We start from the raw sequence: 72089 nt of genomic DNA on the forward strand, positions 1-72089 counted from the left end.
TCCATCATCGACCTCAGAATCTACTAGGAAGAAAATTATTCAATAATTAATGAAAATTAGGATAGGGGTCAGGCGTGGTGGCTCATGCCTGTAATCCCAGCACTTTGGGAGGCCGAGGTGGGCGGATCACAAGGTCAGAAGACCAAGACCATCCTGGCTAACAAGGTGAAACCCTGTCTCTACTAAAAATACCAAAATCAGCCGGGCGTGGTGGCGGGCACCTGTAGTCCCAGCTACTCAGGAGACTGAGGCAGGAGAATGGCCTGAACCTGGGAGGCGGAGATTGCAGTGAGCCGAGATCGTGCCACTGAACTCCAGCCTGGGCGACAGAGCTAGACTCCGTCTCAAAAAAAAAAAAAAAAAAGAAAAGAAAAGAAAATTAGGATAAATGCTGCAAGGCAGTTCATAACAAGGGAGTCTAATCTAGCTTAGAGAGTTAAAGAAGGCTTCCCAGTGGAAGTGATATTTATTTAAGTCCTCAATGCTGAGTAAAGTATTAATTAGTAGAGACTGGAGATTTCTCCAGACAGAAAAAAACTGATATCCCTGTATTTTTAGTCATTCTATTCATTACCATACACACCACCTCCTGCTCCAAACCTACTGCACACTTCCTTGCATGTACACCGTCCTGAATATATACACATTGGATTAATGAAGTTAGTGGGGATATTACTCTGCCAAATTGCCTTAAGTTCTGATGGTATCGGTTAGGGTTTTAACAGAGATAGCCAGTGTTAAGAAAGACAACATCTGAGCAAAGATATTTAACAGTATTCTCAGGATACTGTTAAATACTATTTGGTAAATAGTAGGTGATCATTCAAGTTTGCTGAATAGAATGAAAATGAACTAGAGAAGTACTGACCTGGGAATTTATTAATTCCACTACTTATACACTCGACAAACACTTACTTTATTGAGCACTTATTATATGCTGGAAAATTTTATTATATGCTGGAAAATTTTGCTAACTAGACATATTCTACACTCTTTTTGAGCTTACAGGCTAATGAGAGAGACAGAGCTAGTCAAATAATAATATCAAAAAAGTATAAAATTACATCTAAAAATATAAACAATTAAGTAGAGATCAGTGAGTTTAAAGAACTTTAGCAAATAAAAACAATTTTTAAGTTAGTGTTAAGAACATTCTTCTCTCACACCCAAGAGGATGAATATTATTTTTAAAAAATAATTACATGTGTTGATGAGGAGGTGGAGGAATGAGAACCTTTGTGCATTGCTGGTGGGAGTGTAAAATAGTATAGTCATTTTGAAAACTAGATGGTTGTTCCTCAAAAAATTAAACATAGAATTACCACATGATTCAGCAAATCCACTTCCGGAAATATGCCCAAAGGCAGGATACATAGAAAGCATGGACTCCAAAAGATACTGCACATCATGTTCATAGCAGCATTATCTGCATAGACAATAGATAAAAGCAACCCAAGCATCCACTGATGAGTCAATAGATAAACAAAATGTAACATACATGTACAAAGGAATATTTATTTAAAAGAAAGGAAATTCTGACACATGCTGCAACATTCATGAACCCTGAAGTCTTTATGCAACACGAAAGGACAAATACTGTATGATTCCGTTGATGTGAGACAGAAAGTAGAGTGGTGTTTGCCAAGAGTGAGGAGGAGGGGGAATAGGGAGTAGGGAGTTCTTGTTTAATGTACAGAATGTCAATTTGGAAAGATGAAAAACTTGTGGGATGAACGGTGGTGATCATTGCACAAAAATGGGAACCAACTTAATGCCACAGAACTGTAAACTTAATGGTTAACATGGTACATTTTATGTTGTATATTTAACCATAATTTTTAAATATTTTTTTAAAATTTTTAAATAGCATTCTCATAATTAGGTTTATGAATTCCCTTGTGATGTATGAATTCTTGAAACCTGGCAGATTTTTCCATTCTTTCCACTGATGAAACAATTTTATCCATCTCTAAAATTCCTTTTGTAAGCAATTATTCTTTATGAAAAGTTCAACCATTTCTAATGGCTTAAACAGCAGATTTTGAAACACATACATCCTCAAATTGTAGTTTACAAATTTGACACCCACAAACCATTCCAACAGGAGAAGGTGTGAACCGGAGGCGGACTTCATGACCGAGATTCCACTGCACTCATCCACCTGGCGACAGACAAACCTCTCAAAGGAATTACACTAGGTACTGTTGGTGATCTATTAGTGGAATAACCTGACCTATGAGAGCTTAATGAAGCTGGATTCCCATTTATAGTGGAATCTGCTTTAATAGAAAAGTAGCTATACAAAGCAATTTGTAGCACTTACATTTATTTTGTTCTATGAAATTCTTTTATTTTTAATGAGGAAATAATGACTTAATGTCATTTACAGAATGTTTAGGAAACATCATTATGCTTTTCCTACACTTAACATTTTCAGGCAGAAACAGTCAAGTTCTATAGGCATGCTAAAACGTCCTTAGCATTAAGTACATTTTTAATAGTGTAAACAACTTGCATTTACAGCCCCTGAAAATTCTGCTTGGATATTTATCTAGCAGAAAACAATCACAAATCCAATAATTTGCTTCCTGAAAACCCATCAATTTTCGCTTCAATGCAAAAGCAGTCTCTCTGTACTTTATTTTGCTTTTTAAAATCAATCTTTGCCCAAGAACATAGGCACCATGTGGTTTGGTTAGCAAGAACCAACAAAATAATTATGATACTCTTTTCTTGTTGTCTGTCAGTAAGTTCTTCAGTTATTATAGATCTCTGTGCAAAGCTCTTCCACCTATGATCAGGTTATGCTGAGCAAATCCAGCAGGAACACGGGTCTGTGAAAAGAGCACCAGCTTTGATACCAAGAAACCAGAATTCAAATCCCAGCCCCACTGAGAGTGGAATCTTGAGAAATTAATTGACTCTTCTTGACCTCATTCCTGTCATCTGAAAAATGGGCCAATATCTTCTACATGGCAGGATGATTTTAAGAGTTTAATATCTCATATGAAGGTAACTACCACCTAGCAGTTGCTTCGTAAATGTTGGTTGAATCTTTCTGTAGAGCTGTTTAAGTCATCATTAGATCATGCACATTGCATTTACAATAAGCCCTACTGTGTGCCTTGCTTTGCACTGGGGATTAAACTTCTGATATGGGATGCTAGCAATCTGTGTAAGGGGCAAGTAGGAATAACATCCAAGGGTGTTCAGAAAGCAAGAGAAGCTGTAAGATAATCAATTGGAAGTTGAGTGGGACAGGCTCCAAATGTCAAACAGTTCCATATGAGCTTGACCCTCATGGGACATGTAAAAAATAAAGGTTCCTCTTCAAAGACTTTCCTTCCCATTTGATTAGAAATAAATAGTAACTTATCTTACAAGCAACATTTATTGAAAGACCTGTGCTAACATTCTTTTTTTTTACTTTATTAAAATACCAAGTTTTATTTCACACGTATATTTTTGTCTCCCCACCATTTCCATGTCTGACCACTGCTACTACTATGTCCTATCATAACGTTCCATACATACTTAAAACCAAGCAAAGGGTAGAGTTCCATCTTTAAAAACTAAACAGGCATTTTGGACAGCACATTCTTGGCAATAGAACCTGGACAACATCTATCAAACATGGTAGGGAAAGTTCTCACTCTGCATTATAAAAAGGACAGCCAGATATCAACTGTTACAGAAATGAAATGAGATGGAAAATTTTTAACAAATTGTTTAAACTATTTTCTTAAAGAGACTTCCTCCACTGCCAGAGATCTTGAATAGCTTTTTGGTCAGTCATCCGGAAGCAATTCTTCACATAATTGATGAACTTGGCTTCCACTTTGGGAAGAGAACCACCTTTTTCTATACTTGCTTGCATTTTTGCTTTAATGTCTTCTACAGAACTAGGTCCTTTTGGTGTTTTAGAAGTTTTTTCCTGTTTTTTGAAGGATTCTTGTCCTTTTGATCTTGGTGTTGATGATGGTTTTGAGTCTTTTCTATTCTGATTTGACTTTTGTGCATTTTTGGCTGGTGTATCTTGTATAGATTTCTTCACTGGTGCTTTTTCTTCAGCTTCCTCATCATCAAAATCATCATCATCATCATCTTCATCATTATCATCTTCATCATCAGCAGCAGCAGCAAGTTTTACTTTTTTCTGTGGAACCTTGCTGCCACCTCCAGGGGCAGACCGCTTTCCAGATATACTTAAGAGTTTCACATCCTCCTCCTCTTCATCTTCTGACTCTGCATCTTCCTCCACAGCTACTAAGTGCTGTCCACTAATATGCACTGGCCCTGAACCACACTTCAACCTTAAGACCACTGGTGGTGTTATTTCAAAGCCCCCAAGGGAAACTGTTGGCTGTACAGACGTTTTCAAAGTTGCCAGTGTTACTTTAATTGGACTGCCTTCGTAATTCATTGCCTCTGCTTCAACAATGTGCAATTCATCCTTTGCACCAGCCCCTAAACTGACCGTTCTTAAAGATAACTGGTGCTCATTTTCATCATTATCCACCTTAAAGTGATAATCTTTGTCGGCCTTTAGTTCACAACTGAAAAGATAGTTCTGGGGCCTCAGGGGGCTCATGTCCAAGTCCATCGAATCTTCCACTGGGTGGTGGCATGCACTTAGGTAGGAGGGAAGGTGGACGGAGATAAACGAACGCTGCTTCAGAGAACAGCCGTGCAGGACGGAATCACACCAGCGGACATTCTTAAATATCTGCTAGCCGTGATAAAGAAATCAATGTACTTTATGTTCTTAGCTCCTACAACTTAGCCTAAATATTTGCCCTGGCATGCTTATAATGGTCCAAGCAAGCATTAGGACATAACCTGTTCCTCTTCCTTATTTAAAGGTGTTTTTATCTTTCTCAGCATTCCACAAGTTACTTCCTCCTTCCTTTGTTCTCCTCTACCTTTGCCTCTTTTAAAAAGTTCTAAGTTGCTAGCCAATCGGGACAAATACAGAATGTGAGATCGTGTTCCAGCCAATGGAAACTGGACACAGCAGTAGGGTGGATCTGTCAGGTTATAAATGACCCTGTCTCCTTTGTTTGGTGTATTCTCATGGCAAAACTGCTGGCTAGTGTACCCTTTCTGCAGAAAGTATAAAAATGGCCTTGCTGAGTAAATTAAATTTATGTTCAAGTGCTATTTCTTTACGCCAGTAGGGAACAAGCATTTCAAACAGACACTTGTTACAGGAAGAAGGACTTAGGATGCACCAACCTTCTAGAACAACCGGGATTAGAATTGTCAGGAAACAGAATAGGCTTAACATTTGAGTCTTTAATCCATCTTGAATTAATTTTTGTATAAGGTGTAAGGAAGGGATCCAGTTTCAGCTTTCTACATATAGCTAACCAGTTTCCCCAGCAACATTTGTTTAATAGGGAATCCTTTCCCATTTCTTGTTTTTGTCCAGTTTGTCAAAGATCAGATAGTTGTATATGTGTGATATTATTTCTGAGGGCTCTGTTCTGTTCCATTGGTCTAGATCTCTATTTTGGTACCAGTACCATGCTGTTTTGGTTACTGTAGCCTTGTAGTATAGTTTGAAGTCAGGTAGCGTGATCCCTCCAGCTTTGTTCTTTTGGCTTAGGATTGTCTTGGCAATGCAGTTTCTTTTTTGGTTCCATATGAACTTTAAAGTGGTTTTTTCCAGTTCTGTGAAGAAAGTCATTGGTAGCTTGATGGGGATGGCATTAAATCTGTAAATCACATTGGGAAGTATGGCCATTTTCACAATATTCATTCTTCCTATCCATGAGCATGGAATGTTCTTCCATTTGTTTGTGTCCTCTTTTATTTCCTTGAGCAGTGGTTTGTAGTTCTCCTTGAAGACATCCTTCACATCCCTTGTAAGTTGAATTCCTAGGTATTTTATCCTCTTTGAAGCAATTGTGAATGGGAGTTCACTCATGATTTGGCTCTCTGTTTGTCTGTGTTTTGTGTATATAAGAATGCTTGTGATTTTTGCACATTGATTTTTTATCCTGAGACTTTGCCGAAGTTGCCTATCAGCTTAAGGAGACTTTGGGCTGAGATGTTGGGGTTTTCTGAATATACAATCATGTCATCTGCAAACAGGGACAATTTGACTTCCTCTTTTCCTAACTGAATATTCTTTGTTTCTTTCTCCTGCCTGATTGCCCTGGCCAGAACTTCCAACACTATGTTGTACAGGAGTGGTGAGAGAGGACATCCCTGTCTTGTGCCAGTTTTCAAAGGGAATGCTTCCAGTTCTTGCCCATTCAGTATATTGACTGTGGGTTTGTCATAAACAGCTCTTATTATTTTGAGATACATCCCATCAATACCTAATTTATTGAGAGTTTTTAGCATGAAGGGCTGTTGAATTTTGTCAAAGGCCTTTTCTGCATCTATTGAGATGATCATGTGGTTTTTGTCTTTGGTTCTGTTTATATGCTGGATTACATTTATTGATTTGTGTATGTAGAACCAGCCTTGCATCCCAGGGATGAAGCCCACTTGATCATGGTGGATAAGTTTTTGATGTGCTGCTGGATTCGGTTTGCCAGTATTTTGTTGAGGATTTTTGCATCGATGTTCATCAGGGGTATTGGTCTAAAATTCTCTTTTTTTGTTATGTCTCTGCCAGGCTTTGGTATCAGGATGATGCTGGCCTCATAAAATGAGTTAGGGAGGATTCCCTCTTTTTCTATTGATTGGAATAGTTTCAGAGGGAATGGTACCAGCTCCTCCTTGTACCTCTGGTAGAATTCAGCTGTGAATCTGTCTGGTCCTAGACTTTTTTTGGTTGGTAAGCTATTAATTATTGCCTCAATTTCAGAGCCTGTTATTGGTCTATTCAGAGATTCAACTTCTTCCTGGTTTAGTCTTGGGAGGGTGTATGTGTCCAGGAATTTATGCATTTCTTCTAGATTTTCTAGTTTATTTTCATAGAGGTGTTTATAGTATTCTCTGATGGTAGTTTGTATTTCTGTGAGATCAGTGGTGATATCCCCTTTATCATTTTTTATTGTGTCTATTTGATTCTTCTCTCTTTTCTTCTTTATTAATCTTGCTAGTGGTCTATCAATTTTGTTAATCTTTTCAAAAAACCAGCTCCTGGATTCATTGATTTTTTGAAGGAATTTTTGTGTCTCCATCTCCTTCAGTTCTGCTCTGATCTTAGTTATTTCTTGCCTTCTGCCAGCTTTTGAATGTGTTTGCTCTTGCTTCTCTAGTTCTTTCAATTGTGATGCTAGGGTGTGAATTTTAGATCTTTCCTGCTTTCTCTTGTGGGCATTTAGTGCTATAAATTTCCCTCTACAAACTGCTTTAAATGTGTCCCAGAGATTCTGGTATGTTGTGTGTTTGTTCTCATTGGTTTCAAAAAACATCTTTATTTCTGCATTCATTTCGTTATATACCCAGTTGTCATTCAGGAGCAGATTGTTCAGTTTCCATGAACTACCGTGGTTTTTATTGAGTTTCTTCATCCTGAGTTCTAGTTTGATTGCACTGTGTTCTGAGAGACAGTTTGTTATAATTTCTCTTCTTTTATATTTGCTGGGGAGTGCATTACTTCCAACTATGTGGTCAATTTTGGAATAAGTGTGATGTGGTGCTGAGAAGAATGTATATTCTGTTGATTTGGGGTGGAGAGTTCTGTAGATGTCTATTAGGTCCACTTGGTGCAGAGCTGAGTTCAACTCCTGGATATCCTTGTTAACTTTCTGTCTCGTTGATCTGTCTAATGTTGACAGTGGGGTGTTAAAGTTGCCCATTATTATTGTGTGGGGGTCTAAGTCTCTTTCTAGGTCCCTAAGGACTTGCTTTATGAATCTGGGTGCTCCTGTATTGGGTGCATATATATTTAGGATAGTTAGCTCTTCTTGTTGAATTGATCCCTTTACCATTATGTAATGGCCTTCTTTGTCTCTTTTGATCTTTGTTGGTTTAAAGTCTGTTTTATCAGAGACTTGGATTGCAACCCTTGCCTTTTTTTGTTTTCCATTTGCTTGGTGTATCTTCCTCCATCCCTTTATTTTGAGCCTGTGTGTCTCTGCATGTGAGATGAGTCTCCTGAATACAGCACACTGATGGTTCTTGACTCTTTATCCAATTTGCCAGGCTGTGTCTTTTAATTGGAGCATTTAGCCCATTTACATTTAAGGTTAATATTGTTATGTGTGAATTTGATCCTGTCATTATGATGTTAGCTGATTATTTTGCTCGTTAGTTGATGCAGTTTCTTCCTAGCATCTATGGTCTTTACAATTTGGCCTATTTTTTGCAGTGGCTGGTACTGGTTGTTCCTTTCCATGTTGTAGTGCTTCCTTCAGGAGCTCTTGTAGGGCAGGCCTGGTGGTGACAAAATCTCTCAGCATTTGCTTGTCTGTAAAGGATTTTATTTCTCCTTTACTTATGAAGCTTAGTTTGGCTGGATATGAAATTCTGGGTTGAAAATTCTTTTCTTTAAGAATGTTGAATATTGGCCCCCACTCTCTTCTGGCTTGTAGAGTTTCTGCCAAGAGATCCGCTGTTAGTCTGATGGGCTTCCCTTTGTGGGTAACCCAACCTTTCTCTCTGTCTGCCCTGAACATTTTTTCCTTCATTTCAACTTTGGTGAATCTGACAACTCTGTGTCTTGGAGTTGATCTTCTGGAGGAGTATCTTTCTTTGTCTCTATTTCTCTATAGTTTTGCTACAATATATCTAAATGTATAGTTCTTTTAATTTATCCTGCTTATGATTTCTTGGTATTCTGCAAATGTAATTTATCATCATTCATCTGTTTTGAGTAGTCTTAATAATTATTTTTTAAATATTACCTATATCTCATTCCTTTTCTTCTTAAAGGGAAATTCTAAAGCATTCTAAGGAATTACAGAGCATTTCTGTTAAATACAAATTATTCTTCTGTATTGAATGCTCCATAACTTACCTTCTTTCATATTTTTCCTCTTTTTATTCCTCCATGCTATGCTACATACATGAAATTTTCTTCTGATTAGTCTTCCAGTTCATGAATATTCTCTTTAGCTATGCCTATTGTTTAACATGTTATAAAGTTTCTAATTTTAGCAATTTTAATTTTTATATTGATTTCCCTTTTAACATTACCTATATCCTGCAGATGGCTTTCAAATTCTTCTCTAATTTGTTTAAGAATAATACTAGTTTCAAGTTTTTCTCTAATTTATTTAAGCATAGTCTGTTTTTGATCATTTTAGTTAGTAAGGTCTTTTTCTGTATCTTTCTATTGTCTGTTATTAGGTTGTCCCTAATGTGTTCTGATTTTTTTGTATGCCTGGCTATCTTTGTGGTCATTATGCCTTAAAAGTTATTTGTATGAATACTCTGTGGTCTAGAATAAATGTTCTTTCTCCAAAGAGAACTTGTTTACTTCTGCCTCATGCCTGCTGAACTAATATTATCAGGAACAACTTAATTTAAATTCAAGATTTGCAGTTTTATTCAAGCCTGGATGATTTGACTTGGGCTTCAATGTCATGAGAGGTTTAGTCTACATCCAATTCACCATCATAATGAGAGTAGAGTTTTTCAATTCTCAGCTAATTTTTCAGCTACATTACCTGTCTTAATGCTGGTCTGGTTTTACTTCTGTCCCCACATCTCATAAAGCCATCAAAACAAGAGTTCAAATTTGTCAGTCTCAGCGAATTATCTCAGGACTAGCTTCCAGATGCTCATGCCATTTTTCTGAGTTACTGTTCTCTTGCAATGTTAACCTAGTACTTTCTCAGCTCTTTAATATATCTATGAAGATGTGAATATATCCTATTATATCTTATATTCTAAAGAATAAATATTAATAAATAAATATTACATATGTGTGTACATGTATATATACATATAATCAATTATATATAATCTATGTATAAGATTTTATATATAGATCTTATCTTATATATAATTATTTTATAAGTTTAAAAAATAGATTATCATATATTTAATATATTCATTTTAGCTGTTTTTACTGAGACAGCTGGTCCAAGCAACCAAGCCTGACATTACTGGAAATAGAATATATCTGGCAAAGTCTAAAGGAAGGAGAGAAGTAAGGTTCAAAATCCTGGCCTTCTGGGCAAACTGTCAAACTTGTCTGCACTTTGGTTACTAAATAAGTTTGTTGTAAAGACTGAGTGAGATGAGTAATGTACTATATACATCACAATGACTGGCACAGAATAGTTGCCTTTTTCCTTTTATTATCACATTAAATGGCTTGATTTGAAGGCTTTTTAATGGGGGAAGGTCAGCACATGTTTTGTGAGAGCAAATATTGGGTAAAAGGAAAGGTTTGAGGTGGTAAGCTGTGTGAAAATCAAAGACAATAAGGAAATGAGGTTGCTGAAAACAAATCTTTTATTACTTTGAGCTATAATAAATATGGGATATCTAGCATGCTTAAATGAATCGTAATTTTATTTCCTTTTGTCTGCCTGTATAATTAATTTCTGTCTTTATCACCCAGTTCTAATATCACCTCAAAGCCAAAATGCTCACTGAATGGATGAGAGTCTTTTCTGTGGGGAAAAAAATACTGCAATGCCTTGGAAAGTGTTTGGAAACACTCATCGCTGTATAATTTCCCTCAATTTTATACTTTAGGCTTCCATTTCATGTTGCCAGCTATAAAAGAAATAAGTTTAGCTGTGTAGTACAACATAGCAGGATCTGAGTAAACCAAGATTGGTCTTGAAATTTCCCCACTCTCAGACATACCCACATTTAGCATTCCAGAGCAGTGAGGCTATTTTTAAATATCTCAGGGAAGGTGCTACAATTTTTCTCAGTCCAACTGCCCTTTCTGTCCAAAATCTTTCCTCACATTTCATTTCAATCCTTTTGGAAACTACAGAGATAGATGAAACATGTTTGGAGTTTTATATTTTTAAAAGTCCAATTGCCAGACTCTCAAGGTTATTTTAAGGCATCTGTTGTACTTATTTTCAATTAGAGTCTCTTTTTCTCTCTCCTTCTCTCCCTCCCTTCCTCTCTCCCTCCCTTCTTTTGTCTTCTCTTTCTCTCCTTCTTCAAATAGTTATAGTGCCCATTCTTCAATGTTCTCATATATACTTTCCACCTAGCAAAACCACAAGGGTGGGGCATGGGAGGAAAGGCAGTTCGATTGGCCTTGATTCCAAAAGAGCATTTATCTGTCACTTTCTTCCCTCTCTCATCCTTTCAAGTTCACACATCCCAATGCATCCTGAGACACTTGGCCTCACCTGTCTTTCCTTCTCAACGTTTGCAGGGCTTCAGGTATGCAGAGAAGGAATAAAAATTGTACCTTCTCTTGAGGGGGGGATGCAATTGCATTGCATTTTTATTTCATTATGTGCCCCTGACCAGCTACAGAGATATGACATCAATTTATTCAGCTGAATGTTTTAATCTTGCAGAAAGTAAATGCCAGCTGCAGACAGCGCCTTTTTCCCATTTGCCCTTACTTGATTTTCTTCTTCAATTCCAAGCACATTTATGGTAATAAGTTAACCTGGCTGCATACTCTCTGTGACCCTTTTCCCCACAGGCCATGCAGTGTTGGCATGAGATGTCAGAGAGACATAAATTCTTGTTACAGAGATTTCTAGTGGGAGGTAGGAAGTGTCCTCCCCTACCCCTGTTAGCCCTGAAGAACAGCCTTGCTTACTCTGTCCGTATCTCCATGGCATATACAGAACTGGGTTATGGCTGTCATATTTCAAGTGGCAACTTGGGAGGAAACAAGATTTGGAAACATGGCGGTAATACCAACAACTAACATTTGTATAGGCTTTACACCTTGCAAAGGGCTTTTGTATTTGCCCATTAAATTATCATGGTCCTTCTGGAAGCTAGGTGTTTTTATTTTGATGGTCATTTTACAAATGAAGAAACCGAGCCCTGAAAAGATATTATTAATAGCCTAAGACTATACCACAAGTAAATGAAGGTCTGGTTGCCAAAACCAAGATTTCTGGCTCCAGAACCCACAGTCTTAGTATTTAAATACTAAAATATGTACATATGCTTTGTTCTAATGTGTAGAATTCCTAATAATTTACTATTTTAAAAAGTCAGAAATACACATAAAGTTTATTTACAGAAATTTTCAGTACAATGTGGAAATGTGATATAGTTACAAGCTAACTAACATTTAAAAATAGAGGATAATGTAAAAAATATTAGGCTGCATTCATAAGATGTGATACAGTACAGCCATTAAAACTGTATTCTTAGCTGGGAGTGGTGGTTCATGCCTATAATTCCAGGAATTTTGGAGGCCGAGGTGGGAGGATAGCTTGAAGCCAGGAGTTGAAGACTAGCCTGGGCAACATGGAAAAACCCAACTGTACAAAAAAATGCAAAAAAAAAAAAAAAATTAGCCAGACATGGTGGTGTGTGCTTATAAACCTAGCTGCTTGGGAGGTTGAGGTAGGAGGATCCCTTGAGCCCAGGGGTCAACGCTGCAGTCAGCATGATGCTGCCACGGCACTCTAGCCTGGCTAATGGAGCAAGATCTTGTCTCAAAAAAAAAAAAAAATATGCTCTGTAATGGCATTTAATCATAATTGTTATATAATATTAAATAAAAATTAAAATAGATTACAAATCTATACATCGTATGATTCCAATTTTGGAAAATACGTGTCTAGAAAAACCTAAAACCATTATATACACACATGTAAACATATATATACACACATACATTCATGAAAATATTGTAGGTAGTATTCTGTGAACTTTAAAAATTATATGTTATGAATATATATTAATTTTATCAGCAAAGAAAAAGAATAAAAGGATTTTTCAAATGTTTATCAGATAATACCATTCTTTCTGAGTACTTCCTTACTCCTCTAGGGATCTATTTATTCTGATGGTCTGCTATCACTTGCATTTGTGGATATTTTGTATACCCCAGCTGTGCAAAATCCTCCCCTCTTCTCTCTCACCCAGGTATTTTCCTGGCATCTTTTGTTTGGCAGTGGGACGGTGGGGTGCAGGGAAAGATAATGATGAAATTCAGTTTCCGTTTTGCTGGCTCTCCAGCCTACCGTTTTCTCTCTGGGCAGCTGATCCCCAGTGAAGACACTGTCTAGTGACCCCAGGGAGGGCTGAGGCTCCCGCCACTGCTTCTCTGCTACAGCCTTCCCTCAACCCCTTGCACACCAAACAAAACGAACTGAAGGTTACTTCTGTGCCATTTCAGAGGATCTACTGTGCCTCCAGCGCCTGGTAGAAGCAGTGCTGTGAGTGAGGCCCAGTCTTTATGTTGTACATATATTCCCTCAACCTCACTGCAGAGGAAGAAAGCCCTCAGACAGGATTAAACCTTTGGAAAGTTGATGTCTGCACAAATGCTCACTTTCTCCTCTCCTCGACGTCCGTCCTCTTACCCCTGACTCCTACTTCCAATGCGTTGGTTGGGTGTCCCGGCTCTCGCCTCTCCATGTGAGGAAGAGGTTTCATCCTCTCCTTGATCCTTCTTCCTGTTTTCTACAAACTAAAGTTTCTCAAGTTTGGGATGGAGGCTAATGAAAATTTTCCTTTGTTTAGTTGAAAGGGGTCAAGTAGGTTCTGGCATTATTAAGGAGTAAGGAGTGGGTTGTCAGTGCTCCTCATTCCAGTTCAACCTCCCCGCCTGGAAGCTGTAGCTGATTTTCTTGGAAGTTGCCTAGGAAGCTGGCACACTTCCCTACAGCAAACATTACTTTTTCCAAAACAACACGTTATATTCTTATAGGAGGAAAACATATCTTCCCATTAGCATGTCTTTTATTATACCCTAACGTTGCTCTGCTAAGGGTCATCTGATTTTGTCCTGAGTTTGTCATATGCATCAAGAATGACAGCTGTGAGTGGCTTTTACTTACTCATTTGGGGTGGGGGAGTATTAGATTCAATTAGGTTTTCTCTAATATTCAAATCTCTTCCCTAATAGAGTGAGAAATAGGAGTTGCAAATGCCAAGAGGAAGAAAACATCCTTAAAAAATATCTTCCTTCTGAAGGTCTGATTCTGCCTGAGGCTTCTTTCCTGGGGGCTATTACTGTGGCTTCCCTGTGGGATCTGCCAACCCTTCTCTATCAGGTAGCACTTGCTGCATAATAAACAACCCCAAAATTTAGCTGCATATAACAACACCATTTATTCACCTCAGCTCTCAGGATGCAGAAAAGCGATTAAAAAAGTTAACTGTTCTGACAAAGAGTTGGTTGAGTTAACAGATATGATAGGAAACTCAGGACAAATTTACCGTGTCATCTGATCATCATTAAAAGCCAATAGTGAAAATTCAGAGGATATACTTACAGTTACATAATCTTTAATTAATAGAAGAATCTTTCTTTTTTTAATTTTTATTTTACTTTAAGTTCTGGGATACATGTGCAGAACATGCAGGTTTGTTACACAGGTAAACGTGTGCTATGGTGGTTTGCTGCACCTATCAACGCATCATCTAAGTTTTAAGCCCCTCATGTATTAGCTATTTGTCCTAATGTTCTCCCTCCACTTGCACTCCCCCCAACCCCGCACAGGCCCTGGTGTGTGTTGTTCCTCTCCCTGTGCCCAAGTGTTCTCATTGTTCAACTCCCACTTATGAGTGAGAACACGCAGTGTTTGGTTTTCTGTTCCTGTGTTAGTTTGCCGAGGATGATGGCTTCCAGCTTCATCCATGTCCCTGCAAAGGACATGATCTCATTCCTTTTTATGGCTGCATTGTATTTCATGGTGTGTATGTACCACTTTTTTTTATCCAGTCTATCATTGCTGGGCATTAGTGTTGGTTCCATGTCATTGCTATTGTAAATAGTGCTGCAATAAACATACATGTGCATGTATCTTTATAGTAGAATAATTTATAATCCTGTGGGTATATGCTCGGTAATGGGATTGCTGGGTCAAATGATATTTCCAGTTCAAGATCCTTGAGGAATCGCCACACTGTCTTCCACAATGATTGAACTAATTTACATTCCACAGCCTCATCAGCATCTGTTGTTTCTTGACTTTTTAATAATCATCATTCTGACTGGCATGAGATGGTATCTCATTGGGGTTTTGATTTGCATTTCTCTAATTATCAGTGATGTTGAGCTTTTTTTCATATGTTTATTAACCACATAAGTGTCTTCTTTGAGAAGAGTCTGTTCGTATTCTTTGCCCACTTTTGGATGGGGTTGTTTGTTTTTTTCTCATAAATTTGTTTAAGGTCCTTATAGATTCTGGATATTAGACCTTTGTCAGATGGGTAGATTGCAAAAATTTTCTCCCATTCTGTAGGTTGCCTGTTCGCTCTGATGATAGTTTCTTTTGCTGTGCAGAAGCTCTTTAATTTAATTAGATCACGTTTGTCAATTTTAGCTTTTGTTGCAGTTATGAAACTGCGTTTTTGTCATGAAATCTTTGCCCATGCCCATGTCCTGAATGGTATTGCCTAGGTTTTCTTCTAGGGTTTTTTTGGTTTTGGGTTTTGCATTTAAGTCTTTAATCCATCTTGAGTTAATTTTTGCATAAGGTCTAAGGAAGGGGTCCAGTTTTCATTTTCTTCATATGGCTAGCCAGTTTTCCCAGCACTATTTATTAAAAAAGGGAATCAATTCCCCCAGCAATATTTATTAAATAGAGAATCCTTTCCCCATTACTTGCTTTTGTCAGGTTTGTCAAAGATCAGATGGCCGTAGATGTGTGGTGCAATTTCTGGGGTCTCTGTTCTGTCCATTGGTCTATATGCCTGTTTTGGTATCAGTACCATGCTGTTTTGGTTACTGTAGCCTTCTAGTATAGTTTGAAGACAGGTAGCATGATGCCTTCAGTTTTCTTCTTTTTGCTTAGGATTGTCTTGGCTTATATGGGTTCTTTTTTGGTTTTATATAAAATTTAAAATAGTTCTTTCTAATTCTGTGAAGAACATCAAAGATAGTCTGATGGGAATAGCACTGAATTGATAAATTACTTTGGGCAATATGGCCATTTTAATGATATTGATTCTTTCTATCCATGAGGATGGAATGTTTTTCCATTTGTTTGTGTTCTCTCTTATTTCCTTGAGCAGTGGTTTGTAGTTCTCCTTGAAGAGGTCCTTTACGTCCCTTGTGAGCTGTATTCCTAGGTATTTTATTTTCTTTGTAGCAATTGTAGATGGGAGATCACTCATGATTTGGCTATCTGCTTGTCTACTGTTGGTGTATAGGAATGCTTCTGATTTCTGTGCATTGATTTTGTATCCTGAGACTTTGCTGAAGTTGCTTATCAACTTAAGGAGTATTTGGCCTGAGACTATGGAGTTTTCCCAATATAGAATCATGTCATCTGCAAACAGAGATAATTTGACTTCCTCTCTTCCTATTTGAATATCTTTCTTTCTTTCTCTTGCCTTATTGCCCTGGCCAGAATTTCCAATACTATGTTGAATAGGAGTGGTGAGAGGGGGCATACTTGTCCCATGCTGGTTTTCAAAGGGAATGCTTCCAGCTTTTGCCCATTCAGTATGATATTGGCTGTTGGTTTGCCTAAATAGTTCTTATGATTTTGAGATATGTTCCACCAATATGTAGTTTATTGAGAGTTTTTAATATGAAGGGATGTTGAATTTTATCAAAGGTCTTTTCTGCATCTATTGAGATAATCATATGGTTTCTGTCTTTGGTTCTGTTTATGTGATGGATTACATTTATTGATTTGCATACGTTGAACCAGCCTTGCATTGAAGGGATGAAACTATCTTGATCATGGTGAATAAGCTTTTTGAAGTACTTCTGGATTAGGTTTGCCAGTATTTTATTGAGGATTTTTGCATTGATGTTCATCAAGGATATTGGCCTGAAGTTTTCTTTTTTTGTTGTCTCTTTGCCAGGTTTTGGTATCAGAATGATGCTGGCTTCATAAAATTAGTGATAGAGAAGTCCCTCCTTTTCAATTGTTTGCAATAGTCAGAAGGAATGGTACCCACTCCTCTTTGTACCTCCAGTAGAATTTGGCTGTGAATCCACCTGGTCCTGGGCTTTTTTAGTGGGTAGGCTATTAATTACTGCCTCAATTTCAGAATTTGTTACTAGTCTGTTCAGGGATTCGACGTCTTCCTAGCTTAGTCTTGGGAGGGTGTGTGTGTCCAGGATTTTATCCATTTCTTCTAAATTTTCTAATTTACTTGCATAGAGGTGTTTATAGTGTTCTCTGATGGCAGTTTGCATTTCTCTGGGGTCAGTGGTGATATCCTCTTTATCATTTTTTATTGTGTCTATTTGATTCTTCTCTCTCTTCTTCTTTATTAGTCTACCTAGCAGTCTATCTATTTTGTTAATTTTTTCGAAAAAACAGCTCCTGGTTTTACTGATTTTTTGGAGGGTTTCTTGTGTCTCTATCTCCTTCAGTTCCACTCTGATCTTAGTTATTTCTTGTGTTCTGCTAGCTTTTGGATTTGTTTGCTCTTGCCTCTCCAGATCTTTTAATTGTGATGATACGGTGTCAATTTGAGATTTTTCTAGCTTTCTGATGTGGGCATTTAGTGTTATAAATTTCCCTCTTAACCCTGCTTTATCTATGTCTCAGAGATTCTGGTGTATTGCCTCTTTGTTCTCATTGGTTTCCAAGAAATTTTTGATTTCTGACTTAATTTCATTATTCACCCAGGAGTCCTTCAGGAGCAGGTTGTTCAATTTCCATGTAGTTGTGTGGTTTTGAGCAAGTTTCTTAATCCTGAGTTCTAATTTGATTGCACTGTGGTCTGAGACACTGTTTGTTATTATTTCAGTTCTTTTGCATTTGCTGAGAAGCGTTTTACTTCCAATTATGTGGCTGATTTTAGAATAAGTTCCATGTGGCACCGAGAAGAATGTATATCCTCTTGATTTGGGGTGGAGAGTTCTGTAGATATCTATTAAGTTGGCTTTATCCAGAGCTGAATTCAAGTCCTGAATAACCTTGTTAATTTTCTGTCTTGTTGATCTGCCTAATATTGAGAGTGGGGTGTTAAATTCTCCCACTATTATGATGGGGGAATCTAAGTCTCTCTGTAAGTCTCTAAGAATTCGTTTTATGAATCTTGGTTCTCCTGTATTGAGTGCATATATATTTAGGGTAGCTCTTCTTGTTGAATTGATTCCTTTACCATTATGTAAGGTCCTTCTTTGTCTTTTTTGATCTTTGTTGGTTTAAAGTCTGTTTTTCCAGAAAATGGATTGCAACCCCTGCTTTTTGTTTTCTTTCCATTTACTTTCTAAATTTTCCTCTATCCCTTTATTTTGAGCCTATGTGTGTCTTTGCATGTGAGATGAGTTTCTAAAATACAGCACACCAATGGGTCTTGACACTTTATCCAATTTGCCAGTCTTTGTCTTTTAATTGGGGTATTTAGCCTATTTACATTTAAGATTAGTATTCTTTTGTGTGAATTTGATCCTGTCATCATGATGCTAGCTGGTTAATTTGCACATTAGTTGATGAAATTTATTCATAATGTCATTGGTTTTTATATTTTGGTGTGTTTTTGCAGTGGTTGATACTGGTTTTTCCTTTCCATATTTAGTGCTTTTTTTCAGGAACTCTTGCAAGCCAGACCTGGTGGTGATGAAATCCCTCAGCATTTGCTTGTCTGGAAAGGATTTTATTTCTCTTTGGCTTATGAAGCTTAGTTTGGCCTGATATGAAATTCTGTATTGAAAATTTTTTTCTTTCAGAGTGTTGAATACTGGCCCTCACTCTCTTCTGGCTTGTAGGGTTTCTCCTGAGAGATCTGCTGTTACTCTGATGGGCTTCCCTTTGTAGGTGCCCTGGCCTTTCTCTCTGTCTGCTCTTAACATTTTTTCCTTCATTTCAACCTTGGAGAATCTGATGATTAAGTGTGTTGGGGTTGATCTTCTCAGGGAGTATCTTAGTGTTGTTCTCTGTATTTCCTGAATTTGAATGTTGTCCTGTCTGACTAGGTTGGGGAATTTCTCCTGGATAATATCCTGAAGTGTGTTTTCCAGCTTGGTTCTATTCTTCCCATCTCTTTCAGGTACTCCAATCAATCATAGGTTTGGTTTTTTTACATAGTCCCATATTTCTTGGTGGTTTTACTCATTCATTTTTATTCTTTTTCTCTAATCTTGTCTGCCTGCTTTATTTCAGCAAGATAGTCTTCAATCTCTGATATTCTTTCTTCTGCTTAATCGATTCGGCTATTGATACTTGTGTATGCTTCAAGAAGTTCTTGTGCTGTGTTTTTCAGCTCCATCAGGTCATTTATGTTCCTCTCTAAACTGATTATTCTAGTTAGCAGCTCCTGTAACCTTTTATCAAAGTTCTTAGCTTCTTTGCAATGAGGTAGGGCATGATCCTTTACCTTGGCAGAATTTTTTTATTACCCACCTTCTGAAGCCTACTTCTGTCAATTCGTCCATCTCATCCTCCATACAGTTCTGCACACTTGCTCGAGAAGTGTAGTGATTATTTGGAAGGGAAGAGCCATTCTGGCCTTTTGGGTTTCCAGCATTTTTTCATTGATTCTTTCTCATTTTCATGAGTTTGTCTAGTTGATCTTTGAGGCTGTTGACCCTTGGATGAGGTTTTTGTAGGGACTTTTTTTTGATGCTGTTGTTGTTTCTTTCCGTTGTGTGTGTTTTTCTTTCAATAATCAGGTCCCTCTTCTGTAGGGCTGTGCAGTTTGCTAGGGGTTCCCTTGAGTCCCTATTCTTCTGGTTCACTCCTATGCCTGGAGATATCACTTGAAGAGGCTGGAGAACAGCAAAATGGGTGCCTGCTCCTTCCTCTGGGATCTCTGACCTTGAGGGCACCAACCTGATGCCAGTAGGAAAGCTCTTATATAGGGTGTCTGACAACCCCTGTTGGAGGGTCTCACCCAGTTGGGTGGCATAGGAAGCAGGACCCATTTAACAAAGCACTTTGATTGTCCCTTGGTGGAGGGGGTGTGCTGCACTGGGAGGAAACTTACTCGTCTGGACTATTGGATTCCTCAGAGCTGGCAGGAGGAAAGACTAATTCTGCTGGTCCATGGAGACTATGGCCACCCCTCCTCCTAGTGGCTAAGGCCCAGTGAGATCAGAGTTCTGACCCTGAGTGCCTGGCTGGAGTTCCTGCAGGGTGGCCCTGCCCGGTGAGGAGAAATGGGCCAGTGTCCGGCCTGAAGAGGCACTCTTGCTGCAATCTGCCACAGCCGGTGTGTTGGGCTGTGGGGAATACCTCTTGGGACCAAGAGGTCCATTCTCCTTGGCTCCAACAGGGGAAAAGTGTTGCCTGGAGCTATAGAGATGGCTGCTGCCATTCCTTTGCACCCCACCTCGCCACTCTGGGAGCTTAATGTGTTACGCAGCTAGCAGCCCCAGTGTTGGCTGCCACCCCTCCCCCAAGGAACTCAGATGGCTTAGACAGCAGGCAGCTGCAGCTGTGATGCTGACCACCCCTCCCCCTGGGAACTCTGCAGACTTAAGCATATTCTAGTCAAGTGGCTGTTCTGAATCTGCGTGGCTTCGTGATTGGGATCCTAGGCTCCAATGGTGTGGTGTGGGCTCATGAGTAGGATCTTTCAATCTGTGGATTGCACAGTTCCATGGAAAAAGCACGGTTTCCAAGGCTGGGTAGCAAGCTCACTCATCACCTCCCTTGGCTGGGGGATGAGGGCTCCCCTGCTCCGTGTGGCTCTCAGGTGGGCTGCCGCACCACACTGCTCTTCCTTCCTCTCCATGGGTCATGCCAGCCGCCTAGTCAGTCCTGATGGCAGAACCTGGATACTTGGTTGCCAGTGCAGGATTCGCACACTCTTTTGATTCTTTTCAGTGTGAGCCTCTGATCACCACTGCTTCTAGTCGGCCATCTTGGCCCTGCCCCCTCTTCTTTTAAAATTAAAAAAAAAAAATCATAATCATACTTGATAGTAGCTATTCTTTTAATACCTACTTATTAACAAAATTCGCAAGAGTAACTTGGACTGGCCTCAGCTGGGCAGCAATTCTGGTCTTGGGTGAGCCTTGTCAATTGGCTGGGCTTGTTTATGAGTCCGGTGTTAGTGTGTGAGCCAGCTGGAGCTGACTGGCTTATGAAAGCCTCAAGTGGAATGACTGGGGTGTCTCTCATTCTCCAGCAGCCTCTCCCAGGTGGGTTCACATAGCAGTAAGGTCTGAGAGCAATAAGAGGGCAACCCCAGATGTTCAAGCACATCCTACATCTCTGCTTGAATTGTATTTGCTACAGTCCCACTGACCAGACAAAAACAAAACGGCATCACAGGTCCAAACCCAGTATGAGAGAGCACTTTCAAAGGGAATGAATACAGAGAGACATTAAAATTGAGGTTGTTCCTGCAATTGCCTTTAACTCTGTAAAGGAAATATATGTCTCTCCATCTAGAGTGTGTTTGGTCTGGGGAAAGTTAGCAAGTCAGGAAGTACTCTGGAAGGGGATGGCAACCACTTCTTGCCACCTTACAAGTTTGGGGCATGGGCACTGATTAGGCAGACGTTGAGCTAAGATTGCAATGTTTCCTACAGTATCAGTTTCCTAAAGCTGCTATAACAAATCACAAATGGGAAAGCTTACAACAGAGATTTTTTGTCTCACAATTTGAAGGCTAGAAGTCTGAGAATGTCAGCAGGGCCACACTCCCTCTTAGGGTCTAGGGGATCATTCTTTCTCACTTCTCCTAGCCTCTGGTGGTCGCTGGTGATCCTTGGCATTCCTTGGCTTAAGGCAGCACAGCTCCAACTTCTGCCTCTGTCTACCCATGGCCTTCTTCCCAGTGTTTCCTCTGTGCCTTTAAATCTTTCTCCTTATAAGGACACTGGTCACCCACTTTAATCCAGGGTGACATCATCTTAACTTGATAATATCTGCAAAACCCTATTTCCAAATAAGATCACATTTAAGGTATCTTAGTCCATTCAGACTTCTATAACAAAATATCTTAACTGGATGGCCTATAAACAACAAACATTTATTTCTTACAGTTCTGGAGGCCGGGCAGCCCAAGGTCAAGGTGCCAACAGATTCAGGGTCTGATGAGGTCTTGTTGCCTGGTTCATAGATGGTGCCTTCTCATTGTGTCCTCAAATGATAGAAGCACAAGTCAGCTCTCTGGGGCTTCTTTTATAAGGGCACTAATCCCGTTCATGAGGGCTCTATTCTCATGACCTCATCAGTTCCCAAAGGCCTCATTTTCTAACACATCACATTGAGATTAGGTTTTAACATATGAATTTTGGGGGCCAGAAATATTCAGACCATAGCAAATAAATACTTGAGTTAAAACCTCAATATGTCTCTTTTGGAGAAACAAAATTCAACTCACAACACCTATCTATGACTTACTAAGTAGAGCCACTATTAGACCTCAACAGCCTAGGACTTGAAGGCCAGAAGCAACCTAAAAAATTCAAACATAAGATAGTAAAACTGAATTTCTTGAGTCCTAAGTCTCCACTCTTAGGACTCTTGAGTCCTAAGTCTCCACTCCACTATAAACACCTCTTATAGACAGAAAATAGAAGACCTTTTGACTCTCAAAACTCTATCCTTATGAACAGAGTAATGATAAGGGAAGCTGATGGTGGGATAAAAATGTCAATACATTTCACCACATCATTTTGCGTTTACTCTCTTCCTACCTTCATGAGGGTTCAGTCTTTCCAATTAAATTGTAGGTTCTTGAAGCCAGGTACAATTTTCCACTTGTAAATATAAATGAACCCTTAATCACTGAGGAATTAACATTCATGACTTCATTCTCAATGAAGCCCTAAAATTCATGATGTACATTAATTTATAATGGTCAAGAAATCATTTTGAATTCCAACAAAAAATACTGGTTGGGGAACAATTTACTTAGCTAGAGAGTTCTAGCTGATCACACAGTGTGTTTTTAACTTTGCACATTATCATTTTTTCCTTAGAAGTTGAATTTGGGTCTTTAAAATATATGGTGTTTGTTTGTTGTTTGTTTGTTTGTCGTTTGTTTGTTTTTTGAGACTGAGTCTGACTCTGTTGCACAGGCTGGAGTGCAACGGCATGATCTTAGCTCACTGCAACCTCTGCCTCCCAGATTCAAGCAAAACTCCTTCCTCTTAAGACTTAACTTTTTGAATACACAGAATACAGTTTTAGTGTCCTTGACTGCTAATTCTAACATCTGTGTGGTTTGCAGCCAGTTTTAATTGATTTGATCTTATAGGTTGTATTTTCCTGCTTTTTTGTTTGCCTGGAAATTTTGGGGAGGTGCTAAACATTGTGAATATTACCATGTTGAGTGATATTTTTTGTTTTATTCTAAATATTCTTGAGCTCTTTTCTAGACTGAAATTAAGTTACTTGAAAACTATTTTATTGTTTCAGATCTTGCTTTCGATATTTGTCAGACAGGACTAGAGCAGTATTCATTCTCCAGCTAATTATCCCATTACAGATGCAAGAACCTGCCAATCAGCACTCTAACTAATGCCCCATGAATCTTGCCATTTTCCAGTTTAACTGGCAAAAATAACCCATATTTTCAGTTGTGTATAAATATCAGACACTATTACCTCTAATCCTTTCAGTTGGTTCTATCCCCAGACTCAGGTAGTTTCCTCACAAGCATGTGCTGATCAATACTCGGCTGAATACTTGAGGGGACCCTCTGAACATATCCAAAGTTTCCTCTATACACAATTCTGTTTCTTCCAGTACACTGGCCTGCAAACTCCAATCACCTTAGTTTCATTTGACATAGGCTGAGCTCCCCTTTTCTCTTAGCCTGGAAACTCTCTGGCAATATGCTATGATAATCATAGGGTCTCCTTCCTCCTGAATGATCTTTGGGTCAACAATAAAATCAAGATGGAAATTTAAAAATTCTTTGAACTAAACAAAAACAGTGACACAACCAACCAATACCACTGGGATACAACAAAAGTGGTGCTAAGAGGAAAGCTCACAGCATTAAACGCCTACATCAAAAAGTCTGAAAGAGCACAAATAGACGATCTAAGTTCACACCTCAAGAAACTAGAGAAACAAGAACAAACCAAACCCAAACCAAGACCACATTGATCTCCACACATTTCTAAAATTAATATTTAATGTAATGACTGATATGCACTAAAAAATAAAAGAGTGATTTCATTCAGTCAGAACAAATCATTTCAATCTAACCTCATTTCCTTTAACACAGCATTACTAGGTTGCAAAACGTGTAATGCACATGTATTGTTTTAAAAGTAGAAAAATTAAATTATAAATAACATGAACAATTAAAGAGTTTGAAAAATTAATATTACTCATGAGATTTTATTTTGATCCAATTACTTTATAAAAATTTGAACAGCAAAATGCTGTTCTTATATCTCTGTTCTTATATGCTTTCTTATATCTCTGAATTTCTTATATCTCTGAATTGCACCAAGGCCACTCATACCCTATCTACTTGTGTATGTGGATACGAAAATGTGAACCAGATAATAATTAAAGAAGGAACGGAAAAGATGCCACTCAGATACCATTGTAGAGGGAAAGCACTAAATGCACACTTGACATCTGAGGCAGAATTTTCCTAGTTTGCCACAAAACCTGTTCACTATTCTTACTGGACACAGCTAGAATATAATTCCCAGCCTCCATTGAAGATAACCCCCATGTAACTTAGTTCTAGCCAGTGGAACATGAGAAGAAGTGATTTGTGCCACTTTCAAGTCTGGAGCAAAGAAATGCCCCATGGAAAAATCCTCCATGATCTTTATTTTTCCATCAGCCAAAAAAGACAAGGGTAGCAACCACAGAAGTCACACACTAAAGATGGGAGAGCCACAGATGGAAAGTACTAGGTCCCTGACTCTCCTTTGGGGGAAGCTGCTCAATAGTTAGGAACATTGTTTGTGTGCCTACATGAAAAAAATAAGTTTTCTTTTCTTTTTTCTTTTTTATTTTTTGAGACAGAGTCTTGCTCTGTTGCCCAGGCTGGAGTGCAGTGGTGCGATCTCGACTCACCACAAGCTCCGCCTCCCAGGTTCACACCATTCTCCTGCCTCAGCCTCCCGAGTAGCTGGGATTACAGGCACCTGCCACCACGCCCCACTAATTTTTTGTATTTTTAGTAGAGACGGGGTTTCACTGTGTTAGCCAGGATGGTCTCGATCTCCTGACCTCATGATCTGCCCACCTCAACCTCCCAAAGTGCTGGGATTACAGGTGTGAGCCACCACGCCTGGCCGAAAAAAGGATAAATTTTCATGGTGTTGAGACATTGCACATTTTAAAGATTGTTATGGCAGCAGTTGAAGATACCCTCTGTAATGAAGCCTGTAAATTTGGTGCTTTTCTGTTCACATTTTTATAAAGTAATTGGATCAAAATAAAATATCATGAGTAATATTAATTTTTAAAACTCTTTAATTGTTCATGTTATTTATAATTTAATTTTTCTACTTTTAAAACAATACATGTGCATTATATATTTTGCAAAATTGCTGCTTCTTGCAAAGAGAAAGAAAACCGAGAAAGAGAAAATAACAATCTTCTGTCATCAAACACTCAATGATAACTATCGTTAATTCCACAAGTTGTCTCAAAGTCACTTCAAACTCGATTTCTTCAACACCAAACTAAGGATCTTTCCCCCAAATAAAGTCTTCTTTTGATGTTTCCTACTTGGCTGAATAACAATATCCTCCCTCCAACAGCATGAGCCAAAAACCTCTAAGTGCCCTCCTCAAATGCCTTTTATGTAACCTGGAAAAATACCTAATATAGACAAAAGATGCAGTGGTTAATGAAACAACAGTATATTGACATGTTGAAGTGATGGATGAAGTCTAATAATCCTATCTCAAGACAGTTTGGGATTGGGAAGAGTCATAGTACAGATGGACTAGGCAGAGGAAAATGTGATCAGAAAGAGTTTGGAGGTGAATTTGACCTTTCATTCTCTGAGGATTTGCTTTTGTCATTCTCCACAGTCTTCCTGATAAAATCCAACCCCAAGTCCAGCTCAGAATCTACCTCTTGCACCAAGTCTGCTTGATTTCCACGCTTGCTTGACTTCCACACTACAGTAACCTGACTTTAGCTCAAAGTAATTTCTTTCTTACAAAAGTATTTCTCATCCATATCATTCATGTGGTGCCTGTTTTTGGCCATACACTATTTTTTTATTTTTTAATGTGGATATACTTAGCTGTCCTAGCTAAAATTAAAGATGTATAGCTCTTAAGGGATAAGGAATGTGGCTTTTATCCCCTTGTGCACTCAGCATCTAATACATTGCCTGCTCCTTAGCATGCTTATTTTAAAAAGAGGAAAGAACAAATCCTGTTGACTTATTTCACTTTATATTGCCCTCTGCTACTGTCAGCGAAGCCATATGGAGAGTTGGGGTGAACAAAGAGACCCTTTGTGAAAGTTCCCACCTCCTTATTGAACAGAAGGCAAATGGCCAGGTTTCCAAAGTAGATTATTTATATTCTGATCACTTCCTGAAATGTCTGTAAGACCAAGATTTACAAGATGCAATTTCAGTTACATTCTAAAGATATGAATAACCCCTGCTGCAATTATTTCTCATTTAAAAGAAAAAAAAAATCCACTTAAATTGGCCCTCCTCCAACACACTTTTTATACTGATTAATTTCTCTCCAGTATTGACCTGCTGATCTCTTAAACATTCAAATTCACTATCTATTTCAATGACAATCTATTAACTTGATTTTTGTATTGACCACAGGACCTGGAAAATGTTTTCGAATTTGCTGATCTGCTCAAAGATGATTGTGCATATATACTGAAATTTGAGCCATGGAATTTAAAACCAACAAAATGAGGACTAACAGAAAGCTGTGAAACTCATTCTTGGCCCTGACACCTGGGTAGTTAAATGGAAACTTGTAAAAAAAAAAAAAAAGAAAAAAAAAAAAGAAAGAAAAAAAACCTACTAATATCTAAAGAGTCATATATTTTACTCAAAAATCTTTTGCTAAAAATAAACATATAAAGACAGAAAGTAAGCAAGATGTTAACCATTTCCAATTTTCTCTACTCCTTTGCAAAAACACTGTATTTCCTGTTTTTCCAGTGTTATACAATATGGTAAATCAAGACATGCTCTTGTGTGTATACTTATTTACCAGTTATTTAGAAAGAACTCTATTCTTTAAGCGGGAAAATCATGCTATGATGCTTTTAATAATCATAGTTTTGGAATACTTGCTATTATCAAATATGGTGCTAAGTAGATTATGCCATGAGGTTCTCACAGCAGTTCTAAAATAGGCGTTATTCTCCTTTTTCCAGTAAGGATGTCAAGGCTCAGAGAGGATGCTTGGATCACCCAGGGTTATTCAGGAAATATGAGAACTAGGGTTCATACCTGGGTCAGCCTAATTGCAAGGTCAAAATTTTAAGGGCCACATTGCCTCAAATATGGCACCATATAAGGAATTCTTCAGAGTGATTTCTCATACATGTTAGTTGTAATTGGCATTTCTGGTTATCATTATTACTGGCTTACAAAGACAGTGTTGAAAATCTAAATATATATCCTTTAACTCAGAGTGAGTGCCCAATATTAGAGGCAGAGAGACAGAGGCAGAGAGAGAGGCAGAGTGGAGAAGGGAAAGAGAGGGGGAGAAAGTGACAGAGAGGGACAGAGATAGACAGACACAAGCTGATTCTGTGGGAAGAGAGATGGTTCTAAAATCTAACTGACACAGCTTCAGGTCCTGGCTCACCACATAGTATCCAGTGTAATGCCCAGCAAATGAAATCAACTATCTTATCAGTAAAATGGCTTGAATAATAATAGCTTCTATTGGGGGATAATGGTATGCTCATTATCTTGATTGTGGGATGATTTCACTTGTGTGTGTATATGTATGTGTGTATATATATATATGTCAAAATTTACAAATGTACACTTTAAATGTGTGCAGCTTATTATATATTAATTATATTTCAATAAAAGCATCACAATAATAATAAGTAGCTTCCGTATCATTAGGAAGCACGAGGAGTAAATATATACTTAGGTGCCCACATAAAAGTGAAGATAATTTTTCCTCCCCCTTTGAAGATTTGAGTCTGTTAAACAAACTGGCAATAGACAAATTAACGGGAGAAAAGGCATACAAACTTACTCATGTGTACATAGCCATGGGAGTCTCACAAATATGAGACTGACAGAAAGCCCAGATGGTTGAGGCTTAAACACCATCTTTATAGAGGAGAGGGAAATGTGGGGTGTAAGCAATTTTGAGAGGTAGTAAATGATTTTAGGGGAATTGACTGAGCCCAAATAACAGACAATGGCCTGGGACAAAATATTTCTGAGTTCTTCGGGGCAGTGGTAAGGAAGAGTGGGATGGAACTTTGCTGTGAACAAAGGTTGTCTTATTATGTAGATAAAGTCTCTCAGGTCATTTTTTGGAGTTGTCCTTAGAAGAATAAATGAACAGGCTGTCTGAGCATAGACGATGACCTTTGATCTTTTTTTTTCCTGGCAGTTGATTATTTTCTGGCTATTTGATAAGATTTCTAGGGAGGGGCTTTTAAGACAGCTGTATTTTTTTGGGAAATAATTGTTCTTCAGTTAAGTAAAGGAACTTTTAGAAAGAGCCTCTCCCTGTGCTTGGTGGGGACAAAAAGGGAAGGTTAAAAAGTCTTTGGTTCTGAGGCAGCTTCTATGATCTTCCAATTTCTTTTAACTGAAAGCATGCCAAAGCACCATACTTTGTGGTGTCCGTCTCTGTGCCCTGCCATACCCCTGTCTGAAACTTCCCTAGAAGTTTCACACACACTAAAAGCTGAACTGGTGGCTGGAGAGACAGAATTTGAGTTACAAGCTAAGTGGCAAAGGATGCCACTAAACCCATCTCCCAATCCTGGCCAATCCAATTAAACAGTTGTAGCTCATTTAAGGAGACAGTAGGACTTCCATCAAGGCTAGGTCTCAATACGGTGCAAGTATACAGGTATTTAATAAGAGACTTGTCTATGGAAGCAAAAGAAAATTAAAAGTTGATGTCTGGAGCAGCATATAATCTAGTCTGCAACTGGAGGGCAGCCAGCTGAGAATATTTTTAAATCTGGTCTGAGGCATCTTTAGTTGGAGCAGGGTATGCAGTAGCAATCTGACAGAGTATCCTGGTGTGCAGGTTAAATGTCATAAAGGCTGTCAATATACAAGCCATCACAATGATTTCTCTGGCGTTTATTTATTAGGTTCAGCTTGCAGAGCTTCAGGAAAAACACAGTTTTAATTTTTTGTGATTCCAAGTCAGAGGAGTGAGAGAAAATTTGGAAACATTAGTTTGGAAATTTGCAGCCAGATGTTGGAAGAAACAAAAGTAATTTAGTATTTAGTCCAGATTGTACATAAATAATAAAATCTCAAAAACAACAAACTAGGATCTAATAACAGGTATACTATAGTTTTTTCTAAAATATAATTATTTTCTCTACTTAGCTACCAAAGATAAATCATAGCAAGTTTAATTTACTTGTAAAATTAGTTTTGTTATACTTGGTCTGACCATTTACATAAGTCTAGCAAGACTAGTGACTGATTAGGCTCTTTTTAAGTCTGCTTTGTTGGAATTTTTAATAAATAATGTTAGATTATTCTTTTAAAAGCCTGTCAAGGCTAGAAAGCCAGGGCAAGGAGTTACCCTTGAATTATGGCTGTAATACATATAGACTTGGCTCAGCGAAGAAGAAAGAAGACCCCAAAAATAGAACTAGTGGCACCTTTTCTGTGTTTCTTAGGGGATCTCAGGGTTGTCAAAAGTCTCCTTTAGATCTCTTTATGTGGTAGTCATGTTACAGGAAGTGGTCCCGATCCAGACCCCAAGAGAGTTCTTGGATCTCTCACAAGAAGGAATTCAGGGTGAGTCCATGGAGTAAGGTGAAAGCAAGTTTTCTAGGAAAGTAAAGGAATAAAGAATGGCTGCTCCACAGACAGAGCAGGGGGCTGCTGGTGGCCTGTTTTTATGGATATTTCTTGATGAAATGTTAAACGGGGGATGGATTATTCATGCCTCCCCTTTTTAGACTATATAGGGTAACTTTCTGATGTTGCCATGGCATTTGTAAACTGTCAAGGCGCTGGTGGGAGTGTAGCAGTGAGGACAACCAGAGGTCACTCTCGTGGTCATCTTGGTTTTCATGGGTTTTAGCCAGCTTCTTTACTGCGACCTGTTTTATCAGCAAGGTCTTTATGGCCTGTGACTTTTTGCTGACCTCCTATCTCGTCCTGTGACTTAAAATACCTTAACCATCTGGGATTGCAGCCCAGTAAGTTTCAGCCTCATTTTACCCAGCTCCTATTCAAGATAGAGTTGCCGTGGTTCAAACGCCTCTGACAGCCAGAACTCTGATGTTTCCTCACAGTAATTTTTATCCACTGACACCAAATAGAGAAGGTAGAGGCTTGAAGGGTACAAGTCAAAAATTAATGGAAGCTGGGCCGGGCACAGTGGCTCACACCTGTAATCCCAGCACTTTGGGAGACCGAGGCGGGTGGATCAGCTGAAGTTAGGATTTCGAGACCAGCCTGACCAACCAACATGGAGAAACCCCATCTCTACTAAAAATATAAAAAAAATTATCCGAGCCTGGTGGCACCTACTCTGGAGGCTGAGGTAGGAGAATGGCTTGAACCCAGGAGGCAGAGAGCCGAGATCGTGCCATTGCACTCCAGCCTGGGCGACAAGAGTGAAACTCTGTCTCAAAAAAAAAAAAAAATTAAAGGAAGCTGGATGGAAGATTGAAGGTAAAAAGGAGATAGAAAGAGCAGAAGCAAATAAAAGAACAAGACTCAGGGGAACCAGATTGAGAAGATCTTCAGTTTCCCAAAAGTCTAATAAAATTTTACATTATCTTTGGCAAAATTCATGTCATCAAGAAAGGAAGCAAATATATTTAAATTTATTTATTAAATTAAAATAAATTAATAAATTTATTAATTAAAAAGGTGTTTCAGTTGACTAAGAAAAAAGTTATGGAAAAAACAGGATCCAAAGAATAAAGTTCTTAAAAAAAAAAAAAAAAAAAAAAAAAAAAAAAACTATGACCTAAGCATTACCTTTTAATTAGGCTGACTTTTGACCATAGAACTTTTTAAATTTTTTAAAATATTTTATTACTAGGTTTTAGCTGGGCAAACAGTAGAAATTCCTGTTTCCCGGCTCTTTCGTCCCTGAAATTTGCATTTTAAAGGGGGTAGTTTCTTAGGTAAGACTGAGGAAAGAGTTTACACCTCAAAAGGCACAGAGAAATAATACAAGTGGTTAGTGGCTTAGGGTAACTACTAATCAAACAAATTTTTTTTAGTATAAAGTTCCCTTTTACCTCAGAGAAAGGAGAAAGTAAACAAACAATTGAAACAAAAAAAAAGCTGATTATGCTCCAAATATAAACAGAAATTTAAAATTTTAAATTTATGGCTCAAATGACATAGGCTGAAACAAATAAGCACACGAGACCAAAATAAATAAGGGCTTTCACATAGGGCGCGGTGGCTCACACCTGTAATCCCAGCACTTTGGGAGGCCAAGGCAGGAGGATCACCTGAGGTTAGAAATTTGAGACTAACAAAATGGTGGGCAACATGGTGAAATCCCGTCTCTACTAAAAATATAAAAACTACCTGGGCATGATGGCAGGTGCCTGTAATCCCAGGTACTTGGGAGGCTGAGGCAGGAGAATCACTTGAACCTGGGAGGCAGAGGTTGCAGTGAGCCAAGATCACGCCACTGCACTCCAGCCTGGGTGACAATGCAAGACTCTGTCTCAAAAAATAAAATAAAATAAAATAAATAAGGGCTTTTAAGCAAGGCCTATAAAGAGGGAGAAATGATGCAGCCCTTTCAAAACCTGTAGCACGTCCAAAGGCAGGCAAAAAAAAAAAAAAAAAAAACATCTTAGATGCTTAGCCACAAAAATATGTAACCCACATTCTTGCCTTGCTATATTTTGGGAGCTCCAAACTCTTGGTTGGCCACATGCACACAAAAGGCTGATAACGTGTATGTTTCCATGGATGGAAAATCAAAAGAGACAAGTAGTCCCTTTGAAAAATAGAAAATCAAAAGCTATTGTCAACAAAAAGAGTCAAACTCTGTAAGTTATTTGAAGAGATTTATTCTGAGCCAAATATGAGTGACCATGGCTGGTGACACAGCCCTCAGGAGGTCCTGAGAACATGTGCCCAAGGTGGTTGGGTGCAAGTTAGTTTTATACATTTTAGCATTTTAGGGAGGCATGAGACATCAATCAAATACATTTAAGAAATATAAAGGCAGTGATATGGCTCCAATGACTGGAGGAACATCAGGGTTCTTGATCTCGCACAGGTTTGGGTAAAACGACATGGACACACGTGGAGTGGTTTTAAAGTGTGAAAAGTTTAGTAGGCAAGAAAGAAGGAAGAAGAAAACAGCTCCTCCACACAGACACAAAAGGAGGGGGGATTCTAACAAAGAGAAAATCTCGTTGGGGGGCAGGGCGGGGATGTGGCTGCTTATATGAGGAGGTTGGAGGAGGTGGTGTCTGATTTGCATAGTGCTCAGGGGATTGGTTTGACCAGGCATGTCATTCATGCAGCCTGCGGAAAAAACTGGCCCTCCCACTCTAGCCTTTTAATATGCAAATTAAGGGCGCCATGATGTTCTACACACATGGGGATATGTGGGGGTGGCCATGTTGTCAGACACATGTTGGGGCAAGGGAAGACAGTGGGAATGGCAATGTTTGGGTGGACCCAGTTTCTAATGGCCTGTTATTTGCTTATCAAATCTTGCCCGCCTAGCTCTAAGAGCCAGGGCTTTCCTGCTAGACAAGAAACATTTCTGGAGCTGCTTTAAAAGAAAAAAACTTCCCAAGGACCCTTTCCCTCCCTATCTGTCTAAAATAATTTCTTAATAACTCCTATAATAGCAGTGAGAGACAGGACTAGTTGGATTTCCTAGGCCGACTAAGAATTCCTAAGCCTAGCTGGGGAAGGTGACCACACCAATCTTTAAACACAGGCCTTTAACTCAGCTCACACCCGACCAATCAGGTAGTAAAGAGGGCTCACCAAAATACCAATTAGGCTAAAAACAGGAGGTAAAGAAATAATCAAATCATCTATTGCCTGAGAGCACAGGGGGAGGGACAATAATTGGGATATAAACCCCAGGCATTCGAGCTGGGAGTGGGCAACCCCCTTTGGGTCCCCTCCCATTGTATGGGAGCTCTGTTTTCACTCTCTTAAATCTTGCAGCTGCACACTCTTCTGGTCCATGTTTGTTCCGGCTCGAGCTTAGCTTTCCCTCTGCTGTTTGCCACCATGGCAGACACGCCATTGACTTCCACCCCTCCAGATCCCTGTCTGCTGCGTTTCTGATCCAGCAAGGTGCCCATTGCTACTCCCCAACGGCCTAAAGGCTCGCTATTGTTCCTGCACTGCTAAGTGCCTGGGTTCATCCTAATCAAGCTGAGCACTAGTTGCTGGGTTCCACGGTTCTCTTCCATGACCCACAGCTTCTAATAGAGCTATAATACACACTGCATGGCCCAAGGTTCCATTCCTTGGAATCTGTGAGGCCAAGTACCCCAGGTCACAGAGCAAAAGGCTTGCCGCCATCTTGGGAGCTCTAAGAACAAAGACTCACCCGTAACAAATACACATAAGGCAACGGCTTGGAGGGAGAGCTTTCTGAGATCGTTTTTTTACATATAGAGTCTTTCTAAGTCAAAAGATCCATTATCTGGCATTGACAATTAGGGTCCCCAATGGTGTACTTATTTTAGTAGTGACATAATCTAATAAACCTCTTCAAGGAAAGACTAGGAGGTAATTTTTTTAAGTTTAGAATAAAATTTTTCATCAAGGTAAGAGGCATTCCCAAAGAAGGTGTGGAAGAGGCAGCTCCAATGATACCCAAAAATTCACTCCCAGAAATAGACTAAAGAAGCCAAAAGATCTTGTTGACACAGATGGTTAAGGCTGATGTCTGTGCAAACAGTGTCTCTGGTCTCCTTACGAACATGTGGACACATGGACACATGGGGGTGCCTTCAGTCACAGACTCACCGACCTGTGAGTCCAGGCAGGGTTTTCTGGGGTTGGACTTTCCTAGGACTAACAAGGCAACAAAGGCTGAAATGGCAGAAACCCCCATAGATGAGACTTCTTATTAAGACAAATGCCCCTGTGAGTTTGGCACTTTGGAAAAGAGAGTATTACTTAATAATTTTACGTGTCATGGGTTACCAGGCCTTTCAGACTGGCCACCTGACGTGATCTAATAACCATGCCCCCAGCTGGCAGACAAGCAGAGAGAGTGTTTTCATTTGGCCCCAAAAGCCAGGCTCTCGAGATATAAAACAAGACAAAAGGCTAGCTCAAACAACAGGTTTATAAGGGTCTTAGGCCCACGTTGTACCCAATAGTTTTCTCCTTTGTGACAAACAACACAGAAAGATAGAGACAAAGGAAAACAAAGGCCATTGCTGGAAGGAAAAGGATCAGACAAGATGAGTGCTCATACCAAAAATACACTGGAGTTGCTATACCCAAGGACCAGTCCATACAAATGTTTTTCCCCTATTAATCTAAATTTTGAAAGGAAAGGGAGAAAAGAGTGTGTTTTGCCATTCATTCAACTGGAGTTCATAGACAGAGAACCAGGAGACTGACTGCTAAGAAATTCTTCCCATTTTTGTTGGCTTTTCAGTCCTAGGTTCTCTCAACTGCAGATTCCAAAGGAGCAGAGTGGTTTTGGTATCGCCAGCTATGCCAAATCTATGAGGCCAAGACAATTATCCCTCACTCCCCGAAGGTTCATGTCTGCTACACAAACTGACAATAAACAGATTAACAGGAGAAAAAGCATACAAATTTATTAACACACAAGTCTCTACAGGAGTCCTGCAAATATGGGATTCAAAGAAAGGCCACTTGGTTGTGGCTAAACTATCTTCTTCACAGGGAAGAAGAAAATGAGGGGAATATAGGCAATTTTGAAGGGTAGTGAACAATTCTGAGTGAATGAATGAGCTTAAAGACCATACAATGGCCTGGGACAAAGTTTCTCCAAGCTCTGGGAGAGATGGCAAGAAGGTAAGGGAGTGATCTTTCAAACACAGCACTTGCTATTATCTAAAGATTTGCATATTATCTTCATCAACACTACTTTTTTTTTGTCAAAAAGTAGTTGTGACTATAGAATTATATTTCCTTGCAGTTTTTCTCAGCTTTATTTAGGTATAATTGCCAGGTAAAAATTGTATATATTTAAGGTGTACAATGTGGTGTTTTGATATACACACACAGTTTAAAAATGCTTATCAAGCTAATTAACATAGCCATCACCTCACATATTTATTTTTTTGTGGTGAGAACATTTAAAACCTATTCTGTTAGTGATTGTCAAGTATAAATGTAGTACTATTGACAGTAGTCATGATGCTGTGCATTAGATCTCTAGAACTTATTCATTCTGCATAACTAAAATTGTGTACCCTTTGATCAACATCCTCTTTTCTTCCCTAACCCCAGCCCTGTGAAACACCATTCTCCTCTCTGCTTCTATGAATTCCACTTTTTTAGACTCCACATATGAGTGAGGTCCTGTAGTATTTGTCTTTCTATGTCTGGCTCATTTTACTTAGCATAAAGTCCTAGATGTTCATTCATGTTTTCAAAAATGACAGAATTTTCTTCTTTTTTAAGGCTGAATAGTATTCAACATTGGCCTCATACATTCATCCCTTAATGAACACTTAGGTCAAACCCATGTTGTCACTATTGTAAATAATGCTGCAATGAACATGGGAGTGCAGATGTCTCTTTATATACTGATTTCAGTTTTTTTAGGATATACCCAGAAGTAAAATTGTTGAGTTATATGGTAATTTCTAGTTTTTCTGTGGTGCCTCCATACTGTTTTCCATAATATGTGTACAAATTTACACACTTACCAACAGTGTACAAGGGTTCACTTCTCTCTACATCCTCACCAACACTTGTTATATTTTGTCTTTTTGATAACCCTTCTAACAGGTGTGTGTTGATACTTCATTGTGACTTCACTTTGCATTTTCCTGCTGATTAGTGATGTTCAGCATTTTTCATATACCTGTTGGCCATTTATCTATTTTCTTTGGACAAATGTCTATTCCGTTCCTTGGTCTATTTTTTAATATGGTTATTTATTTTCTTACTATTGGGTTATTTGGGTCGCTTATATATCTTGGATATTAAAAACTTATGAGACATATGGTTTGCAAATATTTTCTCCTCTTCTAGGAGAGTATTCTTGCTAAACTGACAGCAGGATTTTTGCTAAGACCGGGTTATGCAGACCTGGCTAGAACAGGGGCAAGGTTGAGGCCTACTCAAGAAAAAGACTCAGAGAAGCCTGGATAAAGTTTGGTCAAGGAGAGGGTGTTTGTCAATTCCATCCTCTAAATATTTAACTGGACTCAACAAATCCCTGCTGAAAAGTAAATGCCCACCAAAAAAAGTCATTTATTTCTGTCATTTATACCTGGTTACTAATTAATCTCAGGGAAAAAAAAAATCTCTTAACAGGCAGAGGTAATTTAGAAATTTAGAAGCACAATCTTTGGAAAAGGGTGGGTGGGGATACTCTAAGGCCCTGAGGGTAGAGATGGAAGCAAGTCTTCTCTCCTTTTTCCATTTTCCTTCTGCTCCTGTAATCACGACTGCAAGTTCCCCTGGGCTGCCAGAGTTGGCAGGCATTAGGAAGGCCCTGGTAGAATTATTTTTGTTTTGGGAGGATGCTTGTTTTGTTTTGCTTACTAAATATAGATTCCTTCACATAGTAAGGAATCATAATGGGTACAATAAAAGCTAAACAAGTAAATGTTCCTCATAAATGATACTGATTTCAGTCAGTTTTAATGACTTATTGACTTAATATTGGTAAAGATTTCGAACATTGTACAATTAATTTCTACTATCAATATGTATGTAAAAATTTAAGGTTAGAATTCAGCTAAATCTTATAAGTTGTATAAACAGGGCTCTTCCATCCCCATCTGAAGACCTAATCTGTCCTCTGTTTCTTCAGCAGAGAAGCTCAGGCCAGAGAAGAAATGGAAATGCACCAGCCCTCAGCTCCACTTACAGTGAGCAGCAAGATCAAAAGTTTATCCTCAAGAAGTGTCAGCCACTTCTATCTGCAAAAGTCCAAGCCTGGGTGGAAAGGAACTATAAATACTTCTGAAGCCCTCCCACAAATTGTTGGAGAATGCAGGGGAAAATCAAGGTGATTCTAACCACTCTGAATTCCTTTCCTGGGTGTAGACAATGGTTTGATGTCTCCTTGCTCTTGCACCCTCTGTGTTTTGTTCAGGACATAGCTCACTTTCTTTCTGTTAAACACATAACAAAGCTCCAGAGAGAAGTCACACCAGCCATTCTCTCTCCTGACAATAAATTAAAGGCATGAAGGTTTGACTTTCTCTAATTGATTTAGGTCCCTCACTTGACTCATGACATTTCATATTCTCAGTGAGTTATTTCATTCATGATAAATGATTTGAGTGCCTGAAAAAGAGCCACCCCAGTAGGATGGACTAGATAGCTCAGGAGGCTGAGGAAATAAAAGTGCTTTTCTCTGTTTCAAATCCAATTTGATTAATGGAGACAAAAGGCTGTTATTTAAAAGCTGCTCACCAGGATGGAAGGAGTGCATCTCCCCCATATCCATCAGTTTTTGCAAAGTTTTTCCTTTGGTACAATCCACTTCAGCATCCTTTATCAGCATTATCTTCTTGAGCATGCCTTTCCAGCTGGTCCTAAATCATGCCAGCCCCAGGAGTAGCTAGCAAAAGTAGGAAGAGAAGTTTAAGGTAGATGAGGTAGCTTAAGGTAGAAAAGAAGGCCCCTCCAGAAGAACATGCCTTCAACAAGCATTTACTTAGCATCTCCTAAACATGTGGTTCTGCCCAACAATGTCAGTTGTAAGCACAGCCAAGGAACATAAAGAAATCCATTTTCAGCCATTGCATGGCTCATTCCTGTAATCAATCCCAGCACTTTGGGAGGCTGAGGCAGGAGAATCACTTGAGCCCAGGAGCTTGAGACCAGCCTGGGCAATAAAGTGAAAGCCCCATCTCTACCAGAAAAAAATGTTTGTAATTATAGCATGGTGGCTCATGCCTGTAGTCCCAGGTATAATTAGCAGAGCATAGTGGTGCATGCCTGTAGTCCCAGCTACTCTGGAGGCTGAAGTGGGAGGATCACTTGTGCCCAGGAGGTTGAGGCAGCAGTGAACCACTGTACTGAAGCCTGGGCAATATAGCAAGACCCTGTCTTTAAAAAAATTAAAAATTTAAAAGACCTACATTTTAAAAAGAAAAGAGATTTATTTTATTACTATATATCATGTCCACATGCTATTGCAAAATTTTTTTATTATTCTTACCATTATCATTTAGTCTTTCAGAATCCATTTCAAGTGAGATCTTTCTTTAGTCTCCTTTCTTTTCTACTCTTGGCCCCACTCTCACTCCTAGTCTCATTTTGCTGCTGTCCCTTCTGGTTAGGCCTGTGAGAGCTGCTTTATCCTAGTAACCTAGACCACCTGAGCCCCTTCATTATGCACTGCTCTATCTTCTGCTGGGACCACTTGCAAGACAATCAAAGCTACCAATTTCACTACCAATGATCACTTGGCATTCTTTTGGCTGTGATTTTTATTTTGCCTTTCTTTAAATTGAGGTTTAATTTGTACACACTGAGTGCTCAGATCTTAAATGTACTGTCCAATCAGTCTTAACACATACACATCAAATGGTGAGCACTTCCATTGCCCTGGAGAGTGTCTCCACCCCTTCCCAGTCTATTCCTCCAGAAATAGCCACTGATCTGATTTTCATCACCATGGAACATAGTTTTGCCCCATTTAGAATCTTATATGAGTAGAATCACACATTATGTAGTTTAGGGATGGGGGATCTGGCTCCTTTCACTCAGCATAATGTTTTTGAGATTCATCTATATTCTTGCCTACATCAATAGTTTGTTCCTTTTTATTTCTGGGTAATATTCCATCACCTGAATAGATGATAGTTTATCCATTCCATTGATAGGCATGCAGGATGTCTCCAGTTTGGGGCTACTGTGTGTAATAAGACTGCTATAAACATCCTTCACATGTTGTTTTCATTCTTTTTGGATAAATACATAGGTCATAGGCTGGATGTATGTTTAACTTTTTTAAATTGCTAAACATGGTATACCATTTTACACTATCACTGGCAATGTATGGAAGTTCTGATTGGCTCATATTCTTTCTCATTTTAGCCATTGTAGTGGGTGTGTAGTTGCATCTCATTATGGTTTTAATTTGCATTTCTTAAATGATATTATTTGCTTTTTCATGTGTTTACTGCCATTTGTATATCATTTTTTGAGAAGTGTTTGGGTCCATTACCCATTTTTTATTTTGTTGTCTTTTTTATTATTGAGTTGTAGGAGATCTTTATATACTAGATAAAAGCCATTTGTCATATATATGTATTGTGAATTATTTTTCCCAGTCTGTGAATTGACTATCAATTTCTTGACGCTTTTTATTAATGGACAGAGATTTTTAATTGTGATAGCCTAAACAATTAATGTTTGTTCTTTTTAATAATTTATGGGTTTGGATTCTCTCTAGGAAATTTGTACAGATATATAGGGTTAGCTTCAAAGTTATGAAGCTAACCCTATATTTTATTCCAGTAGCTTTATCATTTTAGCTTTTTTATTTAGGTCTGTGATTCATCTTTCAGTTGATTCTTGTGTATGGCTAGATAAGTCAAACATCTTGATTTTTCTACATGAATATTCAGTTATCTCAGCACAATTGGTTGAAGAGATTTTCCTTTCCCTGTTAAATTATTTTAGTGCGTCTGTTAAAAATCATTTAATTGCCTACGTGTGGACTTAGTCTTACTTTTGTGTTTTATGCAAAAAAAGAGCCTACTCTTAGCAGGGGTCAGAATCCAGAGTTCAGCCTAGGGAGGTAACTGACACAAGCTAGAATGTCTTTATACCTGAGGTCTGATTTCTATACCAGTTTTTCAGGCTCTCATAGGTTTAGGAAAACCTAAGGAAATACATTCAAAAGAGTTTTTGGCATTGATGAAGTGTGAAGTCAAAATTCATTGTTTTCCTTCTGCAATCAAAAAAGAATTGCCCAAGGTGCTTCATAGATCTCTGCAACGTGGGACCCCCTTGATTATAAATGCAGAGTCATTGACTCCCATCTCTAGAAAATTGCTTGGAAACTTCATCAGTGCTACAGCACTGGACAGATATATTGAGAGTTTTTTATGCTGCCCTAAATCAAAATTAAGGAGTAAGTGGCCTGACCAATTTTTATTTTCCTATTTCCCCTTCATAAACTCTACAGTGATTTTTATCACAGGTAAGTTGACATTTTGGGAATAATATTTTTTAAAACCCATGGGAGATATACCTTTTTGAAGGTTTGTTTAAAGATTTTCCTTCCAATTACTATTGTTATTTATCAAAATCATAATGTAGCAATCTTTTAAATATATATTGAGTGCTTGGTAATAGAAAAGAAACTCAAAAAGAAACAAAACAAAACACACAGACACACATCCTCTGTAAATTGTATTGACTTTTGAGAATTTTCTTGTATAGGAAAGTTCAGACTTTCCCTATGAAAATTTAAGTCTTAGTCTATTGAAATAAACTGACAAAAGACAGACTAATAGAAAAAAAAAGGTATACAAATTTATTAACATGCACATGGACACAGGAGCCATATCTGAAGTATGAGTCTCACAGGAGGGACCAGATGGTTGAGGTTTTTATATTATCCTGAGGTTACAGAATGAATAGGGGCTTAGAGCTTCTCAGGGGAGGTGGAGACACAGGTGATGGGAGAGTGAGGGTAGGAAAGCCAGCAAAGGCTTTTTCTTTCTTTTTTTTTTTTTTTTTTTTGAGACGGAATCTGTAGCCCAGGCTGGAGTGCAATGGTGCCATTTTGACTCACTGCAACCTCCACCTTCCAGGTTCAAGCAATTCTCCTGCCTCAGCCTACTGAGTAGCTAGGATTACAAGCACCCACCACCACGCCCAGCTAATTTTTGTATTTTTAGTAGAGACGGAGTTTCACCATTTTGGTCAGGCTGGTCTCGAACTCCTGAACCTCAGGTGATCCACCTACCTCAGCCTCCCAAAATGCTGAGATTACAGGCGTGAGCCATTATGGGCCAGGCCCACAACAGGCTACCTTGTTTACAGATGACATCCCTCAGGGAGGAGCTCTCAGAAAGAACAGGTGAGTGCCTGGGGTAACAGATTTTCTGTGGGACCTTTAAGGTGTCAGGCTTTTAGTCTCCTTTTCTTGTGAGTTCATCTTTCCTAGATCTGGATAAGGGAAGCCTCAGAGAAAACCTGGCTATTTATTTTACCCATGTGGATTTTCTCTACAGATGCAAATCTCCCCCACAAAAGAAAATTTTTTCATAGCTATTCTTGTGGTTTGCCACCCATCTAAATAGGCTTATCAAAATATGCCAAAGATGTATAATTTGGGGGTAAGTACTGTGGTTTCCTTCACTCAAAAGTCTTATTCTGAAATTTAAAAAAAAATTGATCCTACTGGCATGAAATAAGTTAAGGTTTAGAGAACATTTGAATAATCACCATTAAAAAGCTAATCAGAGCTTTATTCCAAAGCATAAGAGGATTTCAGTGATTGAAGCACAGATTCCTGGTGTTACCTTCATAAGGAGATATTGTAGTACTAATTAATAGTTGCCATCCTTTTGGCAGACTCAGGATAGAGGAAGGCAATGTAGGCAAGCAGGGGCATTTTCTTGTGGGTTGTTTGTCAAACAGTGCAGAGAATCCTGCAGTGGGGAAACAGTCCTTGTAGATACTTGCAAGCAATCAAGACAATGTAGAGGTGCTATGCGTATCTCTTAGGAGAGAGATCCTGGAGGGTTTTCCAAATATATGACACCTAACACACTCACAACCCACAATACGCACTTAGCCTTCATGTACTTAACATGCAGTTTGTTCGAAATTTTGTATTTCCTGTTTCTGACAACATCTGTGTGGGCCTGCTCAGCCCAAAGCTCCAGAGCCTGAGACTCTCCTTCACCTTCTAGGCACCTGTGAAACCACGCACACACGCACACACAAACACACACACAAACACACGCACACATGCACACACACCTACTCACATGGGCCTGCTGAGCCCTTTTAATGGATGTGAGAATAATTAGCATCAGCTGGCCTGGACAGCTCATGCTTTCTCTGTTTTTCACATTCTTTTTCTTCCCTCCACAGCTGAATTTACAAGGAAATGATCAATAACAATAGCTAAGATTTGTTGAACATTGACTCTATGCTATGAATAACGAACTTCACACTTAAGTTATTTACAGTTCTCAAGGAGATAGATCTCCTCAAATTATCACAGCCATCCTCTAAGGAAGGTTTTATTATTATCTTACAGATAAAGAAACTGAGGCTCAGTGTCCACATTCAATAACTTGCCCATGGCTACAGAGCTAATTAACCCCGAACTTGAACAAAGGATTGTCAGACTTCACTGTTGGCTCCTAACTAAGATGCATTCTCAAGTCCATGGCAAACTCTTTGATGTTGCTTTCGGTTTTGTTGATTTTGTTTTCTTTTTTGTTATATCGAACCATACGTTAAAACAGAACATTTTGTCTCCCCACTCCCTATCAAAAAATGGTATACTGCCTTCATAAGCTTGGTAGCTACCATTTATGTCATGATTGTTTCTGATTTTTGAATTGAAATGTTTTGCAGAGAAAAGATGTTACCTCCACTGCATTTGATTCTGTAGCTGAATAGAGCCACTTTCATTCAGAGCAGACAAAAATCAATGTCTGCCTGCCTAAAACATAAAATGACGTGCTCCACCAGGAAAAAGCAAACAAACAAACAAACAAAAACAAAAAAAGCTTCTTGGGTTTCATGTTAATAGTGTGAACAGTGGAGGATAGCAAAACGAAAGCAAGACCAAACTACAGAAAAGAAGCAACAAAAGCAGGAACAGGGCTGAGCCTCTTGTAATTGCCGCCTTGGGTTTCCTTTTGTCGTTCTCTTCTTTGTGGGGAAGAAGAAAGTGGTGTCTGATTTATAGGATTTTTTGTCCACCTCCCAGATATTCACTCTTAAAAACCTAGGGATGTAGCTAAAAATGGATTCTGAAGGACTTGGAAAGGACAAGTTATTTTTTCCACATCTAAACCTCATCCAATTGTATTGGTGCAATTTTGCTTGAAAATGCCCCCAGGACACCAGTTTCAGGCTGGCCAGGTGGCCTAAGTTCATCCCTTCCTCCAATATCCCTGAGACTACCTGAGACCCAGGACAAGCACTGGAACCATCATTTTGCAGGGACAGATGGCAGCGAACACTGTAAGCAGGGCAGAGAGTTTCTAGGCAACCCCCATCTCCTTTCCCAGCCCTGAGACCACAAGGCACCTTCCCTTGGGCTGACTCAGAGCCCTGAATGTGGGCTGTGCTGGGTCCCAGTCTCTCAGCTCCCCGACTGTGGCGCAAACCTGCTCTCCTGCTTTCCTTTATTCTTATTATTGGAGGATTTTGTTTTCCTGCTTACCTTGCCAGCTGCCAAAAACAAAACAAAGCAGCACTTCTTATTTTCTTCACACCCTTGACCCTGGAGAAATCCCTTGCCCACAGCCACCATCTGGGAGAGCCATTTCTTTCTTCTAACCTGTAAACATTTTCACAAAGCATCCAAAGGCAAGCATTTGGCACACCATCGTGACTGCTTTCCTGCGAACATTGAGATTTCAAATTTTAATTGCAGCTTCTTGATTAGGCATCAAAAGTCCATATTTGAGCATTTGAACTGGCAATTCTAAAATGCAAATCTTTCCATTTCAAGTTCTTATTTATGATGATTCAAATACTGAATTCATTATTACTCATTTTGAAAATTTGCTTGTGCTCTGCATAGAGAAAATAATTTGGTGGTTACTACTATTTATCCCTGGTCTTCTTTTTTTCTTTTTTATTTTTTTGAGACAAGGTCTCGCTCTGTTACCCAGGCTGGAGTGCAGCCCACCTCAGCCTCTCGAGTGGCTGGGACTACAGGTGTGTGCCACCATGCCCGGCTAATTTTTTGTGTGTATTTTGTAGAGACCGACTTTCACCATGTTGCCCAGGGCTGGTTGCAAATTCCTGATCTCAGGTTATCAGCCCACCTCAGCTTCTGAAAGTGCTGGGATTACAGATGTGAGGCACTGTACCTGGCCTATTCCTAATCTACCACTCAACATTTTCAGATACGTATAGTGTTATGCATGTGACTCTCCAAAATTCGTATGTTGAACCTCTAATCCCCAATGTGATGGTATTTGGAGGCAGGCAGCACCTTTAGGAGATGCTGGGGATTGAATGTTTATATCCCCTCCAAAATTTAGTTAAAATGTAACACCCAATGCAACAGTACTGAGAAGTGGGTCCTTTGAGGGGTGCTACGCCCTGAGAGCCCCACCCTCATGGATAGGATCTGTGCCTTATGGAAGGACTGAAGGGACCTAGCTAAATGCTTTTGCCCTTCAGCCTACCACCATGTGAAGACACAACATTGACCCTTTCTGCCTTGTAAGGATGTGGTGATAAGGCGCCATCTTGGAAGAAGAAAGCAGCTTCCTCCAGACAAATGAACCTGCCGGGGACTTGATCTTGGACTTTCCAGCCTCCAGAACTGTGAGAAATAAATTTCTATTATTTATGAATTCCCCATGCAGTGGTATTTTGTTATAGTAGTACAAACGGGCTGAGAAAGGAGGTAGTTAGCTTCAGATGAGGGCCTGAGGGTGGGGCCCTCATGATGGGATCTGTGCTTTTACAAGAAGAGATACAAAAGCGATCTTGTGCTCTCCCTCTGCCATGTGAAGACATAGCAAGAAAGCAGTCATCTGCAAACCAGGAAGTGAGCCCTCATTGCACCCCAAATCTGCTGGCACCTTTATCTTGGCATCCTGGGCTCCAGAATTGTGAGAAATAAATGTTTGTTGTTTAAGCCACCCAGCCTATGGTAATTTGTTGTAGCAGCCTGAGCTAAGACATATAGATAGATAATCTTAACCCACACCAGCCAATAGAAGAAGAAGAAATAGAAAAGAAAGTTGGGGGCGGGGGGCAAAATATCCTCCTCCATGGCATGCCCAGCAGGCGGAGAGAAGAGCAGAGGTTGGGATGTTTATCTGACGTCTGCCTTCCTCTAAAGCTCTCCAACTCATTACTTCAACTTTCATAAACTAGGACCCTAAAGACCTCAGATCAGAAATTCAGCAAGGAAGGGGACTTATAATTGACTGGATCACCCCTAGCAAGGGAAAAAGACATGAATTAGAAACTACTGCTTTCAGGAAATATTTGTGAGCCACTTGTTAGATGCCAGGCACTGTGCAAGGCCCTGGGTGAACCAGCAGGGGCCCTCTTGAACTCTGCACATCCAAAGTTGGACTCATCACTTCTCCCCTGCCTCCGTGAAAGGCATGCCCGGGGCCCGGGTGCTCCCATCCCTCACTGCCTCCTACTGTCCCCTGCTTTGATATCCTGTCTTTCACAAAAACACACAGCTCTCCTTAGGGCCCTATTCTCACTTTAAGAAGTCTTTGTGGGTACTAGAAACAGAAATAAGGCTGATCCAGACTCCATAAAACTGCCTCTTTCTAGGCATGGGGTCTTGAAAGAGTAATTTAACCCCACTAAGCCTTAGTGTTCTCATGACTAAAATGGGGAGAATATATACTTCATAGGGTTATTGTGAATATTAACAAGATAATGTAATTAAGAACAGAGCGCAAGGGCCTATAAATAAATATTTCAATATTCAGTAAATACTAGTTTAACCATTTGGACCCTTTTCCATTTTGTTTATTGCAATATCTTCTGAACAGCCCCCTTGACTTCAGTACCTACCTTTCAAATTCCACCAAGCTGCTCAACTATTATCTCAGAAGCCTGGTTCTCACCTCTCTTCCCCTCTCATTGCCTTTCTGTTGCCTATATATAGATACAAGAGTTTGTGCCTATCTCACCACTGGTATCTCATGCATTCATTGAAATTCGTTTTCTTGCAAGTGACAAATCTAAACTGCTCAAACATTGTCTGGGGGTGGACTGGCTCCCACAACTGGCTTATCCAGGCCCCCAGAATGTCCCTGGCTCTCTCTGGCTCCATTTGAGGTTGTGCTTTGGTTTGTGGCCAACTCACCTGCTGCAAGTAGCTTTTTGCTTGTGGCCAGGAACAATGACTTTCAGGGGTCTAGATGCTCATCCTCCGAGCATAGCAACCTCTGTGAAAAGCAGACTCATCACTTGCAATGTCTACATATCAAGTCCATGAACCAGCCCAGATGGGGCCAGTTCGAGCCACAGCTTCAAGTGAAACCACAGAAAAGAGGGAGTGGCCATGATGTACCAAAGGGTGGACGCTACCTAGGCAAGCAACACACACGCACACACCAGCTGGGATTCCTTGGCACAGCTACTGCTGTCTCACCCCTGAAGCACTAGAGGAAGCTCTGCTGGACTGCAGATCTGCATTGCGGGCTGGGGGACCAAGCTCCCAACATGGTCTGGATGGGAGGGGAGGAGGGCCGGGGTTGGAATCAAAGCCAGGCTTCCCAAACACCCCCGACACCCATAGAAACTGGATGTGGGGGTGAGGCGTGGAGAATGAGACAAAGGCCAGTCTCCCCCAGCATCTGGTCTCAGGAGACTAAGCTTAGAGGAATGTGGAAAGGAATAGATAAGTCACCAAAAGCTGCCCAAGCGCCTGGTCAACCGTGGGAAGTCCTAAGCGCCATGCCCCTGGCTCTCTGTGTAGCTTTCCTTTGGCAAGCTCAGTGCCTTCCCCTGCTGGACCAGAAGTGAGGCATTCCTGGGCTTGGAGAAGAGCAAAACTGGAATGTGGGAAACTAAGTCATGTCTTTCAAGGGTTCCCATCCCACTGACAAAGGATTTCCTGGCCTGCACCAGGTCGAGTCCATGCCCTTGCAGGAGAGTCACACACACACACACACACACACACACACACACACGTTTCTCAAAGGAGAAAACTGAAACAAAAAGTTAAAATTGACTTTCCCAAAGCTACTCAGAAGTGGGATTTTCAGCCTTGTGATAGTCACAGATTCTGAGCACAGTCACATTCTCACCTCTTCCCCTCACCCGCAGCTATGTGCTTCCTTAAGAGGCAGAATCCGCATGGCTTACGCTGATATGGCTTGGTTGATGTTATAGAATGCTGAATTCCTAAAAAGGATGGCACATTTTAAGTATAAAATATATTTTTAGCTTAATCTCAAGGTCAGAATAAATTGTAGGGGTCATTGAATCTATTTCTTCTTCTAGTTTTGGGCTACAATATTCTCTTTGAACATATCCAGTTAGAGGGACTGTCTCCACAAAAAGCTGGCTCAAACGCCAGATGCAATTATTAGAACATCCCACCTCATGTTAAGTTCAAATGAGTCCCCCACAACTCTATTTACTTTTCTGCATTGGAATTCACTGATACTCTCTTTTTTTCTTTTTTCTTTTTTTTTTTTTTTTTTTTTTGATTTTTTTTTTTTTTTTTTTTTGAGATAGAGTCTCGTTCTGTTGCCCAGGCTGGAGTACAGTTTCGTGATCTTGGCCCACTGCAACCTCCACCTTCCGGGTTCAAGTGATTCCCCTGCCTCAGCCTCCCAAGTAGCTGGGATTACAGACAGGCACCACGACGCCTGGTTAATTTTTATATTTTTAGTAGAGACGGGGTTCTGCCATGTTGGCCAGGCTGGTCTCAAACTCCTGACCTCAGGTGATCCACCCGCCTCAGCCTCCCAAAGTGCTGGGATTACAGGCATGAGCCATTGCACCTGGCTGATTCTATCTCTTTCTTTGTTTCCTTCCTTTCTTCTTCCTCTCTTCCCTTTCTTTCAACTATTTTTTTAGTAAGTAACTACTGTGTGCAATGTATTGGCTTGGGCACCTGGGATACAGCATTGAACAAGAAAGACAAGGCCCTTGCTTCATGGAAATTATATTTTAGTGGATTTTTTTTAATAAGAAAACAACCAAACAAAAATTTCAACTTATGCTAAGTGTTTACAGCAGAAATTAAATGACAGTGTGCCTGGGAGGGGCTGCTTTCTATGGGGGCCATAAATGGGTCCTCTGAGCCTCTGAGAAAGTGAGATTTGAGCTGCAATTGGAATGTTCCTGGAATCACACAACATATTTCCAGTCCTCTTTCCGCAAGTGACTCTTGCTACGTTGGAACCCAGATATCATGACACACGTACACATGTGTGGGCACACACACTTCAGACTTCTTTTCTTTTGGTTGAACATCTATATTCCTCAGTCATTTCACTCATATACACCTGTTTAGCAATGTCTCTCTAAAAATGCACTGTTCAAAGTGGGATAGAGCAGTCTAGATTTGGTCTGGCTGTCACAGGAGAGATGGGCCCATCAGAGAGCTCCCTTGCTCTGGACACCATACTGGCATCAACTGTGCTTCTAAATCTCAAATTCCAAAGCTGCAAAAGCCTGGAGAAACCTGTATCTTGTTAGCTCTCCATTATTAATCTCTCAGCCAACTAAAAATGGCATCTGTCCATCACATGCTACCGCGAAACCTCATCACGAGTAGGCTCTCACTGTGTCAGTGAGAGTGGGGAGGGGCAGGCAAGGGTAGGAGCCTGGCGTCGACTTTTTTCTATTGAGGCCATCTGGCCACCTGTTTAATATTGTTCTTTTGTACTGTGGATGTTGTCATTTAGGATTTTAACTGTCCTTCCATATGTCACCACAGATTTGATAAGCATGCCACCCACCTCCACATCTGTGTTGTGATAAAAGCGTCTCCCAGGCTGGGACAGAGAAAGAATATGAGTATTCAAGCAGTTACTGATCCAGCTAACAATATTATGAGCCAGTCCACATAAGTGAGAAATATGCAAGACATGTTGCTGAAATTCAAGTATACCATATACATTCATTCAGGACCCAAAGAATAAAAAAGGTTGTCAGTGTGACAGGACATCCTGAAGAACCAATGCTGAATCTGAGAGATCACTGCTCCTGACCTGGAATACTCAAAAACTCCTGTTTAAAGCTATGTTCTAAATATGTGTTCTAAAATATTGCGTAAACTATATATGACTCACCAGTTAAGAATACACAGTTTTGATTTTTCTAATTTGAAAATTCTGTCTTTACTATAAGGCCCCTGGATCATGCTCCAAGACCCCTCAGGGGTTCCCGACAGTGTCATAGAAGTTGAATATATAAGTTTTTTTTCTCACTTTGCTATGATAAAACCCATTTTGGCCAGAGACTTAAAAATGTATAAACCATAACAGACTTGCTTTTATAAGCATTGATCTAATGTTGAGTCCCTTTTATGGTAGTCAGTCCTACCATTTCTAATAAAATTCTTATCCCTGAGACATATTTAAATGGAAAACAGGAATTAATCAAGTTCCATTTGTTTTTGCTATTTCCTCTGTTACTTTTGTTTTTCATACTTTTTATTTGAGGATATGGAGACAGTTCCAGAGGGTAAAACAGAAAGTGACAGAAAAGAAACCCACACAAGAATTAAATAGAGTTACACCTATCTATTTAGGAGATTTTGAAAACTGAATTTCTAAATGCATAGGTGCCCAGTATAACTACTATGCCCAGAGATGTCTTTATGGCTCAGATGACATTCTCTTTTACACCTGGGTTTTTTCAGTTACTATGTATTCCCCTAGTTGATCTGAACTAGTTCCACAGTTGCAGTATCCACCTCTCCTAACTTCCGAGAAATAGAACTGCCATCAAAACAAGTGAAAAATCTCTCAGATGTTCTGTTTCATTGAGTGAGGCTTCAAGCTGAGGTCTGGATATTTAAAGCCCTTGCTCATGACTAGGTCTTTCCCCAAGCCAGCTTGAGGTTTGCACTGGAAACACGTGATTCCCTTCCTCCCTCAGGCTGAAGGATCAGCAAGGTCTTTCAATGTCTGGTCTGTTCACCTGCTCTGAAAAGCTCTCCATCTTGTAAAGGGAACACCCCCAGTAAAAGGAGGTCCTATTGCAGCTGCTCTTTGGCAAGGGTTGCTATTGCCCTGACCTGCTCAATTTGGCCACCAGGAGAGTCACCTCACATGCAGGTTGAGCATACATACCTAATTCAGATATGTCACCTAAACAATACCTAAAGGGTGTCTTTAACTAAAGACTTTATGAAGACCCCACCATCATGTCGATGATAAGAATTCACATCACACCATGCCATTACATAAATACTGTATACAAGTCACAGTGTGAACATTTATTTACATGTGTATGGATGCAGACAGACAGAGCAAACTACAGATAAAGTTAAGTGAGGCAGCTGGTGAAGCTCAGCCAGCATGGCTGGGGGCACCCCCAATCCAATGATGCTCCTCACCATTTGTCCTGTTCTTCCTTGTTGATTCTGTGCCATATATTATTAGGCCAAGAACTAATATCTTATCTGCTGAAATGTGATCCATCAGGAAGTTTTTCTAATGTGAATATTATTTTATTTCACCATGCTACTTGGTTCCCTAAATGCCACTCACAAATCTGTGGTGCCACTGTCGGGAATGTGAGTCCTCTCTGATGAGAGGGCATTGCAGGATGCCTTCCATGGGCCTGGGCACAGATTTCATGGAGAGCACCCCCATTTCCAGGGGGATCCTCCCTCATTACTCAGAGTCCTTTCTTGGGGATTGTGTCCTGCCCTTCCACTATCAATAGGAACCCCTTCCTCCTTTCTTATGGCAGCTAGAACCCCTTTTAATCCTTACTAAATAGGAGTTAAACTTGGAATATCAGGTTCATAGGTTTATGCTAAGATACTTATTTCCTTGACGTAGAGTGACATACTTCCCTCTTTTAAAAAAAGTGTATTTCACATGCGAATTCAGCTAATAACAAGCCGAAGTCCTGTGCATTTAATTTTTTTTTCCTATGAAGCCACATGCTGCAAGAAAAGTAAGATTTTGGAACTGATGTTGATGGTGATGACAGCCTCCAGGTACAAATAACCAAACAGGGCACTGCTGCCACTCACCGTGAGAAACAAAGAAGGACGCATTTTCGGACTGCACAGCAATGCGATAGGTCTGAGAAACATGCTGGGGTAGAAGGAAACTGGTCTTAAATCTGAAGCCTTCCAGTAACCCATGGAAGAAATTTCCTCTGATTACTTAATCTTTCTGTGCCTCCGTTTCCTCACCCAGAAGTGAGAATTTGTAACACTTACATGACAGAATTATGATGAGATCAAATGCATGGAGAAGAGGCATGCTAGTGGCCACCTTGGATATTGTGAGTGCCCCACAAAGAGACGACATCATAACTGCCCATATCCACTGACCACAATTGTTTCCAGCAGCCTTGGGTGCCTGTGTGACTTGTCCGAGGGGAGGGATTGGTAACTGAAAAGCCTGGAGACACTGCATAAATGTCTTCTTTTGAGAACAAAAGCCAAAACTGACAAATCGGATCTAATAAACTAAAAAGCTTCTGCACAGCAGACACTGGAGACACTGAGACAGCAGGAGGGGGAAGGGCAGGCAAGATGCCCCCAAGGACCTGGCCTGGCTCCTCCTCCTCTTATTTCATCTTCAAAGCTATCAGCTTAAACCTAATTTTGAAGTGTAACCAGTACAACAGGTCTTTGTACTTACCATATTTAAGAGTCACCTGTTATTCTTTCAGAAAACCAATCACACTCCAACCCCAACGTTTTTATTTCAGTGGATGTGTTGACGATTGTTGTGATATCATGGTTCTTGTCTTTTTACTTTAAAAAAAATTTAAGAAGTGTGTGCTCATATCCTTCGCCCACTTTTTCATGGGGTTGTTTGTTTTTTCTTGTAAATTTGTTTAAGCTCCTTGTAGATTCTGGATATCAGCCCTTTGTCAGATGGATACATTGGAAAAATTTTCTCCCATTCTGTAGGTTACCTTTTCACGCTGATAATAGTTTCTTTTGCTGTGCAGAAGCTTTTTAGTTTATTAAATCCCATTTGTCAATTTTGGCTTTTGTTCTCAAAAGAAGACATTTATGCAGCCAACAAACATATGGAAAAAAGCTCACTGGCCGGGTGTGGTGGCTTACACCTGTAATCCCGGCACTTTGGGAGGCCAAGGTGAATGGATCACCTGAGGTCAGGAGCTCAAGACCAGCCTGACCAACATGATGAAACCTGTTGTCTCTACTAACCTGTCTCTACTAAGACACCTGTCTCTACTAAACCCTGTCTCTACTAAAAATACCAAAAATTAGCTGGGTGTGGCAGTGGGCACCTGTAATCCCAGCTACTGGGGAGGCTGGGACAGAAGAATCACCTGAACCCAGGAAGCGGAGGTTGCAGTGAGCTGAGATTGCGCCATTGCACTCCAGCCTGGGCAACAAGAGCAAGACTCCGTCTCAAAAAAAAAAAAAAAAAATTGCTAATCATTACTGGTCATTAGAGAAATGCAAATCAAAACCACAATGAGATATCATCTCACTCCAGTTAGAACAGCGATCGTTAAAATTCAGGAAACAACAGATGCTGAAGAGGATGTGGAGATATAGGAATGCTTTTACACTGTTGCTGTGAGTGTAAATTAGTTCAACCATTGTGGAAGACAGTGTGGCAATTCCTCAAGGATCTAGAACCAGAAATATCATTTGACCCAGAAATCCCGTTACTGGGTATATACCCAAAGGATTATAAATCATTCTACTATAAAGACACATGCACACATATGTTTATTGCAGTGCTATTCACAATAGCAAAGACCTGGAACCAACCCAAATGCCCATCAATGATAAACTGGATAAAGAAAATGTGGCACATATACACCATGGAATACTATACAGCCATGATAAAGGATGAGTTAATGTCCTTTGCAGGGACATGGATGAAGCTGGAAACCATCATTCTCAGCAAACTAACATAAGAACAGAAAACCAAACATCGCATATTCTCACTCATAAAGTGGGAGTCGAACAATGAGAACAAATGGACACAGGGAGGATAACATCACACACCGGGGCCTGTCGGGGGCTGGAGGTCTAGGAGGGGGATAGCATTAGGAGAAATACCTAAGGTAGGTGATGGGTTGATGGGTGCAGCAAACCACCATGGGATGTGTATACCTGTGTAACAAACCTGCACGTTCTGCACATGTATCTCAGAACTTAAAGTATATATATGTATATATATATATATATATATATATATATAAAACAAAGCAAAGTTGAGAATGGATATTATCAGTAGCTGAAGAGAAAACAATTTAACTCATCTAGTTTAGGTAATTCAAACAAGAATGCTATTAATTTGCTTCCTTCAATAGGATGTTTCATCTCTCCGTCTTAATGTGCTTGGGTGGTTAATCCCATGTTTCTTATTTTAATATAAGAATATTATGTGTATATATAATATATACATATTATATATATGAATTTAAGTATGAGAATATTATGTATATATAATATATATATATTACATAATATATTCATATTATATACATATGAATTTAAATAAGGGACACAGAGCAAAGAAGATCCAGCATAGCGTAATTTATTGTAAAATGAAAATAATATTTTCAAAATTAGGTGCAGAATAGACAGTGCACTCTGAGAGAGAGAATTCAGGGCAGGCTGCTCGTAAAGGGATGTGACAGCAAAGACTGGCACTAGGGAGACTCTCTTTATGGGAGTCCTACATGATTATTCATAAGGGGGTGGGAATAGGTGTTTACTACTAGTAAGCATGTTCTGGGTGGTTCTCTGAGTGCACACACGCAGTAGCTGTACATGCTTGCTCATATGTCACAAGTCTTATTAGCATCTTAAATCTCCACCCAGGAGTGTGTTTTTTACCATTAGAATGAGCAGTTTGAGGACAGGTAAAATCAAAGTGCGCATGCTTTCTACAGGGGAAATTCCCTGCTGAAGATAGCCTTGCTTGAATGAGCTGGACCACAGTGCGAATCCTGGGCTTATTGTGTTGACTGTATGGTCACCACAGTTGCTGCACCACAAGGACGGGGTTACTTCCTTCACTCTGCCTATCTGGCCTCAAGTGTATTCTTAAAAGTATATTTTATCCAAAATTAAGATTATGGTTTCTGATTTGTCCTGGTGAGTGTGGTAGGTTGTTTTCCCTTGTTTGTTTCTGTTTTAGGATTTCAATCTAATTTGAATCTAATTCGAATCTAAAGATTATGATCACTTACAAAGCAAAGTTGAGAATGGATATTATCAATAGCTTAAGAGAAAACAATTTAACTCATCTAGTTTAGGTAATTCAAACAAGAATGCTATAGTTTGCTTCCTTCAATAGGATGTTTCATCTCTCCATCTTAATTTGCTTGGGTGGTTAATCATATATTTCTCATTTTAGGAGCAAGTATGTCCATTCACAAGTGTAGAAGAGGTTTGAAAGCTGGGTTCATTTGCTCTATGAAAATATCACCAGATCAGAACAACCAGAAAGGAGCAATCCCTCCTGGCATTACAGAAGGTGTGTATCTGTTTCCCCCTCTTCCCCTCTAATCTGAGCTTTAATCTCATAAATTAAAGTTGACAAGACAAGCATGAGAAGCCTGTTTTGCTCAAGCTTCAGTGGCTCCCCAGAAGGCCAGGATTCAATGTAAGAGGCAGAAAGCTACAAAAAAGAAAGGTGACATATTTGCCAAGCAGTCTGGCAGCCTCAACTTGATATGCTTTATCTGTGATGGCAAGAGGCGGGCATTGTTTCTTCCTTTCCCTTTTTTCCTAGTCATGCTTCTCAATCAGCCAGTGAGACTCAAGTGAGGCCCACTTACTCATGGCAAAGCCAAAGTCCCTGTTGTATTAGTCCATTTTCACACTGCTATAAAGAACTACCTAGACTGGGTAATTTACAAAGGAAAGAAGTTTAATTGACTCACAGTTCCACGTGGCTGGGGAGGCCTCAGGAAATTTTCAATCATGGTGGAAGGCAAAGGGGAAGCAGGGCACATCTTACATGGCAGTAAGAAAGAGACAGAGAGGGGATGTGCCACACTTTAAACCATTAGAGCTCATGAGAACTCACTCACTATCACGAGAACAGCATCGGGGAAACCACCCCCATGATCCAATCACCTCCCACCAAGTCGCTCCCTCACATGTGGGATTACAATTTGACATGAGATTTGGGTGCAGACACAGAGCTAAACCATATCACTGGCTATTGTGAGAGTTACAAAGAGGGTCTGCACAAGTTTATAATGCAGAGGTGAGGCCTGTGCACAAGAAAAACTGTGCTGTATAAGAAACTTCTGAGAAAAACAGCAATGCCTAGCCAGAAGAAAAAATTAAGGGAAGATGGACACCTACAAATCTGGAGTATTTCAGAAAACAGAATCAGGGCCAATAGAGCCCTGCTCAAAATAAAAGCAGACTCTCTAAGGCCATCATATGGTAGACGGGGCGGACTCTGGAACTATGTCACCAGCAGAGACTGGGCAACCACCTGTCCTGTGCTGGGGAGTGGAGGCAACTATCAGATATATCAAAAATTATCAAATGAAATGTGGAATCAGATGAGCAAAATCTTGTCCAATCCTGATATTCTGTACAAAAGTTAATTAAAATAAGTGAATAAGCGAAGTATTATTTGTGACTTGGGCTTCACAAAAGAGCCTTGTGAGAGTAAGTGGTACTCAACTCATATAATACCTATTTTTATGTATTCATCTCCAGGAAAAGTGTAGCAGGGATGGAGAGAAAGAGAGAGAGAATTAATGTTCATTGTTGGCCTATAGGCCCATATGTAAAATGTATATACATAAGCCAATATATTGGTCAATGGGGCCAGTATTCAACTTATAGATAAATATAGAAATAAATACGTGTGTGTATGCACATAACATACACACACACAAGACACACGTATATTCCATTTGCCAAATGCTGTAACTTTTCTTAAGTGAGTTTGTATACAACTGAGGTTATAAGGTAGGCTCCATTTGTCTCAATGTTTATTTTTTTCTTTTTTTTTTTTTTTTTGAGATGGAGTCTTGCTCTGTCGCCCAGGCTGGAGTGCAGTGGCGCCATCTCGGCTCACTGCAAGCTCTGCTCCCAGGTTCACGCCATTCTCCTGCCTCAGCCTCCCGAGTAGCTGGGATTACAGATGCCCGCCAACACGCCCGGCTAATTTTTTGTATTTTTAGTAGAGACGGGGTTTCGCCATGTTAGCCCCGGATGGTCTCGATCTCCTGACCTCGTGATCCGCCCGCCTCGGCCTCCCAAAGTGCTGGGATTACAGGCTTGAGCCACCGCGCCCGGCCTCAATGTTTATTTTATGGCTTTTTGACCACGCAAAGTGGGAGAAGGACAAGAAAGAAAAGAAAAAGGAGGAGGAGAAGCAGGAAGAGGATGAGAAAAGGGAAGTTAATATGGAGGACCTAGAGGGCTGCAGGCATTTTATACACATTATTTTACTTTATATGTATTTGCATTCAAGGTGAGTGAGCCATTATTACACCCATTTAGATGAGTTCAGATGAGCGCAGATAAGTGAAATAATAAAATTAGTAAAAGGCAGAGCTGTGTTTCAGACCCAGTTCCATCTGATCACAACTCTCTGCTCTTTCCTCACCACTCCCTTAGTAACAAGGAGAGAGGTGCCTGACTCAGTTAAGGTCCCACCACTGTAATATGTCACCACTGACACATGTTTAAACAACAGGAATTTTTTTCAAGAAATTTTAATTAAAAAAAAAATTACGGTGGCTCACGCCTGTAATCCCAGTACTTTGGGAGATCGAGGCGGGTGGATCACGAGGTCAGGAGATGGAGACCATCCTGGCTAACACAGTGAAACCCCATCTCTACTAAAAATACAAAAAAAAAAAAATTTAGCCAGGCATTGTGGCGGGCGCCTTAGTCCCAGCTAGCTGCTCGGGAGGCTGAGGCAGGAGAATGGCATGAACCTGGGAGGCGGAGCTTGCAGTGAGCTGAGATCACGCCACTGCACTCCAGCCTGGGCGACACAGCGAAACTCCATCTCAAAAAGATAAAAACAAATAAAAAATAAAATAAAATAATAAAAAAATTAAAGTACATATTCCTAAATATGCTTTGGGTTCTCCAACTAGTTACAAGCATTTCCTTTGCCGGTGCCAGGTAAGAATTTGACTCAACCAGCCAAGTGTATCACTTCTAATACGATGGAAGAAATGCTTCACTCCACTCCAAATCCCTTAGCGGAGGTTAATTCACGGTCTTCATGATCATCAAATGAGACGGCTTTCATTTACACCAAGACCATGAGTGCGGGTGAAATTGGGGCTTTGAGGGTAACCATCCAGAGGAAACAATCAATACTATCTGTAAAGAAATAAAGCACGCTGGGGAACAGCAAAGATTCCGCTTTTGTAGCATCAAGGAACCTTCGCCCAAGGATAAAATCATTATTTAATGGGTCTGAAGGAAGGGGACCTCACAGTGACGGCCTCCTGCTAACCCAGCCCTCCCAGCTCGCTTGCTGCTCTTTCTGGTCTCCATGGAACGCGCCCTTCTAGAAGGACCTAACTTGGGCAGCTTGGGGTCCGTGGCGGAGACGCACCTCGGCTGCTTCCTGCAAGAGCTCCGCTGAGGGCCAGCTCAGACTGGAACGTGGCTCAGCCTCCACAGTGTGGAAGCAGGAAATGGAGACAAAGACTCCCTCCCTTCTGGCCAAATAGAGAGGATCCAGGACCAGGTGTAGCCTCGTGCTGCGCCCTGGAATCTGTGACAGCAGGAGAGGGAGCCGGCAAGGAGAATGGCTGGGCCGCAGAGGGTCAACTGAGACCGTGAAGGACAAAGAAAACTCCAAACATCCCCCTAGCCCTCCTGATAAACAGAACCGACGCGGAAGCAGACCCCGGCCACGGAGGGGAAGCGCGATCCTGGCAGCCCTCTTTCGCGCCCTCCGCGTGCCTCCCCCTGAGGCAGGGCTGTCGCCTTCCACCTGGCCCTAGCAGGCTGGAAATACGCCTGCGCCCTCCCTTCTGCATGGGCCCCGGGTCCTTAGCCCCCCGCCCCCGGCCTCCGCTCGGTCCCCTGACGCCCCTCCCGCTGCTGGCGGCGCCACCACTTTTTGCCCTGGGGAGGTCCCCGGCTCCTGCGCACAGACAAAGCCATCTTAAAGCGCGGAGAAGGTGACATCGGCAGATAAGACGCTAATTTGACAACTCATTTTCATTCTGCGGAACAGAATTGTTTCATTTTTCACTCCTATCATCTGCTCATTTTCGGCAGCCCATACTCGGCAGAAAGGGTTCCCGGGGGAGTCGCTTGAAAGGTTGGAGCCGCCACGGAGCTGGGGTCCTGCGGTTCCGCTGTCCCCTCGGCGCCTCGCGGGCGCTCTCTCGTTCGTGTCTCAATGCTGCCCTCTGCTGGCCGCCGGCGCCACCGGCGGCGCCAGGCGATGAGCCCCTCACTGTCCGCGTGCGTTTTGGGGAGGGCAGAGCGCTCGGGCAGAGGCAGAGGTCGAGGGCGGCGTAGGAGAAACTCGCCTCCTTTGAGGGCATCGTGGAGAGCCAAGGATGTTCAGCTATCTTCCCACAGTGCGGCTGCTTCTAGCAGTTCTCAAGGCTTCAGTGCAACAAGAGCAAGGAGAAGCCGTTGTCGCGGACCACTTTCCTCTCCTGCAAGAGATCTGGTGTGAAACAGATGTGTGTGAGACAGAGATATTATATTTACAACCGGGAAAGATCCAGCCAACACCTGGTAGTACAAAGGCCAGACCTGGGGTGAATGCAAGATTTCCAGCTTCAGGGTCCAAGGACAAACTACCCTTTCCCCATGAGATGTGACACCCAGCTCCTATGGGGCACTCCCAGGGATAACTCAGCCCTTCCTGGGAGCCTGCTGCTCTCCCCCTTCTCTGGCTCAGTCCATGACACAATTCTTCAGACCACTGCCAGCGCTGAACTCCTGGGGACCCACTGGAGCCCTGTCCCCCCACCCTCACCCCATGTTCATTCATTCCTGCTTCTGATCAGCCTCCCTGCCCCCCCCCGTCTCCCCTTCCCAAGCCCATCCTCCCCTCCGTGCTAGAGGGAGCTATATTAAATGACTCAATTACAGTGAAACGCTTAAAACAGTGCCTTGCACGTGGTAAGCACTCAAGACATTTTAGCTAGAAATTTAGTTAAGTCTGATCAGCTACTCCCTGTCCCTGCCCAATGGACACTTACAGGGGCTGCCCATTCATTGGATAAAATTAGCAGGCCACAGCCTAATTCAGCCTCATCTTCAAACATTCTATCAAACTGTACAGAGGAACAATGCAATTTTCTGGGGTTCTCAGGAACACACCCTGTGTGTCTTATCTCTGTTGTTGGTAATACTAGCTCCTTAGTTAACAGGCCGTCTCCTGACCTCTTCACCTATTTAATTATCTTTTGAGACTTGAACCTTCCTGAAAGCATCCTGCCTTCCTGACGGGCACACTCTACCCATCTTGTGGACTTAGGCCTCCTCTTCTGCATTCCCCAAATACTCTATTCTTCATTATAACTTTCTGAGTCTGTCTACTCTCCAGGTCTGAGTTTCTTGACTTGCAGGACTGTCTCATTCATCTTTCCTTCCCCTGTAACCAGTACAGTACCTGGCTCCTGTATGTCAGGCCCTCCACCCGTTCACTGCACGAATGAATGAATGGAGGCAGGAGAGAACGCATCCATGAGAGGAGATCCCAGAAGCACCTATCAGCCCCAAGGTGCACCTTCTCCATACACCTGCCTGCGGGAGAGTCCTGTGGCTTAATCAGCTCCTTTGCAGACTGGAAAGGGCAAAGCAGTGAGCACCTGGGAGGCCTTGCCCTGTCAAGTTCACCAGGAGCATCGATTTCTTTAATTAGATGGTAATGGCAACATCAAGCCTGGCTATGTTGGAAAGGGGAGGTTATTATTGGAGGAGGAAAGGGAAGAGTAATTCTGAAGACTTGAGGACATAGCAGAGAAACAGTCTGGCAAGAGTGTAAGACTTGAGGCTCAGGAGGGCAACATGAAGACACTCGGCACTTGAGGACAGGAGACTGGGCAAGCGTAATAGATGGCTTAGAGGAGAGGAAAATCAACTGAGTATGTGTTATGTATCAAGTGCTTCTTACATCCCTTCTACACCTCATGACAACTGAAGAAGACAAGTGTTATCCCCATTTTCTAAATGGAAAAACAGGTGCTCAGATGGACTTTTTTCCATATCTAAGGTCACACAGCTACCAAGTGATAGCACCAAGATTCAAACTCAGGCTCTATGACTTCCAAGCCCATGTTTTCTCCCTCCATGAATGTTTACTCCGCTGTGAGAAGTAAAGCAAAAGTACCTGGCACCAGCAGGTACTCACCTCCTACCTCTGGGGAAAGTGATTCAGACTTTCCTAAGGTCATTTCCCCTCCATCTTAACTGGGAGTCCTGGTGGATTTCTGTGTCTCTGAAATGCACCCCATTAAAAGTCTTCTATAATGCAGCACGCTGCATAGCTCTTAGCCCAGTCAAGCCCTAGATGAGTAAGAATCCGTTATTGAAGAGCTTCATTTCCCATTTTATATAGAAGACACCCGCTTTCGTACACCCCATTGTACTTGGAGAAGTGGGATGTTTCCTCATTGATCACATTCTCTTCCATGACACCACACTTCATCACGAGCCAGTGGGATTATACAGCTGTGACCAAAGAGATCTAAATCAATCATCACAATTTCCAGAAAAGAAACCAGAACTCACAAATCACTGCCCTTTGTTTTCTCAACATTTATTTTAACTTCCGGGCTACATGTGCATAGCTTTGTTTCATAGGTAAGCTAGTGTCATCGGGTTTTGTTGTACAGATTATTTCATCACCCAGGTATTAAGTCTAGTGTCCATTAGTTATTTTTCCTGATCCTTTCCCTCCTCCCACACTCCACCCTCCAAAAGGCCCTGGTGTGTGTTGTTCCCTTCTATGTGTCTATGTGTGTTCTCATCATTTAGCTCCCACATATAAGTGAGAACATGTGATATTTTGTTTTCTGTTCCTGCATTAGTTTGCTAAGGATAATGGCCTCCAGCTCCATCCATGTCCCTGCAAAGGACATGATCTCATTCTTTTTTATGGCTGCATAATATTCTGTGGTGTCTGTGTACCACATTTTCTTTATCCAGTCTATCATTGATGGGCATTTAGGTTGATGTCATGTCTTTGCAATTGAAAAATCACTGCACTTTGATGTTTCAGGAAAACCCAAACCTGTGTTTCAACTTCTATCACAAAATCATGGTGTTGCAGTGAGGCTGTGAACCAAGTGTTTAAAGGTAAGAATTTGAGTGTGTCAGTTTCAGCAGGGAAATCACATCTCCAGCCTCCCTTGACCTCAAGATCCACTGAATTCCACGTGCATCCAATATGACCCTCCAGTGATACTCTTCCCTGCAACAGTTAGAAACTGCAGTCCAGGAACAATGGTTCTCAAACCTTAGTGTACATCACAGACATTCGGAAGGCGTATTAAAAATACAGACTGTGGGCTTCCACAGTTGCCAGAGTTTCTCATCCAGGAAGTCTGGAGAAATCGGAGACTTTGGATTTCTAACCAATTCCCAAGTGATGCTGATGCAGCTGGTGCCAGGTCCATGCTTCGAGAGCAGCTGCTCTAGAGCAGTCATCACCACAGAGTCAGCCGGAGAGCCCGAGAGGGCACAGGCCCAGCGGGGAGCCCTCTCTGAATATCCTACAGGCTTCATCTTTTAACATACGGTAGTCACCAAGGTGAATGCATGTCACATATGGTAGTCACCAAGGTGAATGCATGTCACATATGGTAGTCACCAAGGTGAATGCATCTCACGTATGGTAGTCACCAAGGTGAATGCATCTCACGTATGGTAGTCACCAAAGTGAATGCATCTCTACTAGAGGCTGTTTTGTGAGGTGCGTTTTTAGCACACCATCTTCAAGCTTCTACTCACCGATTCTGCACGGCAAAAGACGCCAAAGGCCTCCAGATCAGATAGGGTTCATACGGCTCAAGTGACAGAAAGCCAGGCTCCAACTGACTTCAGAAAAATAAAAACAAATATATTGGTTCCAGAAGTGAGGTGTCCAGTCTTGGCTTCAGCAGGGCTCACATGATGTCACCTGACCTGATTTCTCCTTCTCAATGTCTCCTTTCTCTTGCTGTTATTCCTCCTCTCTCTCCTCTCTCCCTTACTCCACCATCAAACCTTCTTCACTTGGGTGTAAAGATGGTCACAGAAGCCACAGGCCTGGAAAAACCCTACATTAAAATCATCCCAGCACAATCTCATGGCTCCTCATTGCTTCTCATTGACGCACATGGAATCAAGTGCTCAGCCCTGAACCAACTCCTACAGGCGGGAAAAAGCAATGCTGTGGATAGGCCTAAATCAAATGCTCCACTCTTGTTCCCCAGACAAGTCACAGGGGCTTGGAAGGGGGCGAGGGTGCTAACAACAGGTCTTGCCAAGCCATCAGGCACCACCACCATGCGTAGTCGCCAAGTCCGAAGGCTGTCTTTCAGCCCAGAACTCTCCTGGCTGCCATATAGCATTTTCCTCTCTTCTGCTTGGAACTCTTTTATCTTTCTGGCTTTCTAGATCAGATACTGTCCTTGAACTGTTCCTGTTTCCATCTCCTTTTTAGGATTTTCTTCTTGTGCCACTCAAAGCCTTGTGTGTGCCATGGATTTTTCCTTACGCCTCATCTCAGTCATGCCTTTTCCATGAGCTGTACCATCCATTCTCTTGCTCTTCAATACCACCCTAAATCTGTGAATTCCCAAGCCTGTATCTCTATCTGTGGTCAGCAGGATAAAACTATCCACCCCCCCACCCCCAGCAAAGATGTCTATGTCCTAATTTCCAGAACTTGTAATTAAGTTGTGTTACATAGCAGAGGGGAATTAAGGTTGCTAATGAAATTAAGGCTGTGCATCAACTGGCCTGAGATGGGGAGATTTTCCTGGATTACCTGGGTGGGCTCAGTATAACCACAAGGGTCCTTAAATGTGGAAGAGGAGGCAGAAGACTCAATCCTCATTTCTGGCTTTAAAGATGGAGAAGGAGCTGCAAGCGTAGGAATTCAGGCAGCCTCTGGAACTGCAAAAAGGCAAGAGAAGGGATTCTCCCCTAGAGCCTCCAGAAAGGCCCTGATGACTCCCTGTTCCCGTGTGCTAATACAACTTTATAAACACTGACATTTGGATTTCATAAAATTATTACATGTCATGAGATATTCTTTTGATTTGTTTTTTAACATTTAGAATTTTAAAAGTTATTCTTAGCTCACCGGTCAAACCAAAACAGGTGACGGGTCAGATCTGGCCATTGGGGACAGACCTGCTGACCCCACCCTAGAGCCACACTCAGCAAGGCCAGATGCTCAGGCTTTGGGGAGCACCTGGCAATTGGGCCCCACTGAGGCACTGGAGGGTGGGGGTCTTCCATCTCATCCTCTGTACTAAACATGTGCTGAGCAGAGTGGAGTGATCAACACTTTTTAAACTGTCTATTTCATTATCTGTGTCTCTCTGTTTGCTGACTGTGTGTCCTTAGATTTGAGTAAATGAATTATGTGAATGACAGGGGGCTCCACTATACACCCAGCTGCCTGCTGGACATCTCCACCTGAACATCTCATAAACATCTCAAATGCACTGGGTCTAAAACTACCTCCATTGAGCTCATTCTCTCTTTTCTCTCCCCACCTCTCATACTCAACCACTCTCAATCAAAAACAAAGAACGTTCTCCTATATACCTTACTACCCTGGTTGTTAGCACCACAATTCACTCTGTCACCCAATTTGGAGCTCTAGAGCTATATTTCCCTTTTCCCCATCATATTTCCCAGGAACCGTGAGATCATGTTGTGTTCACCTCTTGAGTATATCACAGAAGTGCCCTTGAACTACCCCAGGGCCAGTGCCTTCATCCTAGGCTTCATCACCAAGACTCTTCAGCACAATGGCCTCCTAAAACTGACCTTGCAAATCCCAATCTTTCCCCTTCCCAATCCTTCCGATGTATTTTGGCAGTATAGCATTCTCTGGCAGAGATACATAGCTATGGCTGCCTTGCTGTCCAACCTGAAGCCCCTCGAGGTTCCGTTTCATTCACAGGATGACTTCCCAGCTCCTCAGTGTGACACAAAAGGTCTTTTGATCTGGCCCCTACCTGACTGCCAGCTGCCACTGCTCCCAGCTCACCTCCATAAACAGCCCTAAAGAGCTACTTGCAACTTCCATGTGTTATTCCACACAGCCATGCCTTTGTTATGCCACGGCTTCTTCCTGGATTTCCATACCCTTTTGTCATCTTGGCTACTCTATACCCACTCTTCAAGGGCCCACTCAGCCATCATATCTCCTGGGGAGATTTCCCTGCCCTGCCTCCTCTACTCTCCTGTGCAAAATTGATGACCCCCTCGTCTGTGCCCCCTTCCTGTCTTTTACAGCTGTCTATGGTGGCCATGTGTTGAACTCCATTGTTTGCTTTCCCGTCTGCCTTCCGTACAGGCTAACTCCTTGAGGGCAATGTCCCCTGGTGTCCCCCGTCAGGCAGAGCATCTGGCCCTTGGTTGATGCTTCCCAGATGCATTTCCAGACTTTGCAGTGGAAGCATGCTGGTTGCTACAGGACTCAGGTGCTGGAAGATAGTATTGCTCCAATTCGGAATCTCACTGCTTTTCGTCATGAAAAGACTACTGCTGCCCAGGCCTCCAGGCCAGACCCTGTGAGGCCAACCCCACAAAAGCTTCCTCCCACACCTGGCACAGAGCAGCAATGATGGTGCCTCATCCCTGTTAGGGGAAACCAAATGCCCCACTCCATTAATGGCAGGCTCCATGCATCCTAAGCCACCCCTGTAGTGTTTCTTTGCTTATGGGAGTCAGGCATTGTGTCCCAGCAGCGACACTGGGGAACTTCCCCCACTTCATCACTCTGCAGCTCACTGGGCCCTGCATCCCACTTTTAGAACATCTGAAGCTTCATGCGGAAGCCTCGTCACTACAGAATCCCAGGAGACAGGCTGTTCTCTAGTAAAACCCAACAAATAGCCCTGAACTGTGCCACACAGAAGGGGAAATGCCATCAGATGCTGACATCTGTGATGGAAAGAAGGACACAACAAAGGGATTCTCTTTTCTCTTTTATGGAACTGCTTTTTAGGGGCAGGTATCTGACAGACCCTGAAGCCTGCCCCATTCAGCCAGTCTCAGCATTGAGCCACAGTCGAACATCCTGCCCAAAGCCTCAGTCCGCGTTGTCCCCAGGACTGTGTCTCTCCAGCCCCAGGTGCTTTCTGGAAAAGCCTTTCCCGCCAGGCCCGGCATGCATAGCTCCTGTGCCTCCTCATCACCAGGATTCCCCTGCCGCAACCCCAGCATTGGTTTTCACCACCAGCGGCTGATCCCAGCTCAGCCTGCGGGCTCCCTCCCAAAGAGACCTCAGGCAACAAGAATCAATCAGTTTAGGGTTGAGCTTAAAGTCAAGAAATCACAGAGCCCTTGATGCGAGCTCATTTTGCAGGTCCAGCCTCATTGTTTCTCTGAGCAGGTGCTGTTGGCATTTTGTGAGAGGTACAAGCCTTTAAGATTTTTATGTGTGAGTGTCCACGTACCGTGGCTGACTTGGCACCCCTGATGGCCTCCCAGGAAGTGCCAGAGGCACCCTTCCCAGTCGCTGTGTCAATCCGATGGCCCCTTCCCACACCCACAGGTCTCCTGGGTGTTAGGGGAAGAGCCCCCATTAAGAGCTACCTTCAGGAAATCCCTGAGCACTGAACTTTGTACAGTTTTCAAAAACACCAGGTCATATTTACTAACCTTTTTCCTGGCTGATAAAAAGTCTGGTCCACGATGAAAATAAATTCCCAGAGCCTTCATTCTCCTCATATTCCATTCCCTTGATTAGGCCCTTGAATTACAAAGAAAAAAAAAAGGATGGATTTTAAAAAACAGCACTCACTTAAATCTTGTTATTTGAGTAGCGATGGTTAAAGAAAAAAAAAATCTGGCCCCTAGAAAAGGAAGTTCTTTGCATTAAGTAAATGCCTTTTGCTAAGCAATATTTCTTCTCTGCCAGCAACAAAGGTTTGGGGGTCATGTTTTCCTGTGTAATAACCAAGAACAACTTCTCCCAGTTCCCTTTTCCCTACCTTCCAGCCAAAGTCCCTTCCTTCCTCATCTTTCAGTGAGTCACACTCCCACTACACAGAAACACTCAAACACAATGTACTCCCAGCCCAATATTGTCCCTCAGCCCCAAGCAGTTCATATAATTTGCAAATTGACTCTACAAACTCTTCATATATGTGCATTAATTTTCACCTGCATAACCACTGCATAATTCGCGCCTTCATCACCTTACATCTGACCCACTCCAGTCATCTTTTCTCTGTCTTGAATCCATTCTCTTCATTCCTAAAATGCATATGTGCTCAGGGCAGACATCTTTTGTCTCAAAATCCTTTGTAAATCCACGGTTGCAGTGATAATGTCCTACCCATGGCTACAGATAGGAAGAGTCTCCCTAAGGGACAATGTTGGCTGGTAAGAGGCGCACATTAGGGTGGTGACCAGCCACTGAGGCGCAGGCATATGATCCTCATTTAGAACTACCTCCAGATATGCAGATGGGCACATAGAAAAATAACCTCAAAGTAGAAAAGAGCCCGTGACATCCATGTCTAAAATGGAGGTCCAAACCAAATACTCCTCTAAAATCCCGCCTCACTGTATGAATGATTAGTGATATTTTTATGAGTTGATGAGTCTGGAATTTTAGAACTGTCTTAGGCCTCTGCACTGGCATCGATTTTGTAGCGAAAAGAAGGGGTCCAGGGTAAGCCCTGAGGAGCCTCTGGGCAGCAATCTTCCAGCTTTCTGAGCCCACCCAGTGCTTCTTCCACCAACAGTGGAGGGGTGTGGGGTTACTATCACCTGTACCTTTTAAACATGTGACTGGAAGCCTCTTAATACTCTTCAGAAAACATTTGCCTTCTGTCACTAAATCAGTCAATTATTTGAATATATGCCTTTTAACTAAATTATATGTACAAACAAAACAAAACAAAGCAAAACAAATGTCATACTAATTATATTTTAGAAACATATTTTCTCACCCAAGATATCAAGTTATAATTCATTCTGTTGGCTTCTAATCTGTCTGGCTTAAAAGCTCTTTTGATTGATGAGAGATAGGTGAACTAATTCGTTATATATCCATTCATTCATTTTGTCTCTTTATTAACTGTCCATAAAATGCTTGGCATGAATTGGGTCAATATGGTATGCACAAAAGCTCCACACTGCTCATGAGATGTCACTGAATATATTGACCTGTGGTGGAACTTTACAGCAAATATATGCTTTTTGACTCTTTTTTTTTTTAATTTTTTTAATTTTTATTTATTTATTTATTTATTTTGAGACACTCTGTCTCCCAGGCTGGAGTGCAGTGTCATGATTTCAGCTCACTGCAACCTCCACCTCCCAGGCTCAAGGAATTCTCCTGCCTCAGCCTCCCAAGTAGCTGGGACTACAGGCATGTGCCATCACACCCGGCTAATTTTTGTATTTTTAGTAGAGACGGGGTTTCACCATGTTAGCCAGGCTAGTCTCAAACTCCTGGCCTCAAGTGATCAACCTGCCTCAGCCTCCCAAAGTGCTGGGATTAGTCATGAGCCACCATGCCTGGCCTTAACTCTTGAATCAACTGATCAATCAATTGATCACTCAGGATTACAGAAAAAAGGCGTGCCTTTAGATTCACATCTAAAGAATATATTAACATTGTCTTAGAGAGGTGTGCTGCTTTTAAAATATGTCTGCAAATTATTTGACACTCATGTCACTGAGAGGTAGAGTTAACCTCCAAGGTGATGGTACTAAGAGATGGTGCCATTGAAAGGTAGCCAGATCACAGGGCAAAGCCTTCTTTGACGGGATTAATGCCCTCGTAAAAGAGGCCCCAGGGAGCTTGGTCTTCCCTTCCACCATGCAAGGACACAGCAAGAAGACACCATCTATGAACCAGAAAGTGGCCTTACTGGACACAGAATCTGCCAATTCCTTGATCTGGGACTTCCTAGCCTCTAGAAATTAAATAAATAAATAAATCTCTGTTGTTTATAAGCTATCTAGACTATAGCAGTTTGTTATAGCAGCCCAAATGGACTAAGAAAGATACTCCTAAGTGTTTACATTTTGAAAAAAGACAGATTTAAAGGAAGAAGCAGTAAATGCAGGTTTAGCCCATGTGGAAGCCTCACCATCCCTCCAGTAGCATGACACAGAGAACCAGGAGCTCTACTTCATAGCTGCACAGCAGGTGCCCAAATCAGTGTACTCGAATCACTACACAACCTAAGCGGACAAACTTCACTCAACCACAGGAGAAGCTTCCACTCTGCCTTTCTTTCTCCAAAACAGATAATGTGATAAATCGCTGTTAAATTATCTAGCCAACAGCAACCATGAGTTACTCTCCACATAGTTCCATTTAGCTACAGACAATTCCATCTCTTTGTGTGCCTGTGGCATACCTTGCAACAATGAATCAGCTGAGGGTTGGTGTTCTAAGGAAATCTGATGTGCTTCTGAAAGGAGATCTTCTCAGTGTGGAAATAAGACTCGGTGAACACCATGCTGGAACAGTATCAAATGCAATAAAAAAGAAATCACTCACGAAAGCATTAAGTATTCCAGTAACAGGAGAGAAACACTATGCAGTAGGGGGAACAGTGGAATCACTCTTTAAAGAGTAAGAAAAGAAATTCTAAGACTGTAAGTTTGTCTTCTATTCCCAAAACAAACTGAGATCAGATCCACTCTTGTGACAGTAAGAAAACAGGTAGATGGAGCAACTTGATATAAGAAATGTCTAAGTCAGCAACACAGTTTTCAGGGGGCTGGGCTGAGAGTGAAAAGCAAGAGACATACTGCAAAAATGCAAAGGCATCTTCACGTGGAGAGGTACCTTCACGTATTGAACGTCAAACCTGACCCAAGCATTGAACCAGGCTGAGAAGCACCAGGGTAGGATGAAAGAGCACAGGGACTGAGGCCACACTTGGTGGCAACCTGTGTCCTGCTCTCCTCTGGGCCCTGGATTTCATGCTATGTTACATGACTTATCAAATCAGGGCTTCTCATTGCAGGAGCTTGCAGTAAGATAAAACAATTGTTAGAAACAAACAGATATAAAGAAAGGAACCCTACACATGGAGAAAAAAATACCAGAAAAAGCATAGATGATGAAGATCAACTGAATTGACCCATCTGTGGCCAGTTCTGACTGTCAAAGAGTCTGAGGTAATATATTTGAAAGCATCCAAATGACGATGAAAAGTAAAACATAACCCACATGCCTGGAGCAATTTAGGCCTTACCCCTCCTTGCTGCAGGGACTTCCTGGAAACAAGTGAGATCACAGTAACTTTCGGATTGGATGTACTTATGCATAAATCTTGGTATCATGACTGGAAAATAGCTTTAGAGATATTAGATTTACATGGTCACATACAGAAAGAACTCAAAAAATCAGATATTTGGCCATGCTGACATCAAAAATCGTGTTTAAAAAATAGTGAAATCAATCAACTGAACACTGCATGACAGCTGGTTAATAAGTTTTCAAAATAACCATTTTTACCCACTGTGGTCGCTTTCAACATCATCTCTGTGTTTTTAAAATCCATCCAACAAGCATTGCCTTTTAGCCTTTTTGCCTTTACTAATTGGAATGGTTCTCCAATAATGAGAGTTAATTCTGTAAAAGAGAATGCTAGTAGTATTTGTCTTACATGGTTTATAGATAGACTGTGTACCTAGAAAAAAGAATGAAGAGAGGGAATATCTGTCTAGACTTTGCAAAGGCGCTGTTTGAAAATGAATATCCAACTGGAATGTGTGGTGAAAGAAAAAATATATATATTCAAAGATATATCTCATCAGTTAATCAATTCAGCTCAAAATACTCAGTGTGCTACCAAATATCTGTACAATACTTCATAAGAAATCAGGCATATTCCAGTTAAAAATGTACTGTACATATAAAATTATGTCGTTTTTCCCCACTGTATAGGTACCTTTCTTCTGAGACTTAACAAAATGCTTGAGGCTGGGCACCAGTGGCTCATGCCTGTAATCCCAGCACTTTGGGAGGCCAAAGTAGATGGATTACCTGAGGTCAGGAGTTCATAGACCAGCCTGACCAACATGGTGAAACCTCGTCTCTACTAAAAATACAAAATTAGCCCAGCGTGGTGGCACACACCTGTAATCCCAGCTACTCTACTCAGGAGGCTGAGGCAGAAGAATGGCTTCAAACCAGAAGCGAGAGGTTTCAGTGAGCTGAGATCACGCCATTGCACTCTGGCCTGGGCAACAAGAGTGAAACTCCATCTCAAAAAAAAAAAAAGCTTGATCTCAGCCAAAGGCCAAGAAGAAATTTTGAGGCTTAATTCAAAGTTGATTCCACATCTTTTTAAAAATTAAGAAAGACAACTCTGATTGCTAAAGCTTTATGTTTACCCAGCACAGTTACTGATTCACGCTTTTTGGTTCCTTTGGAAAATTCTTATACTGTGGGGAAGTCACTGTGCCCCTTCCAAGATCATGAGAAGCCTCATCTCACACTGCAGGAAGGTAAAAGATCCAGGCCAATTGAGGAGCACCAGAAACACAGAAATTGGTTGAGGATGGACATTTGACTCAAGCTGGGTTAGAGTCTTCTGTGCTACTGAAGGGAATACCATTTTTTCTCTTTTTGGATCATGTCAACCCAAGACTTGTCAGCAATGTAGAGAAAGGTTGTGTAAAGCCGGACAGAATAAGTCCAACAAGCAAACAAAAGACACAGAAACAAGCTGAGCTGAGAAATGAGAGGAAGGAGAGTGAACATGACAACATTGTTTGAACACTTGGATTCAGCTGTGCAAAGAAGATAAATTTTTCTGGACTTTAAATACAATGAGTCAACAAATCCTTGGTGCTTAAGGTAGTTTGAGGTGGGTTTCTGCCTCTTATAATGCGAAGAACCCTGATCAATACAACTTGCCTTTTTATTTTACTTTAAAGCTTCTGTAACATTATCAGTTCCATTGGATACAAAACTATACAATTTATGAGCCCAATTTTGTGAAACAATAATGTATATACTAACTCTAGTTATAACAATAGCAAGCATTTATTGATCATTTACTATACGCCAGGCAAGATTCTGGCCAAGACAATGGAACCCCAGACCCTGATGGTTAACCACTAAATCCAGTTGCCTTCTGCTGTCTTTGATTTGGTAGCAGAAGCACTCAGTACATGTCTGCTCTCTCCACAGTGCAGTGGCACCCACAATTGTGGCTGGTATGGGAGATGGGGTGAGAGCTGAGTGGGAGGACAGGTCAGGCCATGAGGTGGTTGGACTGAGAGTCAGATGTGTGTGTGCGTGCATATGTGTGTAAAGAGAAGAGAGGAGTGAGAATGTGCTATAGTAGTCACAAGAGTGGCAGGGCATACCTCCGGAAGGCTCCCAGTGGGGCTGTAAGTAGAGCTTAGAGAGCCTAGAGTCAAAGGGGTGACTTCCATTTCTTTGTATATTTATCGTTCATTTGTCAGTCTTCCACAGTCAACTATATTACATTTGGAATCAGAAAAAAAAATGTCCTTGAAAACGGCTCTATCTATTCCATTTATCAAACCAACGAGGCTGTTTTCCATTAATTGTTGTTTTAATATTAAGAGCATTTATATAATATTGAAAAATCAAACTAAAATATATTGTGTGTCATTGTATTTCATTTTGTGTGTCTCATAGCTATGCCATCCTATTAATCTCCCTGGTATATTTGCATATGTCTTTTTTAAATTCCCTCATAGAAAACCTTTCTGTGTACTAAGTGGGAACTTGCTCTGACCCTGAAATAAAACAGTGGAGTTCTTTAGATTAGAAAATCCTTTTGGACTGAATTTAAACAACAGTTGAAACTTTGTTGCCTATCTGTTTATTTTAAATCCTCCAAGAATGAGAGTCCATTTGCATCTATTATGGGACCTA

General features: G+C 41.0%; 1 protein-coding gene across 1 annotated transcript; it reads right to left on the bottom strand.

The window, feature by feature from the left end:
• Window positions 1-3742: 3742 nt before the first annotated feature.
• On the bottom strand, window positions 3743-58560 carry LOC116813256 (nucleophosmin-like). The gene is made up of 3 exons (XM_032759696.2): window positions 58296-58560; window positions 57615-57832; window positions 3743-4729 (listed from the first exon to the last, which is right to left on the bottom strand). The coding sequence occupies exons 1-3, from the start codon at window positions 58558-58560 to the stop codon at window positions 3743-3745; spliced, it is 1470 nt and encodes a 489-aa protein (XP_032615587.2).
• Between the last annotated feature and the right edge of the window lie 13529 nt (window positions 58561-72089).

This window comes from Hylobates moloch, unplaced genomic scaffold, assembly GCF_009828535.3.
Source record: "Hylobates moloch isolate HMO894 unplaced genomic scaffold, HMol_V3 SCAFFOLD_9, whole genome shotgun sequence".
Taxonomy (NCBI): Eukaryota; Metazoa; Chordata; class Mammalia; order Primates; family Hylobatidae; genus Hylobates; species Hylobates moloch.

Excerpts from the sequence above, each read along its gene's own strand:
- LOC116813256 (XM_032759696.2), bottom strand. The coding sequence starts at position 58,560 with ATGCCCTCAAAGGAGGCGAGTTTCTCCTACGCCGCCCTCGACCTCTGC. Across the intron at positions 57,833-58,295 it reads CCGGGAACCCTTTCTGCCGA|TTGACCCTCTGCGGCCCAGC; the intron begins GTATGGGCTGCC and ends TCACGGTCTCAG. Across the intron at positions 4,730-57,614 it reads TCTTGCAGGAAGCAGCCGAG|CAGATATTTAAGAATGTCCG; the intron begins GTGCGTCTCCGC and ends TATCACGGCTAG.